This window comes from Leucopleurus acutus (assembly GCF_964270905.1).
Source record: "Leucopleurus acutus genome assembly, chromosome: 14".
In the NCBI taxonomy this organism is placed as follows: domain Eukaryota; kingdom Metazoa; phylum Chordata; class Mammalia; order Artiodactyla; family Delphinidae; genus Leucopleurus; species Leucopleurus acutus.
The window spans coordinates 35,375,783-35,446,630 of NC_139156.1; the positions used below are offsets into that span (position 1 = coordinate 35,375,783).

Here is a 70,848-nt window from a genome sequence, read left to right on the forward strand (position 1 = left end):
ACACACACACACCATTTGAAAGCAGGTATCATGACACCTCGCCCCTAAATAATTCAGAATGTATTTCCTAAGAATAAGGACATTCTCCTATACTACCTCAAAATCATTATTACACACAAGAAAACTATCATCAAGTCAAATACAGTGCCTAAAATACAGCCCAAATTCAGATTTCTTTAATTGGCCCCAAAATGATTTTATGGCTTTTGTTCTTTAAATTACAGGATCCAACCAAAGTTCACACATCTTGTCTGATTGTTCTGTCCCTTTTGTTTCTTTTACTCTAGAACAACTCCCCACTTCTTTTTTGTTTGGTTTTTCAAGTCATTGACCTTTTGAGGAGCCTAAGCTAGTTGTCTTGTTGACTGTCCAACATTCTAGATTTGTCTGAATGTTGCCTCATGATTGGATTCAGGTTAAACATTTTTGGTAAGAATATTACATAAGTGATGCTACTTCTTTTTTTTTTTTTTTTTTTCGGTACTTGGGCCTCTCACTGTTGTGGCCTCTCCCGTTGCGGAGCACAGGCTCCGGACGCACAGGCTCAGCGGCCATGGCTCACGGGCCCAGCCGCTCCGCGGCATGTGGGATCTTCCCGGACCAGGGCATGAACCTGTGTCCCTTGCATTGGCAGGCGGACTCTCAACCGCTGCGCCACCAGGGAAGCCCCCATCATTCTTTTTGACATGACATATCCCAAATTTGGAGAGCAGGAGCCCTTATAGCCGTTACAGCTGCATCTTTGGGCAAGTTCCCCATACTCCATGAGTACCTCCTTGCGTTCCAGCACAGTGTAGTCTGAGCTCATCTTGTACCTTCTCCATTCCAGACCTGGAATCAGCTATTTCTCCAAGAAATGGGAGCCTATATATATTAAAGTGACCAAGGTATAAACCTCTGTATAGGAGGAGACAAAACATGAAATGATACAGTGTGGGCATTTAACTACTTGGAAGGGAATAGACCACTGAATATCAGCTAGCGTGAAGAAAAATAACCAAGATACTTTTAAGCTGGGGATGGAGTACTGGCCTGGAAGTAGGGCGACCTCGACTTGGATCCTGACTCTGTGTGTGATTTGGGATGAAGTACTTAATCTCTTCTGGTGTCACTTGCTCCACTGTGTTTAATTTGGGGACTGGGCTAGACAGTACTGAAACCCTTTCTATGCTCCAAAATTTGATGTCCTGAAGAGTTTAACAATACATAGTTATAAGAAGGGTTTTGAGCCCATAGAGGGGATTGTTCCTGTAAGATTTCAAGGGCAGAAACTTCACCTTTTAGCTTTTTCTCCTCTTGATCTAACAAAACTCATTGTAAATGTGCTCAATCAATGTTTTTGGTGGTGATGATCTTTCCTGAAGCTAGAATGAAGCAAACAGACTGAACTGCCAAGATTTAGGTAAACCATAAAAAAAAAAAAAAAAAACTATGTTAAAGTGAGAGTTTAAGCATTGGGATGTTTACAAAGGGAGGTTTTAATCTTTAAAGTAAGAGGGTCCTACCTGCCTAAACCTGGCCCTTCCTGATGGTCAGCAAATGGACTCAATGAGTGCTCAGTGCTTTTCCTGGCCCTCGAGTTCTCTTCTTCCCAAACTTAAGATGTTTTGCAGCATTTTCTCTTTTATTAGGAAACTCCAAACTACACCAAGAAAAATTTTTTCTAACACTCCTTAAAGTCAGAAACTGTATTTAAAAAATAATTCTCCTCTGCTTTAATAAATGGACTAGAAAGCTTAAATGGACTTTCTTTCCGTTTGCAGTGACAGAAGCACTTATCTCTCACCCCAAGTGGATGTCCTATGTAATTGAATGTGAAGTAATTCCAAAGTTGCATCAAAATCTTTTCAGAGTGTTACTATGACAATCATACTTCTTTTTTAAAAACCACTTCAATGCAAACTCTCCATCATCCCACTGTCCATTCAGTACAATTTCATCGCATGAAGTAAGCTTAGCTTTTCAGAAAGCTTAGGGGCAGGAGGGGGAGTCATTATGCACTCACATTAGCTGCTTCTTCCACACACCCATTCTTCTCCGAGTGGTAACAGGCAGTCCACTCATCTTTATCACCATCTCAGAATGTTGGTTGTTAAAGGCTCTGCCTTCTTAAGACTGGGAATTAGGACAGAAGCCTAAAAGAGAACACACTGAGGAAATAAAGTCACTGACAGCTCTTCCTGCTTATTGATACCTTTCCTGCACGGACTCTGGCAAAAGCAAGAACCTGGGCAGAGATTCTCAGAGAGGAAGGAGGAGGGAAGGAGCCTTATCAATATCTCGAAGGCCTGGGAAACTTTGCAAAAGCATATTACCATTTCTTTCATTGGTTTGGGCCCCAGGCTGATCTTGACATTTCTATTCATGTTAACAGAGGGTGTGAGATCTTTATGTTTATCAAGTGGGGTGTGTCTTAAAAATGGTTGAAATACACTGGGCAAGTGAAGGCTTTACCGGCCATTTCCTGTTTTAGAGGTTTTGGAGAATCAACTTTGTGGTCTGCATGTGACCTTCACACGTGAGTGTTGTTTATTTCTATCTTTTGATTCAGTGGTTTTGAGACCTCAATAAAACTTTAGGGGCCCAGAAATCATTTTGTTCAAAGTTCTCCTTTGGTAACTTGAGGAGTTGAAGGGACTTGCTCAACTAGTCCCAGGGCAGAGGCAGGATTAAAAGCCAGGTTCCCTAATTCCTCATCCTACACCCTTCATCCTTTACAACTTCATATATATACAACTGCTGCCTTCCCTGACCCTCCTTGGCTTTGTGCCAGAAGCAGCATATTCTATTCCCTGCAGTTTTCCTTAAATAGCTCAGTAAAACTGAAAACTCCACAAGGGCAGGAGAGTTTGTCTCTTGTGTGCATTGGTATATCTCAGCTCTAAAAAAATGCCTGACACATAGTAGGGCCAAATAAATACTGATGAGTAAATTTTATGTGTGTGTGTGTGTTTGTTTCCCATAGTCGTAGTAAAGGCAAAGCCTTTCACAATCAGAATTCTGAGACTGGGATAAGGATGGCTTGACTGCCTTCTACATCTTCAAGGATATACGTATGTATATTTACGTACATATTCATTTAAATCTATACCCTGGAGCGGTGTTCTCAATGCTGGGTGGAAATTAGAATCAACTGGAGAGTTTTTTTTTTTTTCCAAGATAATACCTGGATATTAAAGCAAAGATTCAGATTTCATTCACCTGGGTTGAGGTCAGGGCATCAGCACCTTTTAAAAGCTTCACAGACGATTCTAAGATACACCCAGCCTTGGAATCACACCCTAGGAAAGGGCACTTCTGAGGTGCCCTAACTGGGAGGTTACACTTGCTGTGGTTGGTTGGCGGTTGAAAGATGCTAATAAGTTGCTCACACTCCAGAGTAGGTCACCCACTTTAACTATCTTTGCCTCTAATTAGTATTAGCAGATTATTTGTTATTTAAGAAAGGAGGATTCAAGATATGTGGTTTGGCTAGAAAAGAATGTAAGACTCCTGCCAGGTGTCAACTAAATATTTAGCCTCACTATGTGTCAGGCACTTTGCTGTGCCCTTTAGAGTCCTAGGCCTATATTCAGTAATAGGAATTGGTCAGATCTTGTGTTGGGTCATCCACGAAAGGTTCTGTCATCTGATTAGACTAGAAAGTTAGCTGAAATCTACTGCTAGAATGCTTTCATTTGCCTCAAGTAAACTTTTGCGCCGGGCACTGTCTTAGGACCTAAATGGCCAGGGGCTGCTTCATTGAGTTTACAGAATAGTCATGTGGCTGTGTGTACCTGTTGGCTGACATGAATCCATATGTGTGGCAGAATTTGGCTGGAGACACAATTTACATAATCTACAACAAGGCACCTGCTGCTGTAAGGTGTGGAAGAGAGACCTACAGCCTTCACCTACATCTACCAAAGGAGGCCGCCGATATCTGCAAAAAGGCAGCTTGTACTGGGTTGCTCACAGCAATGTGCATGCACTTTCTATACAGAGCCCTGGATACAGGAGGACTTTGGTCTTGACTCTGTCCTTTTTTTTTTTTTGCGGTACGCTCACTGTTGCGGCCTCTCCCGTTGTGGAGCACAGGCTCCGGACGCGCAGGCTCAGCGGCCATGGCTCACGGGCCCAGCCGCTCCGCGGCATGTGGGATCTTCCCGGCCCGGGGCACGAACCCGTGTCCCCTGCATCGGCAGGCGGACTCTCAACCACTGCGCCACCAGGGAAGCCCTTGACTCTGTCCTTTGTGAGGAGATAAAGGCAGATGCCACAACCCTGCTCAAAATGTCTCAGTAAGTGCGGCTTTTCAAATGCAGGTGATTCCATCCCTGGTTGGCAGGGGAGGGGAGACAACCTTGAACCTCATTTGCTTCAGCCTTATGACCTCCCTTTGGTATTTCTGAGTGTGTAACTGAGCCTTGGCTTCCTTGTAGGGATACTTGGGTTCCTAGTTGCACAAAGTCAGCTGTTTCACTGAGCCAACAGTGGTGAGTAGCGGCTGGGACTGGGAAGGCAATTAGGAGGGACGGCAAAATGAGCAATTACAGGTGCAACAGCAGAGCAATGTGGCTTCCAAGCCAGAATCTGGCTACAGTCCCCCAAGTCCTTCCGTTTAGTATCAAGGTGGGTGCTCTAAGGGCAAGGAGTATGAGTGACAATAACATTTTTGTGCTATAAAATACTTTGGATTGTAGCAAATAAAAGGACCATTTTGAAACACAGCCTGAATGTCCATAAGTAGGAACATGGTTAAATAAGCAAGGGTATGTCCACACAGAGAAATCCGTATAGTTGTTGAAGATAATGAAACAGACCTAACTGTGCTGTTAGAAGATGATCTCTAAGACAAGGATCAAGTGAAACAAATCAAGTACCGAATCAACACTCAGCAAGATTGCAATTAAGCAACCTTCTCTCTGTGTCGTTTTAATTTTCAACAACATTTATATATTACTTACACAGTCAAGAAAATATAGTAAAAGGTCTGAGTAGAAGTATAATATCCTAAAATTTGGAAAGACAAAATTGTCTTTGGAGCTGAGCTGTGGCCCACGAACCCTGGTGGTGTCTGGGCATGTCTCTCAAACCCTGGGGGACAGCAATAGGTGCTTTAGGCCCTGCTTCTCTGCCTCTCACTTTCCTCACCTGTAAACAGGGTTATAAGTCTGGTCTTGTTGAAATGCATAAATCCTGAGGCGAGGGGAAAGGTTCGTCAGGTAACCCTGGCCAAGCTCAGGACTATTCCTCTGCTCATTCCAGCCATAGATAGTTGACACTGGGTTGCTAAATCATTCTAGAACCAACTTGCAGGTCTGTTGTCTTAATTCATCTTGGTAAGGAAAGGTTATACCTAGTTTGAGGTTATGATCAAGCCAAATATACAAATTTCAGAACTTATCCCACTAGGGGAACTTTTATGGGAGGGAAGCTCCTGAAAAACAAGTGACAGAGAACTCTCCTCCAGTTGCAAAGTTTGGTTCTCAATTTTGATGAATAAGAATGATTTGAAAATACAATTTTGTCTGATGTGTTGTTAGGGAGCTAAATGTATCTATAATTTCTTTCTGAAGAGCAAAATCCTCTCATGTTTTATAATGACAAATTATGATTTTCCTCGTCTGAAGATACGCGAGGATCTGGCCAGCTGGCTCCTTCTCTAAGTTCTGCCCATTCCATCAACCCTTCCTCAAGCGTCATCCTCTGCAAAGTTTTAATACTTCTTGGACTCTCCTGCATATAACCAGTCAGGTTTGAGGGGATGATTAATTGACCAGAGGAAGGAATGGGCTTGGTGAGCCGTCCCACCCACTTTCACTTCCAGTTTTTGAGGTGATCTGAACACAGAAGAGCCCTTTAATCAGTTTTGGTTGGGCCCTGAGTGGGTCTAGGTATGAACCACCATGGGAAATCTGCTCTGGCCTCAGTGATTCTCTGCTTCTGATGGATGGAATCCAAACTCTTCAGCCTAGCGTCCACCAACTAGCTGTGTGTCTGCAGCCAGTGACAACACGTTTCTGTGCCTCGGCATCCTCTCTGCAGAATGAAAGCACTGGTCTTGTTTGAACTCTGAGGGCACTAACAGCTCTGGGATTCTATATCCAAGATGCTTAAACAACACACAACCCTTCCCTCAAAGATATCTCCTAAGGCTCCCCTCAGTTTGGGTCAGGCCTGGAACAAAAAGGCATAACACAAATGGTAGGAAAACCTTAAATGGCCACTTCTTATTTAATGAGACCAATGAAAATGGTTATAGCTGTCTCCACCTCAAAGAAAATGCCAGGAAATTTCCTTTAAGTAAAACCTTTTAGGATAGAACTTTAGGAGACCAGAATACATAACAGGAGTTATTGTGAGGGTCCCTCTTTGCCAGCACTTTGGTTTTGGGGTGTGTGTGTCAATGTCTCATTCTGAAAGTTCCAGAAAAAACATCAGTTGAAGGGGGAAGAGACTGGCAGCCATGCTTGTTGTGTGGGCACGTTTAAGGGAGTGATAAACACAGGTCAACATAACATCCTAATGAACACACTTGTTCCATTCAGACTCTCACTCCCCCACTCCTTTCTTTTACTAAGAAAAATTAGGTTTTAAATGGCTTTGGAGATAGTAATCTCAGTTTCTCCTTGAACTGTAAAGAGACCTAAGTATTTTCACATAATTAAACACCTCAGAGATGAGAAGCCAGAAACAGAGGTCTTTTCACCCCATCCCAAGGTAAAGCTCCTTGCTCCTCTGACAACCTGTCTCAAGCATTCATGCATCAGAATGACCCGAGTGTTTTGAAAAATACAGATTCCTAGGACTCACCATAAATCAACTCAGAATGCCTGAGGTGGGGCCCAGGGATATGCATTTATTATTATTATTATTTTTTACTTACTAATTAACTTTGTTTTTTTTCCAGGAATTTTAAATTTCCTTTTTTTTCCCCCACAACTCACCCACACACACTGTATTTTATTTTTACAAGACAAACAAACTGACACCAAGCATTGTAAATGGATGACCGCAACAAAAGCAACAACGATTGCAATTACCAAACACGAAACACACTCATACTGTGTCATAATATTGACATTCAGTCCAGGAATCCTCCACTGTAACAGCTCCTTTCCTTTGCAGTGAAAATTGATTTGTATATTTTTTGCCTCTGAGTCCTTGTGGGATTTTTTTTTTTTTATTAAAACGGAGAGTCACAAAAATTATAATCATCCTCATCAGTTCACTCAGTCCCATATAATTAATTTTTTTTATCTTGATCTTTTGTTAGCACTTTTATGAATTCATCAGTTTTCCATTGACCAGCTCCCCCAGGTTAGTCTTTTATCCACAGCACCTGAGCACTTTAGCTCTATGACCTAATCAAGGTTATATTGTTACTAATAACTGGTCTCATATAACCTATCTTGGGACATTTTGGAAACTTTTTTGAATAAAAATTGCTCCAGTAAGCATGCTGTTTAAGAAGACAGTAAGCATGTCATGTGCTAATTATGGCCTGTGACACCAAAAAATAAAAGTGCATTACTGAATGCTTTCAATTTCTTATAATGATGGGAAGGTGGCATGTCATGGGGCCTTTTTAGCCCCAGACATCACTCCAGAGAATTCCAAACAGATATAGACAAGGGCAATTAGGACCCGGATCCTTTCCTCTCAGGCTGTTTACCCATGGGAATAGGATGTCCTGAAGCAACACTTCCCTCAAGTGACGTGTCGATAAGTCTGGTTATCAGAAAGATATTATTGGTGGTGTGATACGCAGGGCATTTACATTTTCTTGATAGGGTTAGTCATATGAAAGCTGACAAAGAAGGAAAAGGAGCAGTGGTGTGGTGCAATGTCAACAGACAGCTGTCCCCTGGCTTCCCGATAAATAGGATGACTTGCATTGCTGAGCGGTGTGGTCACTGCCAAAGGAATGGCCCTCTCACATTTCTTCCTGATTCACATATTCAGTGGGGTTACTTGTCATCCCCTCCCTCTCCTGCTTCCCAGACACTGAGTCTGGAATGAAACTTCACCTGCCTCTGAGCTGGCCCCGGGTGGGGGCAGGGGTGTTACTTGGGTTCCCAGGTTGGAAGATTAGCTCACCCGGCCCTAGCTATATAAGCTGATCAGAGCAAGGGGGCTCCCCAGGGCCGACTCAACGTTTCAACCCCCAGGAGGAAAACAGACAGAGGAACTTTAGGTCAACATGATGGTTCTGAAAGTAGAAGAGCTGGTATGTAAAGCACATTATTTCTACGAAGTGAAAAATGGGGCAGGCTTGATTTTTATTTGAAAATTGAAATGCCCTTTTCTTTCTTGCATAATGTGCTGGTACTCTGAAAATGTCATATATGGAAAATGGTTGGCTTATGTGATGAAATAAGTGAAATTGGAAAAAGGGAGCTGGCAGTAATGAATTCTCTACATATTTCCTATCTATTATCTTCTCCTTTGCTTTTATTACTAAAGTGTGTAATCATGTATAGTTATCAAAATGCCTTAGGGGAGAAGTTCTATTGCAAGAATATATGTCTGGAAACTATAACTCAAGGCAAGGGATCATCAACCTAAAATGAAAGAATTTTAAATAATCGGTGGGGATGTGGAGGACAGATTGTGATTTTCCTAGGAGAAATGTGATTAAGTAGATTAAAAGTAGATTTAAACATTTCAACCTAACCTAAACCTTGATTTAACCAAGAGAGGGGGACAAGCATCTGAAGGTTATCCTGGAACACTGCAGCAACTCGTTGCTGCCTGAGATAGGAGAATGTGCTGCAATGGAGGCCACTGTCAGCAGGGAGGGAGGGCTGGGGGCTGCCTGCAGCATCTTCTGTGGAGAATGACCCCAGGACAGGCCTGCTACTTCTGACCCTGCCATCTTCCCTTGTAGGTTACAGGGAAGAAGAATGGCAGTGGGGACGCTGGGGAGTTCCTTCCTGAGGATTTCAGAGATGGAGAGTATGAAGCTGCTGTCACTTTAGAGAAGCAAGACGACCTGAAAACACTTCCAGCCCACTTTGTGAGCCTGCGGGAGCAACAGTGGAAAACTGAGAAACAGCGAGAGGCAGAGGTAAGACCCTTCCATGAAATTCATGAGTGGGAGGTTGGGGACGGGGCAGAGGATGGAGGTGCCAGACAGGAAGGAGAAGAGAGAGAAACCAAACAAATGCAACCATTCCAAAGATGTTTCTTTACCAGATTCTAACCTATAAAGAGGCAACTTCTATGGGACAGGTTGCAGAAAATAATTCTTTGGCAAGACTATGACCTCTGGATTCCAAATCAATCACTGTATGTTCTGTGACTGTGTTTTGATTGAAAGACTTGGAAAGAGAAATGTGTCCAGTGAATTTCTGATGTCTTACACTGTCTGGTTAATCCCAAACAAGGGAGCCTTCTTTTTCTTAGTAATGTGGTTTGTGGTCCATGGATCATTGTTTGACTGTGGCCGCTTTCTGTGTTGACAAAATGTGTTGCTGGGTAAATTTTCATTACTTACTAACCACAGATAAAACATGCATTTGTTAGCTGTAGTCCAGGATAGTCTATTTCATGAGCCCTGCTTAGTGGGCCACCTGAAAGACAATGGCATTGAAATTTTAGAGCTTAAAACTTATTAGTGGAGTCTTTTGGGTAAAAAAAAAAAAAAATTCATGAGCATGATACAAAATTCTACAGAAATCTGGGGTTTGTTTATGGAAATAATTACAAAATCATCACTTAGAGACTAGATCCTATCTCCAGTGAAAAGCTGATGCTATGAGAAAGGGAAGTGAAGATGAAGGCAATTAGCTGAAAAATTTGACCCCTAAGTACTTGAATAAGAAATCACTAAATCCAAGTCAAAGACTTATTATAAATTTTTTATCTTTTTGCGCAAACTGTTCACGTACTTAGCTCAGACCTTGCAGATTCTGTTTTGACACAACCAGAATGCTTGTCAGTAGAACTCACTGTATTTTGAAACATGGATTTCTTTTTTAGCTCAAGAAGAAAAAACTAGAACAAAGATCAAAGCTTGAAAATTTAGAAGACCTTGAAATCATCATTCAACTGAAGAAAAGGAAAAAATACAGGAAAACTAAAGTTCCAGTTGTGAAGGAACCTGAACCCGAAATCATCGTAAGGGCTGCTTGGTTTTGCAGTATTACACCTCGGCATTAGGCTACAGGGGAATAAATATCTGTGGAGGGTGTGATTGAATGTTGGAAAACCCATGGTAACTCTCACACTGTTTTTTCGGCTTTAGACAGAACCTGTGGATGTGCCTAGTTTTCTGAAGGCTGCCCTGGAGAATAAACTGCCAGTAGTAGAAAAATTCTTGTCAGACAAGAACAATCCAGATGTCTGTGATGAGGTAAGGCTTATACAAAGCACTGCAAAATCCAGCTCATTAATTTTGTGTTTCTTATGCTTTGCTGCAGCCTTGCTAATCTAGTGCCAAAAATCAATCCACCTGAAACAGTCTCCCCAGCTGTTGCCACATATGCCAATAGCATAACAGGGGAGTGCAGTGGTCCAAAAAAAGAAAATGCTGGATTAGTGCTATGGATTGCATTATTTTTTGCACTCTAATATACTTCTGACTGCTTTTTCAGCTTGTCTTTAATTTTTAGATCTTTGGGATAGACTCTTAATATGGCAGGACCAACGAGTCACCAATGGAGAAATATATTATTAGCATTATCTTTGATTGGACTCAAATACATCAGCTCCACACAGGGAATCTGTAGACTGGAGTTCAAGTGCTAGCTCTATCACTACTGGCCTATTTGATTTTTAGCAACCAATCTGCATTTTCTGGACCTCAGTTTCCTTATCTGAAAATAGAGGGCATTGGAGTGAAATGCCTAAAAGGTGTTCCAGCACGGTCTATTAATCCATTTATATGAAGCCATTTACCAGAAATCACTAATCCTTTTTGTATCCTTTCCCCCATGAATTGGAATGGGGAATCATTTCTGAAGTTGAATGAAAAATGTCTCCCATTTTCTTAAAAATGAATTGAATGCTTTTTGATATTCAACCTATCAACCGTCCCACATGGAAGAAAACAGCCTGAACTGCATGGCAAATACTACAGACACCATGAAGGCACAAAATACAAGAAAGGGAAATGTCAGCATTTAGGTAGTTTTGAATCTTTAAGCCCATGTGCTTTGATGTAGACCTCGAAGCACTTAGAAATGTATGTTGCAGGAGGCGCAAATCTCAGTTGCAGAATAACTGTTGTAGACAAGAAGTTTAGTAAATTTGACATTTCTAATTCATAAAGAAGCACTCAAGCTTCTATCAGCTAGGTCATCAGAGTCCCCAGCTTCATACTTCTTAGAAAGGATTTATGCTCATTTTTATATGCATCGCTCCCTCTCTCTTTCTTAAATCTCTATTTTGACAGTATAAACGGACAGCTCTTCATAGAGCATGCTTAGAAGGACATTTGGCAATTGTGGAGAAGTTAATAGAAGCTGGAGCCCAGATTGAATTCCGTGATATGGTAAATATATTTCTTTGTTTGGAAGTGAGCCAAAGTAAGTAGACTATATGAAACTTGAGAAAACCTACAATGGAAAAGGGGGCTGACTGTATTGAAAATTGATCTGCAAGAACTAGGCAGAAGCTCGTTTCTCCATACAAAGGGAAGTTGGGAGATGGGACTAGGTCATGTGGGAAGTATTTTCTACACATACTGAAAGGAGAGGAGTGTTCCAGGGAAACGAAGGAAGTGAGAGCTGCTGGACAGAATTCAATAACCTCATCGAAGACTTGGGTCATTATCAAGTCAGTAGCCTTACTGAGAAGTAACGCAGTCAACACTTGCCTTTCAGGCTCCATGTCCTTCCACCATATGTGGCCGCCTGCTCCTGGCCCCTTGGCTGCCAACAGCATCTCAGAATTCTCTAGCTGCACACCTTATATGATAGATGCTGATTGCCATCTGTGAGATTTGGGGCTAGACTGCATACAAAATGAATTTCATCTACGGAAAGTAGCTGCTATTCAGACCTCAGTAATTCAACCACTGTGATTTCTACACAGACCGGTACACAGCATATTTTACGACCTGAAGATTGAGCTGGGAAAATGCCTTATTTAAATACAGCTCAATTTGACTTTTCAGCAAAGTGGAAAAGGGACTGGAAAAGTCTAAAGGAACTGGCCAAAATTGAACCCAAAAGACGTACACACAGAAAAACAAGAAAAGAAACAAAATATAAAGTTTGTATAGAAAGACACAAAAATTCACGAGCATGGGATTTGGAGGGCCAGGGATATACCAGACTTACTCCTATGAGTAAGTGCAGTGACCACGAGTGATGATGGTCAAGGTACAGAGGGTGTGCTGGCACAAATGGCAGGAGAGAACCAGCAAGGGATGAGGAAAAAACAACAGGGGCAAGGGAGAGGTGTCAGATCCAGATGAACGTCTTTTGGAAGGGACTACTTTTATTCTGCCAGAATTTTAAAATACATTTGTCTAGAACTTTTGAGTCTATCTGGCAAAAGCGGTTAAAAGTTCCAGCCAGACTGTGGGTTAGAATATCTCTTCTGCCACTTACTAGCTGTGTTTCCTTGGGCAAGAAACTTGAATATTTCGGAGCCTTGTTTTTCTCATCTGCAAAACGAGCACAGAATACCCACTTCATAATGTTGCTGGGAGCATCATTGTGTCTGAAGTACGCGGCACTATGTTGGCACGAGGAAATTCCCAATAAATTGTAGTTCTTATCCTCTTTTAAAAAGATTTATTAGGTTTATTAAGAACCTCCTAAGAATGCAAACACGCACATAGATACATACACAAGAGCGCATACACTCACATTCACACACTTAAGAGTTTAGCCAAAACATTAGGCAAGAGCCTTCGACTACAATAGTTACAACTGGCAACCTAGACGAGGACAGCCCAGTGTCACCCACGGATGCCCTAGCAAACCTGGCGTTCCCGGGCTTTAGACACGAAGTACTAATTCCTCTGTCTAGGTTCTTCTTTCACTAACTCCTGTCCTTTTACCTTCCCGGTATAGCTTGAATCCACAGCCATTCACTGGGCAAGCCGCGGAGGAAACCTGGATGTCTTAAAACTGTTGCTGAACAAAGGAGCAAAAATCAGTGCGCGGGATAAGGTATTTCTCCTCCTCCTGTCCCCCTCCTTCTTCCCCTCCTCCACCCTGTCCCTCCTCCACTTCTCCCCTTCACACATGCCTTGGGGTCTGGGCAGCCTTTGTCCTCAAGCCCAGGGACACAGCAGGCTCTTGCATTTTGCAGTTGCTCAGCACAGCGCTGCACGTGGCGGTGAGGACCGGCCACTACGAGTGCGCAGAGCATATCATCGCCTGCGAGGCGGAACTCAACGCCAAGGACCGAGTGAGTAGCCCAGCAGAGTTTGGCCTCCTAAAGCTTCACTCATTTACATATTTGGAATAACTGCCCCAGCCGGGCACCCTTGCGGGACCCACTTCCTGGCCTCAGGCTCACCTTGTCTGTTCACTCTGCTTCTCTAGGAAGGAGATACCCCCCTGCATGACGCCGTGAGGCTGAACCGGTACAAGATGATCAGACTCCTGATCATGTATGGCGCCGACCTCAACATCAAGAACTGTGTAAGTGCTCAAGCAAGGGGCCCTGCTTGCCAGCCTTCTAATGAACAAAAATATGGCTCACATACTTGAAAAGATTCTTACAACGGTAGTGTTGATATTTCAGGGGTCTCTTGATGGTTTAAATGCCCCTGGTCATTCCCATAAGGACATTGCTGAGTTTGGCAAGGACTCAGATCACCTGGTCAGAGATGGGGACGCCATCGTGACTACTATGACCTCGGTGCCTAATATAGCCTGTAGTAATTCTTTAAAAATTTGGCCTTGAAGATAAAAGATGGCCAAACCGCCCACGCTTACAGACATAAGCACAGTCTGCCTTGGCCATCCCTGGCTGAGCAAGGTTTGGGGCAGTCAGGAATAAAGACACCCACCACTGCTGAAGTTGTCAAAAATTCCACAGTGGTCAATGCAACCAAGGGCCAAGGAACTCAAATTAATCAACATCTAATCCAAGTAATTCTGAATAGTCCTCCCCTCCTTACAGCAGCATGACAGGCTACCACTTTTTCCAGGGGGAGCCATGCTTTTGCCTGTTTTTTTTTTTCTTTTTTTTTTTTTTTGCGGTACACGGGCCTCTCACTGTTGTGGCCTCTCCCGTTGCGGAGCAGAGGCTCCGGACGCGCAGGCTCAGCAGGCATGGCTCACGGGCCTAGCCGCTCCGCGGCATGTGGGATCTTCCTAGACCAGGGCACGAACCCGTGTCCCCTGCATCAGCAGGCGGACTCTCAACCACTGCGCCACCAGGGAAGCTCCATTGCCTATATTTTTGAGATAATTTCTGTTCATTCTCCTCTTTGGTTTATCTGCACATCCCTCAAAATACTTTCCTGTATTTAGGCCCTGAAAATGCTTGTATAAGTCCCCTTTATAAGTACGTATTAATTAAGCTTCATCTGTAAGCCAGGGAATGTAACCAAATTTTCCTCATGGTCCCAATTCCCACTCAAGCAACATCTAAGCTTTAAAAATATCACCGGGAGGGGGCTTCCCTGGTGGCGCAGTGGTTGAGAGTCCACCTGCCAATTCAAGGGACATGGGTTCGTGCCCCGCATGCCGCGGAGTGGCTGGGCCCGTGAGCCATGGCCGCTGAGCCTGCGCGTCCGGAGCCTGTGCTCCGCAACGGGAGAGGCCACAACAGTGAGAGACCCACGTACCGCAAAAAAATAAATAAATAAATAATTTAAACTATCAGAAAGAGTAGATTCAATGAAATCCCCAAGGCTGCAGAAAATATGATTTTTTTTCAGGCAGTAAGAGACACTACCTGCAGAGATAAATAGCGTACAGATTTGGGGAGACTGTGTAAGTAGCCAGGGAATCACAAGATAAATTTCAATACAGAGGAGTTCGAGGAATTCATGAAAGAATAGCTCCAAATATACAAATAGTGCTCAGGGCTCTGAATTATCAGTAAGACCCCAGCATAAAGGTTCTGGAACTGTTAATGTCACTGACCCAATGGATGGATGTTCCCAAAAAAGACCACTAAGCTATTGGACACCATCTTGAAGGGAACTGGAAACAATACATTACTGTATTGTTGTCCAAAACTCTGTCTTCATGTTTGCTGATGAGTGTCCCTCAAGGTGCGATGCTACAAGGTGAGAAGGTCCAGAATGAAGGTTGCAGGGCCACTAACTCAAATCCGCACAGGTTCCAGGCAGATGGCATAGATGACTTACATGGTGGCTGCTGGTGCCATGCACACAGCTTACTTAAAGGTAGCAGCCCTTCCCCAACTCAGCCCATTGCTGCTCCGTGAAACCACGGGAATTGTGCTGCCAGGTCTCCCAGTTTTTTCACAGAGATCACAAATTCAGCTGGGAAATCTCTTAATTTCCAACTGTTGCCAATTAATTCCAGGTTTAAAAAAAATCTAAGCTCTGTTTGGGCCAAAACAGGTCTCTAGCTCTATTTGCATCTCAAAGCTGCCAGTCTGCAATCTCTGGGATAAAGAGAGACTTCTGAATGAATAGAGATGGAAAATTTTAGGACTTCTCAAATTTAAAGACAAGAGTTGAGAGGTGACACAGTTTTAATTGTTGTAAATATCTTGAGATGTATGCTTAAGGTAAAAAACTTTTGGTCTCAGAAGTTATTTATTCATACATCATTGATATCATCTCCAAGAAAAATAAATTTCCTGGGAGAGACCAATGTAAGTTCTGAGCAGCTGTGAAAAATCTGCCCCTTGGAGTGGTACTTGTGTACTTAAGCCAAGGTGTTGAAGCAGCTCATTCTCTACCAGTTTTTATCAATCAGGAATCATTTTCCAAATTGATAGGAAGTGGTTCTTGACCAAGAGGGATACTACTACCTCCCCACACCCATTTTGCAGGATACTGGGTAAGTATGGAGGCATTTTTTGAGTTTGAAAATGACTTGGCTTACTCTTGCTGTTTAGTGTCTAGGGACTGGGGATTTTTACCACCACCTGGGATATCCCACAGGAAAGAAAACCATTGCTAATCTGAAATGCCAAAAGCATTCCCGTGAGAAACAGTGAAGGGCTGGTTTGAATATAAACTGCAAATCACTCATAATGGAAAACATAAAACACTTCAATAACATACACCTATCCATTACCTCATTAAATACACACACACACACACACACACACACACACACACACGAGATGAATTTATAGACGCCTCCCCCCTGGAAGTCAAATTCCCTCCTCTATTTTGATTAGGCTGGGAAGACCCCGATAGATCTGGTGCTACAGTGGCAGAATGGAACCAAAGCAATATTTGACAGCCTCAAAGAGAACTCCTACAAAGCCTCTCGCATAGAGACATTCTGAGGAAAACGACGATAGAAGCTTCCATTGGCTGCTCTTCACCGCCCCGAAGAGCAGCTCATCATGAAAACCAGCTTCTCTTTATCAACTGTTGTAAAGCGGCACCTAATTATGTTTTGAGAAAGCACAGGGACGTAGGTATTGACATTTCCCTTAGTGAAACCCACTCTATTTATTTGTATTTATTACTGTTTATTTATTTATTTACTGTGATACCACCGACATTCAGATCCTTTGTGGTCACCCATTTGGAGAACAAGCTTAGTTTCTATGGGATGCATCAGAGCCTCTTCCCATAGCTAGCCCTTAAACTGTGTTAACCAGAAGCGCTGTCAGTGCCAACTTACGTGTCACCTCGCTCATGGAAGATGTTTCAGGGTGTTTTTGAAAGACAAAGGGGATTATTGCAGCCTTCTTTTCTCCTGAATTTTTCATGCTGAAGTGTGAGGCCATGGAAAGCCTGTAGCGACAGGAAAGGAAACAGAATGAAAGTGATTCTGTGAGGACTGTAAAGCCCGCCATTCGACGCCTGGGCCTGGTAATTCTTACTAGGTCACACGCTGTACGTACCAAGGTAAAGAGAATGTCTAGAGTGTAAGTGGAAGGAGCGGGCCGCTGGGCCGTGCAGAACTGAATGAGTTCAAAAGAGATGAAAGTAACTGCGAATTGTAAATGTGTAAATGTATATTATGCTGTATGTATATTTTATGTTCATAATAAAAGCAAATCCTAACCCTCTTTCCTCCTTTTAGTGAGAATCATGCAAAAAGGCCATTTAGATGGGGTTTTCTTTGTCTTCCAAGCTTTTCATATTAGGAGTGTCCTGTAGAACCGCACCTCTCAGTATTTAACGTGTACACAGATCACCTGAGGATCTTGTTAAAATTCAGATTCCGATTCCTCCAGTGTGGGTGGGGCCTGAGATTCTGCATTTCCGACAAGCCCCCAGGCGATGCAGAAGTGGTGGTATAGCACAGCCACATTGAGCAGCACAGCTGTGAAAACCAGAGATACCCAGGAGTTCAAGCTTTTTTGGCCCCAGTGATGGGGAGAAAGAGACCTCTGGTGGGCAAAATGATTACTGCAAGTTAAGGTGTTCCCTTAAGATGTTCCCCTGGGGCTTAACTAATCTGAGGATTAACAATTATTGTGCACACCCGCGGTAATGGCAAAGCCTGCCCACGAGAAAACACACCTGGCCAATGATTGTTGACCTCCAAGGGGAGCTACTTTGCCGCCACATGCTGGGCCAGGTGCTATGACCTGTGATGAGAAAACCAAACTGTCCCCGTACTGCCTTCCTGGAATAGATGAATATTAAAGAAATAATCACAGAAATAAATATACGGTAACAATCTGCAGTAAGTATATAAAGAAGTAAAAAGTACAGAGTGCTGAGAGTCTAAGCTGTGGAGGCCCGTCATTCGATGGGGAGGCCGCAGAGAGGGTTTCTACAAAGACTTCTTTGAGGTGGGAACCTTTCAGGGGAGTCTGAAGGATAAACTGGAGTTATTCAAGCACAGTGTTCAGGCAGCAGAGAGAACACAGAAAAGGGCAAGGTTATGGGAAAAGTGTGAAGGCCAACGTGAAACACTCGCACTAGTACCCCTCCCATAAAACACCCCAGATAGGATAAAACTCATAACCTCTTTGCTATGCCTCTAACACTTTGAGAGGGTATGTAGGCACAGTCCATAACCAGAAGATCCTCCAGTTAGCTGATCATGGAGTTGTGAGGATGGTTTGAAATATTTTTGTACCTTTTCTATCTAGTCTCTGAACAATCTGTAGAGTCCACCTCCTGGGGGCGTCAGGAGCTTCATTCTCTCTGCTATCTCCCTCTCAATCCCCTTCTGCCACCCCCTGCTCTCCCTTGAGGGTCCTGGCTCTAACCCGTCAGATCCTTAAGGCTTGGGGTCCTTCCATTTCTTCCAAGTAAAGCACCTACAACATAGGCAGCATCTCCACTGCTGCAATGATGTCTCCCACAGCATAGCCTGGGTGTGTTATTATTTACGTGGCTAAGTTTTCTCTTGATGTCTTCCTCAAATTCCCCTCCCCACAGAGCTGGAAGCTAAAGGAGAGAAGGAAGCAAGGGCTTAAAACACTTTTGTGTTGCTGTATATAAAGATCTGCACTAGTACAGAGGTAGGGGGCATGAGAATCAACATGGAATAAGTCCCGTTATAACAAGGCCAACTCAGTGACCTTTGCTAATGGAAAAGATAAGCACTTCAGGCAAAATCTTCAAGTTTCTGTCACACTGGCGGCCAACATTTTTTTTGTTTTTTTTGCGGTACACGGGCCTCTCTCTGTTGGGGCCCCTCCCGCTGCGGAGCACAGGTTCCGGACGCGCAGGCTCAGCGGCCGTGGCTCACGGGCCCAGCCGCTCCGCGGCATGCGGGATCCTCCCGGCCCGGGGCACGAACCCGTGTCCCCTGCATCGGCAGGCGGACTCTCAACCACTGCGCCACCAGGGAAGGCCCTGGCGGCCAACTTTTATAAGCTCCCTGTCTTCCCACCTAAGCCAGCTCCCACCTAAGCCAGACCCACAGTCTGCGTCTTGTGTCCTTTTACCAGTGAAGGGAATGTCCCACTGGCCGATGGAGACTCTTGGAAGTTGTTCTAGACTTTCCCTTTGCCTCATCCCTCTTTCAACCAACCACCAAGACTTCTTACCAAGCATACTACCTAAGGGGTGCTGTAATCTGTCCACTTCCTCTCATCCTAGGGGCCACTCCCCCAGTTCAGATCACCACAGCAGCTCCCAGATTACTCAAATGCCCTCAGCTTACTTCCCTCCAGTCTGTTCCTCAAGTTGCAGCCAGGGTGATTTTTCTAAAATGCAAATATGATCAAGTCATTCTCCACTTCAGAATTCTTCAGTGGCTGCCCACTTCTCTCAGGATGAAATAAAAGTGCCTTAACGTTTTCTAAAACTCTTGAAATCTGGCTGCCATTAACTCTTTATTCTCATCTATTTCTCATTACTTTCCTAGCTAAACAGCAAATTTCAACTCTACTGAATTTTCAGTTTCTTAAAAAATCCAGGCACTAGCTTTTGTTCTCATATATTGTGCCAACTCCCTGGAAGGCTCTTCTTCCCACCCCACTGCTTCATTTCTCGTCATTCCTCCCCTTCAGGGTAGCTGTGTGTCCTCCAGGAAGCCATCCTTAACTCTTACTTAGACTTTGTTAGTCTCAAGTGTGTTCCTGCTGTACTTTTTTTCTCCATGTCATAACATCTGTCATACTGCCTTTATCACACAAATGAAAAAATTTCCTCTCCCCTTGAACAAGCAATACATGCTCGTTAAGTATTAAGCCAATTATAGAAATGAATGAAGAAAGCAAACATCACCAATAATCCTAATTTAATGACGCTGATTATTTCTGTGCACATTACATATGGGCACTGTACATTTAGCTTTATAACTCTTCAATTGAACAACTTATTCTAGACATCTTTATAAATGGTAGTCTTATGTTTCAATGTACAATGGATCATTTAACCAATCCTATCATTATTGGACATTCAGGTTGTTTCCATTTTCCCATTTTAGACATTGTTGCAATGAATATTCTTATCCATGCATCCTTTACACCTAACCAGTTATTTCTGAAGAAATACATTTATAGAAATACCTATAAGGTTGGTATCAAATTATCCCTTCCACAATGTTATTGCCTTTCCCCACAATCACGAAAATACTCATTTTATAAATGTCTTATTTTTTCAACCCAATTAGCAAAAGAAATATATTTTTGATTATTTTTCCTTGATTACTAAAAAAGTTCAGCATCTTCAGGTTTATTGAGCATTTTTCTGGGCCAATCTTCCTTGCTCAATTTTCTATTAAGTCAGGTTCCCTGGAAGCGGTGCTTGAAATAAGGATTCTTGTGGAAGTGATTTCTTGACAGTGGTCTATAAGGGACTGAGGAAAACAGGACAGGGCAGGAGAAGAAAAGAAAAGAGGCAAAGACATGGTTTAAGAAGTCTCTCCTAAACCTAATCCCATGGGGAGCTCAGGAGCATAAACTGCACCACAGAGGCCAGAAGGCCAGGCTGTAAGGCCCTGCTCAGGCATTCACCATGGGCCAACCTCCAGGGGAGGATGAGGATAAACCATTAATATCCAACATCTGCAGCAGCTGGAGAAGAGGTACACCAGCTTGGTAAAAAGGATCTGCGGCTTCCCTGGTGGCGCAGTGGTTGGCAGTCCGCCTGCCGATGCAGGGGACACGGGTTTGTGCCCCGGTCCGGGAAGATCCCACATGCCACGGAGCGGCTGGGCCCATGAGCCATGGCCGCTGAGCCTGCGTTCTGCAACGGGAGAGGCCACAATGGTGAGAGGCCCGCGTACCGCAAAAAAAAAAAAAGGATCTGGATGGACACTAGCAGTATTTGTCATGTTGCATATTTGTTTTTTAGAAGCAATTTCTTTAAAGAAGCATATTCCTCTCTGGAATATGCACTGTAAATGTTCCTTCCTAGTTGTTCGTACTTTTCTAACACTAAATTTTTTTTTTTTTTAAACACTAAATCTTTATAGACAAATTGATCAAGCTTTTATGTTTCCTGGCTTTGGTGACCACGTTTAGGTCTTTTCCAATCCAAGCTTATTTTCTTTTTAAATAATTACCTTTTTCTTTAGTATTTTACACTTTAAAAAAATTTAAATCTTTAATCCACCTAAATTTATTATGCGTATGTACTGGGTATGAGGTAGGGAATGGACTTGTTGTTTTCCCTAAATGACAGAATAACAGCTGACATTTAGTAGGTACATTCTATATGACAGGTTCTGCTCTGGGCCTTCTACAAATTTTAATCCACTTAACCCTTGCAATAATGCCACAGGGAGAAGAGAAGAAGGAAGTGAGGCACAGAGTGGTTACGTCATTTGTCCAAGGTTACAGGTAGTAAGTACTAGCAAGTTGGAATTTTAACACAGGCAGTGTGTCTACAGTCTTTGCACTTAACTGTACTGTACTGTGCTGTCCTGCCTCTCCTGCCAGGTAACCAGTTGTTCCAACACCACTTACTGAACAATCCATCATTACTTCCTATAACTGAAGTGTTCCGGACTCCCAGCTCTTTCATTCTTCTATATGAATTTCTGTACCAATTATACACTGTTTTAGTTACTAGAGTTCTGTTGTACTCTGTAATACTCAGCTGTACAAGTGTCTTTCATTGTTTTTCTACAAAATTCCCTAGCTATTCTCAAACTTTTTTCTTTCAAAATAGCAAGTCTAAAAAGAAAAACTATACACAAGCAAACAAAAATACATACAGACACTTTGTTTTGGATTTTGTTAAATTCATAGATTAAATCGGGGGAGAATTTGATGTACCACATCTCCCTTCATGTATTCCAGTCTAATTTCCCACGTCACTTTTATTTAACAGTTTTCCTCACAGAGTCCCATCATTTCTTTTTTTTTTTTTTCTTTTTTTTTGAGTCCCATCATTTCTTGGTAATTTATGTCCTTGTGATTAGGGCCACTTTTTTTTTTTTTTTCCATTTTAAAGTAGACTTGTTTTATTTTTAAAAATTTTTATAAATTTTTTAACATCTTTATTGGAGTATAATTGCTTGACAATGGTGTGTTACTTTCTGCTTTATAACAAAGTGAATCAGTTATACATACACATATATCCCCACATCTCTTCCCTCTTGCGTCTCCCTCCCTCCCACCCTCCCTATTCCACCCCTCTAGGTGATCACAAAGCACCGAGCTGATCTCCCTGTGCTATGCAGCTGCTTCCCACTATCTATTTTACATTTGGTAGTGTATGTAATTCCATGCCACTCTCACTTTCTCCCAGCTTACCCTTCCCCCTCCTCGTATCCTCAAGTCTGTTCTCTAGTAGGTCTGTGTCTTTATTCCAGTCTTGCCCCTAGGTTCTTCATGACCGTTTTTTTTTTTGTTTGTTTATTAGATTCCATGTATATGTGTTAGCATACGGTATTTTTCTCTTTCTGACTTACTTAACTGTATGCAGACTCTAGTCCCATCCACCTCACTACAAATGATTCAATTTTGTTTCTTTTTATGGCTGAGTAATATTTCATTGTATATATGTGCCACAACTTCTTTATCCTTCATCTGTCTATGGACACTTAGGTTGCTTCCATGTCCTGGCTATTGTAAATAGAGCTGCAATGAACATTGTGGTACATGACTCTTTTTGAATTATGGTTTTCTCAGGGTATATGCCCAGTAGTGCGATTGCTGGGTTATATGGTAGTTCTATTTGTAGTTTTTTAAGGAACCTCCATACTGTTCTCCATAGTGGCTGTATCAATTTACATTCCCACCAACAGTGCAAGAGGGTTCCCTTTTCTCCACACCCTCTCCAGCATTTATTGTTTGTCGATTTCTTGATGATGGCCATTCTGACTGGTGTGAGATGATGTCACATTGTAGTTTTGATTTGCATTTCTCTAATGATTAATGATGTTGAGCATTCTTTCATGTGCTTGTTGGCAATCTGTATATCATCTTTGGAGAAATGTCTATTTAGGTCTTCTGCCCATTAGGTCTTCTGTCTTTTCTTTGTCTTGTTTATGGTTTCCTTTGCTGTGCAAAAGCTTTTAAGTTTCATTAGGTCCCATTTGTTTTTGTTTTTATTTCCATTTCTCTAGGAGGTGGGTCAAAAAGGACCTTACTGTGATTTATGTCATAGAATGTTCTGCCTATGTTTTCCTCTAAGAGTTCGATAGTGTCTGGCCTTACATTTAGGTCTTTAATCCATTTTGAGTGTATTTTTATGTATGGTGTTCGGGAGTGTTCTAATTTCATTCTTTTACATGTAGCTGTCCAGTTTTCCCAACACCACTTATTGAAGAGGCTGTCTTTTCTCCACTGTATATTCCTGCCTCCTTTATCAAAGATAAGGTGACCATATGTGTGTGGGTTTATCTCTGGGCTTTCTTGATCTATATTTCTGTTTTTATGCCAGTACCATACTGTCTTGATGACTGTAGCTTTGTAGTATAGTCTGAACTCAGGGAGCCTGATACCTCCAGCTCCGTTTTTCTTTCTGAAGATTGCTTTGGCTATTCGGGGTCTTTTGTGTTTCCATAAAAATTGTGAAATTTTTTGTTCTACTTCTGTGAAAAATGCCAGTGGTAGTTTGATAGGGGATTGCATTGAATCTATAGATTGCTTTGGGTAGTAGAGTCATTTTCACAATGTTGATTCTTCCAATGCAAGAACATGGTAAATCTCTCCATTTGTTTGTATTATCTTTAATTTCTTTCATCAGTGTCTTATAATTTTCTGTATACAGGTCTTTTGTCTCGTTAGGAAGGTTTATTCCTATTTTACTTTTGTTGCAGTGGTAAATGGGAGTGTTATCTTAATTTCACTTTCAGATTTTTCATCATCAGTGTATAGGAATGCAAGAGATTTCTGTGCATTAATTTTGTATCCTGCACTTTACCAAATTTATTGATTCGTTCTAGTAGTTTTCTGGTAGCATCTTTAGGATTCTCTATGTATAGTATCACGTCATCTGCAAACAGTGACAGCTTTACTTCCTTTCCGATTTGGATTCCTTTGTTTCCTTTTCTCTTCAGACTGCTGTGGCTAAAACTTCCAAAACTATGTTGAATAAGAATGGTGAGAGTGGGCAACCTTGTCTCTTTCCTGACCTTAGAGGAAATGGTTTCAGTCTTTCACTAGTGAGAATGACGGTGGCTGTGGGTTTGTCATATACAGCCTTCATTATGTTGAGGTAAGCTCCCTCTATGCCTACTTTCTGGAGGGCTTTTATCATAAATGGGTGTTGAATTTTGTCGAAAGCTTGCTCTGCATCTACTGAGATGATCATATGGTTTTTCTCCTTCAGTTTGTTAATATGGTGTATCACACTGATCAACTTGCACATACTGAAGAATCCTTGCATTCCTGGGATAAACCCCACTTGATCATGGTGTATGATCCTTTTAATGTGCTGTTGGATTCTGTTTGCTAGTATTTTGCTGAGGATTTTTGCATCTATGTTCATCAGTAATACTGGCTTGTAGTTTTCTTTCTTTGTGACATCTTTGACTGGTTTTGGTATCAGGGTGATGGTGGCCTCGTAGAGTGAGTTTGGGAGTGTTCCTCCCTCTGCTATATTTTGGAAGAGGCTGAGAAGGACAGGTGTTAGCTCTTCTCTAAATGTTTGATAGAATTCGCCTGTGAAGCCATTTGGTCCTGGGCTTTTGTTTGTTGGAAGATTTTAATCACAGTTTCAATTTCAGTGCTTGTGATTGGTCTGTTTATATTTTCTATTTCTCCCTTGCTCATTCCAAGGCTAAGCATTTCTAAGAATTTGTCCATTTCTTCCAGGTTGTCCATTTTATTGGCATATAGTTGCTTGTAGTAATCTCTTATGATCCTTTGTATTTCTGCAGTGTCAGTTGTTACTTCTCCTTTTTCATTTCTAATTCTATTGATTTGAGTCTTCTCCCTTTTTTTCTTGATGAGTCTGGCTACTGGTTTATCAATTTTGTTTATCTTCTCAAAGAACCAGCTTTTAGTTTTATTGGTCTCTGCTATCATTTACTTCATTTCTTTTTATTTCTGATCTGATCTTTATGATTTCTTTCCTTTTGCTAACTTTGGGGCGTTTTTTTGTTCTTCCTTCTCTAATTGCTTTAGGTGTAAGGTTAGGTTGTTTATTTGAGATGTTTCTTGTTTCTTAAGGTAGGATTCTATTGCTATGAACTTCCCTCTTAGAACTGCTTTTGTTGCATCCCATAGGTTTTGGGTCATCGTGTTTTCATTGTCATTTGTTTCTAGGTATTTTTTGATTTCCTCTTTGATTTCTTCATTGATCTCTTGGTTATTAAGTAGTGTATTGTTTAGCCTCCATGTGTTTGTATTTTTTACAGATGTTTTCCTGTAATTGATATCTAGTCTCATAGCGTTGTGGTTGGAAAAGATACTTGATACGATTTCAATTTTCTTAAATTTACCAAGGCTTGTTTTGTGACCCAAATTATGATCTATCCTCGAGAATGTTCCATGAGCATTTGAGAAGAAAGTGTATTCTGTTGTTGTTGGATGGAATGTCCTATAACTATCAATTAAGTCCATCTAGTTTAATGTATCATTTAACGCTTGTGTTTCCTTATTTATTTTCATTTTGCATGATCTGTCCATTGGTGAAAGTGGGGTGTTAAAGTCCCCTACTATGATTGTGTTACTGTAGATTTCCCCTTTTATGGCTGTTAGTATTTGCCTTATGTATTGAGGTGCTCCTATGTTGGGTGCATAAATATTTACAACTGTTAAACCTTCTTCTTGGATTCATCTCTTGATCATTATGTAGTGTCCTTCTTTGTCTCTTGAAATAGTCTTTGTTTTAAAGTCTATTTTGTCTGATATGAGAATTGCTACTCCAGCTTTCTTTTGATTTCCATTTGCATGGAATATCTTTTTCCATCCCCTCACTTTCAGTCTGTATGTGTCCCTAGGTCTGAAGTGGGTCTCTTGTAGACAGCATAAATACAGGCCTTGTTTTTGTATCCATTCACCCAGTCTGTGTCTTTTGGTTGGAGCATTTAATGCATTTACATTTAAGATAATTATCAATATGCATGTTCCTAAGACCATTTTCTTAATTGTTTTGGGTTTGTTATTGTAGGTCTTTTCCTTCTCTTGTGTTTCCTGCCTAGAGAAGTTCCTTTAGCATTTGTTGTAAAACTGGTTTTGTGGTGCTGAATTCTCTTAGCTTTTGCTCATCTGTAAAGGTTTTAATTTCTCCATCAAATCTGAATGAGATCCTTGCTGGGTAGAGTAATCTTGGTTGTAGGTTTTTCTCCTTCATCACTTTAAATATGTCCTGCCACTCCCTTCTGGCTTGCAGTTTCTGCTGAAAGATCAGCTGTTAACCTTATGGGGATTCCCTTGTGTGTTATTTGTTGTTTTTCCCTTGCTGCTTTTAATATATTTTGTTTGTCTTTAATTTTTTTCAGTTTGATTAATATGTGTCTTGGTGTGTTTCTCCTTGGATTTATCCTGTATGGGACTCTATGCGCTTCCTGGACTTGATTATATATTTCCTTTCCCGTATTAGGGAAGTTTTCAACTGTAATCTCTTCAAATATTTTCTCAGTCCCTTTCTTCTTCTCTTCTTCTTCTGGGACCCCTATAATTCGAATGTTGGTGCGTTTAATGTTGTCCCAGAGGTCTCTGAGACTGTCCTCAGTTCTTTTCATTCTTCATTCTGCTCTGCGGTAGTTATTTCCACTATTTTATCTTCCAGGTCACTTATCCGTTCTTCTGCCTCAGTTATTCTGCTACTGATCCCTTCTAAAGAATTTTTAATTTCATTTATTGTGTTGTTCATCACTGTTTCCTCTTTAGTTCTTCTAGGTCCTTGTTAAACGTTTCTTGTATTTTTTCCATTCTCTTTCCAAGATTTTGGACCATCTTTACTATCATTATTCTGAATTCTTTTTCAGGTAGACTGCCTATTTCCTCTTCATTTGTTAGGTCTGGTGGGTTTTTACCTTGCTCCTTCATCTGCTGTGTTTTTCTGTCTTATTTTGCTTAACTTACTGTGTTTGGGGTCTCCTTTTCACAGGCTGCAGGTTCGTAGTTCTTGTTGTTTTTGTTGTCTGTCCCCAGTGGCTAAGGTTGGTTCAGTAGGTTGTGTAGGGTTCCTGGTGGAGGGGACTGGTGCCAGTGTTCTGGTGGATGAGGCTGGATCTTGTCTTTCTGGTGGGCAGGTCCACGTCTGGTGGTGTGTTTTGGGGTGTTTGTGGTCTTATTATGATTTTAGGCAGCCTCTCTGCTAATGGGTGGGGTTGTGTTCCTGTCTTGCTAGTTGTTTGGCGTAGGGTGTCCAGCACTGTAGCTTGCTGGTCATTGAGTGGAGCTGGGTCTTGGCGTTGAGATGGAGATCTCTGGGAGATTTTCGCCATTTGATATTACGTGGAGATGGGAGGTCTCTGGTGGAACAGTGTCCTGAACTTGGCTCTCCCACCTCAGAGGCACAGGCCTGACGCCTGGCTGGAGAACCAAGTGCCTGTCATCCACACAGCTCAGAATAAAAGGGAGAAAAAGAAAGAAAGAAAGAAAGAAGATAAAATAAAGTTATTAAAATAAAAAATAATTATTAAAAAAAATTTTTTAAATAAAAAGAAAAGAAAGAAGAGAGCAAGCAAATCAAAAAATAAATCCACCAATGATAACAAGCACTAAAACCTATATTGAAAATAAACAACAAAGGACAGAACCCTAGGACAAATGGTAAAACCAAAGGTATACAGACAAAATCACACATAGAAACACACTCACAAAAAGAGAAAAAGGGGAAAAAAAATATATCGTTGCTCACAAAGTCCACCTCCTCAATTTGGGATGATTTATTGTTTATTCAGGTATTCCACAGATGCAGGTACATAAAGTTGATTGTGCAGATTTAATCCGCTGCTCCTGAGGATGTTGGGAGAAATTTCCCTTTCTCTTCTTTGTTTGCAGAGCTCCCGGGGTTCAGCGTTGGATTTGGACCCGCCTCTGTGTGTAGGTCGCCTGAGGGTGTCTGTTCCTGCCCAGACAGGACAGGGTTAAAGAAGCAGCTGCTTTGGGGGCTCTGGCTCACTCAGGACGGGGGGAGGAAGGGGTACGGAATGTGGGGTGAGCCTGTGGCAGCAGAGGCCAGCATGACGCACCAGCCTGACGTGCGCCATATGTTCTCCTGGGGAAGTTGTCCCTGGATCACAGGACACTGGCAGTGGTGGGCTGCACAGGCTCCCATGAGGGGAGGTGTGGATAGTGACCTGTGCTTGCACACAGGCTTCTTGGTGGCTACAGTAGCAGCCTTATCATATCATGCCCGTCTCTGGAATCCGCACTGATAGCCATGGCTCGCGCCTGTCTTTGGAGCTCCTGTAAGCTGTGCTCTTAATCCCCTCTTCACGCACCCCAAAACAATGGTCTCTTGCCTCTTTGGCAGCTCCAGACTTTTTCCCAGACTCCCTCCCAGCTAGCTGTGGCACACTAGCCCCCTTCAGGCTGTGTTCACGCAGCCAACCCCAGTCCTTTCCCTGGGATCCGACCTCGAAAGCCCAAGCCTCAGCTCCCAGCCCCTGCCCGTCCCGGCAGGTGAGCAGACAGGCCTCTTGGGCTGGTGAGTGCTGATCAGCACCGATCCTCTGTGTGGGAATTTCTCTGCTTTGCCCTCCGCACCCCTGTTGCTGCGCTCTCCTCCGTGGCTCCGAAGCTTCCCCCCTCCGTCACCCGCAATCTCCACCCATGAAGGGTCTTCCCAGTGTGTGGAAACCTTTCCTCTTTCACAGCTCCCTCCCAATGGTGTAGGTCCTGGCCCCATCCTTTTGTCTGTTTTTCCTTTTTTCTTTTGCACTACCCAGGTACGTGGGGAGTTTCTGGTCTTTTGGGAGGTCTGAGGTCTTCTGCCTGCATTCAGTAGGTGTTCTGTAGGAACTGTTCCACATGTAGATGTATTTCTGATGTATTTGTGGGGAGGAAAGTGATCTCCATGTCTTACTCTGCTGCCATCTTGAAGCTCCTCCCTCAGGGGCATCTTTTAAAATGGTATTTTATAACATGTTATTGTTAATGAAAACGACTGGCTTTTGTATTTATTTTATAATTGACCACTTTGCTGAACTTTTACTGAAGGTAATGTCACCTTGTTGCAACTAAACCAGTTCACGTTCTAACAAAAGCAAACTTTAAAGAAGCCCACTTGCTGTTCTTCACTGGTGACCAGCCATCATGCCCTCCTATTTTGAATAATAGGATAAGCACCTGCTCATAAACAGAAAGCAGGCACAACTGCAAATACATAACAAATGTATTTGAAATACAGGTGCTAAAAAGCACCTGTATTTCTATCCTTTACCAGTTGCTTTTCTTGAGTTTTTCAAGACTCACATTGTGCCATTAACTTTTCCTCCTTTCTAATATAACACGAAAGACCTCAATATTATACCTGGTACAGTTGGGGCTAAAATATAATCAGTTGGTTGAAAAAGTAGATCATTGTGGGGCATCAAAAAAAAGTTGAACATACATCCCCTTAAACATTTTAAGTTTAAAATATACAAATGTACACTCACGTGCCAATCTTTTAAAGAAAGGTCAAAGCCTATTCTTGGAAGTATGGCTCCACTGATGGGAGATCTACAGTTTGTTGAGTTCCAGTCTCTTTAAAGAAGAAAGAAAAGTGATATTTCATTAGGTTTGATTTGCATAATTAGTAATGTTGAGCATCTTTTCATGTGCCTATTGGCTATCGGTACATCTTCCAAAGATATATTGGATATTTTTCAGATCTTCTGCCCATTTTTATTTTATTCACTTATTTATTTTTGGCTGCGTTGGGTCTTCGTTGCTGCACGTGGGGTTTCTCTAGTTGTGGCAAGCGGGGGCTACTCTTGGTTGCAGTGTGTGGGCTTATCATTGTGGTGGCTTCTCCTGCTGTGGAGCATGGACTCTAGGCACATGAGTTTCAGTAGTTGTGGCACATGGGTTCCGTAGTTGTGGCTCACAGGCTCAGTAGTTGTGGCACATGGGCTTAGTCGCTCTGCAGCATGTGGCACCTTCCCGGACCACAGCTCAAACCCATGTCCCCTGCATTGGCAGGTGGATTCTTAACCACTGCGCCACCAGGGAAGCCCCCTCTGCCCATTTTTAAATTGGGTTGTTTGGTATTTGTTGTTGAGTTGTATGAGTTTTTTATATATTTTGGCTATTAACCCCTCATCAGATATATGATTTTAAAGTATCTTCCCATTCAGTAGGTAGTTTTTTTTTTAACCTGACAAAAACTTTTACACACACACACACACACACACACACACATATATATCTGTATATTTCCAGATTCTTTTCCTTTATAGGTTATTACAAAATACTGATTATAGTTCCCTGTGCTATACAGTAGGTCCTTGTTGGTTGTCTGTTCGTTTTGTTGATAGTTTCTTTTGCCGTGCAGCTTTTTAGTTTTGCATTTGTTTCCCTTGCCTGAGGAGATATATGTGGAAAGATAATGCTAATACCTATGTCACGCCCGATAGCCTGTTAGAATGGCTATTATCAAAAAGGCAAGAAATAAGAAATGTTATAGAGAGGATGTCGAGAAAAGGGAACCCTCATGTGCTATTGGTAGGAATGTAAATTGGTCCAGTCACTAAGGAAAACACCATGGAGATTCTTCAAAAAATTAAGAATAGAACTACCATATGATCCAGCTATTCCTCTTCTGGGAATTTATCCAAAGAATATGAAAGCACAAATTCGTAAATATATACATACTCCTATGTTCACTACAGCATTACTTACATAGCCAAGATATGGAAAAAACCTAAATGTCCATCAACAAATGAATGGATAAAGATGTGGGGTGTGTGTGTGTGTGTGTGTGTGTGTGTGTGTGTGTGTGTGTACACACACACACACACACACACCACATATATAAAATGGAATACTACTCAGCCATAAAGTTAGAGGAAATCTTGCCATTTGTGACACCACTGATGGACCTTGAGGGTATTATGCTAAATGAGATAAGTCAGATAGAGAGAGACAAATACTATATAATTTCACTCTTATGTGGGGAAAAAAAAAGAAAAAGAACAAACTAAATGAAACAAACACACAGATAAAGAGAACAGAGTAGTTTTTACCAGAGGGGAAGGAGGGATGGGGGGAAAGCAAATCGGGTAAGGAGTCAACTGTATGGTGATGGATGGAAACTTTTGCTGGCAAGCTGTAATGTACACATGAGTTGAATTATAATGTATACACATAAAACAATGTTATAAACAATGTTACCTCAATTTAAAAAAAAAGAAGAAAAAAGAGCACTTATAAAGACTCTGGTAAAGCAATCCAAGTGCAGAATTTCCACTGGATCTCCTCTAAATCTAGTTGTCATGCTCACAACTATTTTGACAGTTCTTTTTAATGACTCATCTTTTCCAAACTTTTCAAAAGCATTAATTTCCCAGGGAATTCCTTTTTTTCCCCTCCTGGTTCATCAGTTTTTATAATTTTAAATTAACTTATATTAATTTTACAATGCTAAATACAATGGCATAAACAGACTTGTGAATAAACACACACCTAACTTTTGGTGAATCCAAGTGGGGTGAAGGCAGAAGCAAGCTGGCACTCAAGGAAGTGGCAGACTCTGGGTGTGAGGGCTCAGCAGCAGTGGCCATGAGTTTTATGGAGGGAGTGTAGTAGGCTAATCCATCATATTGCTTAAGAAGAAGTAAAAGATGCTTTATTTTTAGAACCATGATGCTTAATATATATACAATATATAAAGAGAAATGAACATATACACATATGTGTGAAATATTCTTCTATTTGTATTTTGTCAAGGGTTTTTATTCGTGTTTATTTTTCAAAAATCAGGAGTGGACTTTAAATTTTATCAAATGTCTTACAGGCATCTATTAAGATGATTCTGATTTTTCTCATTTGACCTAGTAATATGATAAAGTGTAGTACATTGAAAAGAACTGAAAAATCCTTACATTTCTAGAATAAATCTCACCTGGTTATGGTATACTCTGTTTTACCAATATCTTATTTAAGGATCTAAATTCATAAGTGAGTTTGATGTAAAGCTTTCTTTTTAAAATTATCTATTCTCTGACTCTCAGAACAGTGTTCATATCTTCATTTAAATGATTTTCTTAATATCAATATAGCATAAATGCAGGTATTTACAAAAAAGGCTACTTCTACTTAATATAATGATCCTGCTATTAAAAAAATTGTTTCCAAAGTTGACTGAGTCCAGTGCTTTGAGATTTTTACTATAGCAATTAGAAAAATCAATATTAGGTTTTCAGGGGCTTCCAACTCAAAGGAATCCTATTTCAAGGATATCACGGAGGTAAGAACCAGCAAACGAAGAGGCCAAGTGTGATTTTACGTGCACTTTTCCTTTCCTTCGCAAATTTTATAGCAATTCCTTTTAGAAAGGACTTGGACTTGACGATTATAATGAGAGGCTTAAAGCAAGAGTAGATCAACTAAAAGCCAACCCCTTAACATAAGTTTTAAGAGTCCTCAAAATAACCACTTTTTAAGTAGTAAAATTTAAATAAGCCATGTATATCAAGTAAAGCTGAAAAGCATGAACTTTTAAATGAGCAAGAAACATTTTTAAAGAGTCTCTTGAATATTGAAACATCTTATTCAATTATACCTTCCATTTATCACTTAACGGAAAGGATAAATGAACTAGTCTTTGCTTTTCTCTTAAAATATCTAAATTCTTTACGGGGACAGCCTTTTTTTTTTTTAAATGCTTTACTATGTTTTGCTATTTTAATGGCTTAAATATAAGACTGCTTTTATAGACTACCGGTATCTAGCTCCAAGTGAAAATAGTGAATCATACGGAGGTTCCGTTTCTGTTGCAGCTGATGGATTCTCAAAAGGCAGAAGGGAGTGTTGACAGAGACGGGGACTCATTTCAGCTCTCACACTTGGCTTTCTTGCAGGCTGGAAGAGAATCATCATCTACTTCTGATGTCCGAGGTTTCTTCACCGTGGAAATAATTCCAAAAGCAGTTTTTCTAGTTTCTATAAGACAAACAGGGAAACCAAAGTGCCTGAAGTTAAGCCATGATTTCAAAAGAGGTGGTTTTAACAAGCATCCCCATGTTACTGTGACTTACAGCATGAGTAAATGATGAAACCATAATAAACTGCTATGAGTGTTGATGCCATTTACAGTTCTCACCTTGCCCCACTACCAGCTTCTACAAATATCTGTATATTTTTAACATCTAGTTCATTCCAAAGGGACTACCCCAAGGGTAAAACTATATAGGGCAGGTTATCTCTAATGGTCTGTCCGAGGCATCTTAGGTAGCCAGAACCCAAGTTTCAGAGCTTGGTGCAGCACATGCTTAAAGTGTGGTAGAAACACAAATGAATCAAGACGGCAACTACAACAGTCTGCTTCCCTGGTTGTGTGTGTGCTCACTTCATTTTATAGCACAGACCATTCATTATCTGTGTCCCCCACTAGATCATGATTATACCTCTGAAGAATCAATTGTATGGCGAACATCCAACAATGCCTGGTTATTTAACAGGTGTTTAAGAAATACTTGTTGAGTGAACGAGGAATAACGCACATTTGGTTATTTGGTTATTGATCTCTTATATATTGGTGACAATGAACAAAGAAGAATGGGAATTATTAAAAGTTTAGGTCAGGTTGCTAGTAGAGTTCATCTTAAATGTAGCTAACTTCTGCTAAAAATGTACTAAGGGGCCAGGCTCTGTGTCATCTACAGAGGATCTTAGGATGCCTAACACAGTACTTCTTCCTACCACACACTGAGATAGCACCTCAGGGGCAAATATAACAGGAATGGAGGCACCACAAGAAGTAACTCTGCCTGGATGAATCAGGAAGGTATCATGAAAGAAGTGATGCTAAGAATAGGGAAGAAGGAAAAGGAAAGGAGAGGAAAGTGTTCCTTTGCAAAGGCATAGGGAGAGAGGTAAGAAGAATCTAATATACTTAGGGGACGATATGGCTGGTGTAAAGGAGGAGCATGAAAAAATTAGGGGGAAACAAGGCTGGTACTTGTGAAGGGCCACAGTGCCGTGAAAAGAGATTTAAACTGAGTCCTTAGGAAACAGGGAAGGACTGGGGAGGAGAGAAAGAGAGACCCCTTGGATACAAAGGAGATAAAAATCAAAAGGATTTGATAAACATAAATTTAGTTAAGAATTATTTATTTCATGTACAAAAGTCAATTCTAAAAGTTAAATATTACCTTCTCATTTATCAGGATTAATTTACCAAGTCTACTAAATCTTTGCCAGTTATTTAAAAGCATTTTAATTTATAAAAGGGACAAAACTGCTCTCAAGGTCATTAAAATACCAACATAATCAGAGAACCTCAAAATAAACAGAAATTGCCCATGATTTCCAAAAAATGTTACATTTAGAGATGTTTATCACTATGATTATGAGTAAACGTCTAAAAATCAGTAGAATGAATAAAAAATATAAAAATTAAATTGTGAAAATCAACACTTTGTAACAAAACTAAATGCATTAGTTTCAAAATTATATTAGTTCCATCTCAGAAATATTTTTTTTTACATCACATGAACATTTACTTCTTAATCTAAGACAACGGATTATAAACCGTTGAAAAACAAGACTTTTATAATTATCAGATAAAGTAACTCTTTTAGATCTTGAACCTCTTTCCTCTGTCCCCTCCCCACAACCTCCTTAGAATTGCTATTCATTGGTTTCTAGAATCCCACAGGACCCATCTAACTGTGATGCCTTGTAGCAAGCCTTCCAATGTAGAAGCCCAGCTACTGCATGTCCCAAGTCTTCTGTTTTCCAGGTATCCATTCCTGCACTGCCTTCAACAATTGCTCTCATGATAAGGTTTTCACACCCTCCAAGAATTAACCATCTTCTGGTAGTGCTTCAGTGCAGTGCTGTCCTTCTTAAATGTGGCACTCAGGGTGATAGAGATGCCAGCCAGGACTTATCAGTGCAGAGGATAATGATGACACTTTGAAACTTCCTGCCTCAGAATCTTATATTTCTTCTAATGTAACCTTAGGCTGAATTTGCAATCCTAGTAGACTGAATTTTGAAACTGCTGCCTCAAATTGATCCCAATGTCAACTAAAGTCAGGGTAATTATAACATCCTGTAGATGTGTTGTTAATTCTGCAGGGACAGCAGGCATACACTAGGACTGTCCTGGGCACAACCAGAATGAATGGGAATGCTAAAGTCCACAAGGCTTCTTTTAGTTTAGCTTCTGTAAAAGCCTAGCTTTATATATAACTTATTTTGAATAGCTGAGTTTTTTGAAGCACAGATCTTCGTATTTTTCCCTACTAAATTTTAAAAATTAACTTCCCTTCCTTGTCTCAGTCTGTTTTAAACCACTAATTGTTATCCAAAATCTTGACGATTCCTTATGTTCATTTAAAATACACAAAAATAATGGCAGAACTACCAGTGTGAACCAACTGTTCCCTAATTTCAAGAAAATCCTGATAAAGTTTTAATTAATTTGGTCATTCCCAGAGCTTATGTGATGGGTCTAGGCTATGTAATACAACAATCTCAAACTAAAAATGTTGAAAACAAAAGCAAAATCATCTAATTCATGGTAATACAGTAACCAGTTCTACGAAGTGGAAATCAGATCACTAAAATCCAGACGTAATACACAAGCTCTCAATAACCTAACTATTCATATGCTAAATCACCCAGTTTATATGTAGCAACCAATTCTGAAGTTTAACATTCATCTGGGTGATATCAAGTCAATTGCTTCCTGACCACTACCACCAGTGCTAAAAATTACAAAGAGAATGAAGATAAAACAGATGAAAAGTGTAAACTTTTTTCTTTTAAAAAGCCTCAATTTTATTCTCCAAAGTCCTAGCATATCAAACACTTCTAGTTCAATTTTTATCATCTGATGAGTAAGAAATTCAGTGCCTTCAAGTAGTGAAATTAAGGTGAGGAGGAAGATATATATAAATGAAATGTGAGTAAAAAATGTGTAGTCTGTGCATAATTGAACAGGTAAACCAAATATGAGAAAATAATCACAAGTTGTAATAAATGTGAAAAGTTATGATTTGAGTTTGTTAGCGGGATTTTTAAAAATGTATTTGGTGCTTTTGTGTTCCTCATAACTGGCTTAACATATATTTTTCACCATTCAGTTCTCTAAAACAGTGATTTTCAGCAGGGAAAGCATGTCCCTATGGAGGAAAAAGGGAGATGAGAAGCCTATCAAAATGCAGGCGGGGACACACGTGCAGAACTGGAAAGAACGCATTCAATACTCATTTCTGGAAGGCAAACTATATTCATTCCACAAACTACTGAAAATAAAGCCTGAAGTAAAGGGCGAGAAAGCACTGATGGGTATGGCTAAACAGGTTCAGAAAAGATGATCCTAATGGAACTCTGAGGGGCAGGATAATGAAAGTAGATATGGCTCAACTGTTTCACAGAAATGACTGGCTCTTAACATGACCACTCGGTGTTTTTCTTGGAAGGACTTGCTCACCTCCGTGCAGAAGCACCGCTCGGCAGTTGGTGGACACTGCGGCCTTGGCGTCACTTTCCGACAGCCCAAACAGCAACCCTCTAGGGGGTCGTTAAAGATTTCAACCCAGCGTCAGCTGAGGACAGGAGACTAACAGAAACATAACTGACAATGCCAGTTCACCAGAGAGAGGCACTGAGAGAGACACTTTAGTTCTATAGTTCTTACTCCAAATGGAACAGGCATTTGAGAAAAGACTCATTTAACTCTAAGCTTTTATAGAGTCCTTCTTTCCCCCTTTTTCTATTTCACCCTTAATCCAGAAAACAAAAGGATGAAGTTTTCACAACCTGATGTAATTTGGTTTTGAAGCTATTAATTGATAAACTTATAGTAAAAGGTTAAAAAATCTTGTTAAAGTATAACATACCAAATTCCAAATTTCCTAAAAGAAAATTTCAATGACTTCTTACTCAGAAAAGGATACAAGTTTGCCACATCGTATGGGCCTCTTATTTCTAAAGGCTAAAATAAAATGAACAAAAAATAGATATGAAAGAAGTTATTTGTAACATTTCAGTGACTTCATCTGCAGTAAATAGGATGCTTAAGTATCTAAAAACAAGGAAGTCAACTGCATAAATTTAAGTCCTTATAATTTTGACGGGTTACTTACATTTTTGAAAATATAAAAGATCCCTGAAAAGCATTTTGCAACAATTTAAAGGAAAAACTATTTATATAAACAAAATTTGAAGCCCCAAAGGAATGGAGATAAATTTTACTCTTCAGCAATTACAATGAGCAAATGCAATTAAAAACGAAAACATGCAATAAACCTTTATTACATGACTAATTTAACTTGAAAAGGGAAAAAATAAAGTACTTAATGCCAGACTTACCCTTTCAGCAGCACTAGATATAATTACATTCTACGAAATAGAAAGTAATCAATATTAATCTTAGACAAATGTCAAAAAATTGAAGTCTTATAATACAAATAACCAGTAATCAAGTTTTAACATAAATACCAACTTCTAAAGTTAAGGTAAATAAAGTGAAAGGATGAAAGACCTCATGTCAAACTAAAGGCAGCCTAAAATAAGAAACAGAACAAGAAGCCTTCCCAACAGTTCTTAGAAAAGATGCATTAGTTTAAAAAACTAGTTGAAAAGGTCATATAACCTTAATTCAACTCAATGATGACAACTGTATCTAGATGATTCTTTCACAGTAGGTAAACGGCCAATTCTTTACTGAAAGATAAAGACTTTCAATATAACTTTTCCCCCCTCATATTATTCTTCCTTAGGATATTTTTCTTTCTCTTAAAACTTGCAAAGCTCATTGAAATGGGAGAATTTGTTGCTGTGCATTGAGAACTTTCTGCTTTAAGGATATGGGGTCAGCTTGATAACCCCAGTAATATTAATAATAATAAACTGCTAGGTTTGAAAAATATCCTAAAATTATGGAACCATACCTTTCCTTTGCAGACCTGCATCAAATTGAGGGCGTTGGAAATTGTGTACCTTCTCATTGTGGAGTCTTTGATAGCGGGGCTATAGACAAGTTCAAAGCCCACACCTCGGTCAATTGCCTTCACAGGAAATGAAGAAAATAAACTGTTAAAGCTAAACACACACTGTCTTACTTTATTTTCACTGAACTTCCCCCTCACCTCACACCCCTCCCCCGCACTGCCCACCTCCTGCATGTCCAGGTACAGCCTTGAATAAAGTCGGATTTGTGCCCGAATGGCACCATCTACAGGAGAAGAAAACAGATCTGTGGCTCTGTCTCAACAGAGTTTATCTTAGCTGTGGGGAAGCTGACTTTATATAAACAGGAATCATCAAGAGGCTGAGGAGAGCAACGTCCCAGTGGGGTGGCAGAAGGGCTACTACTCCATGAATTATCAAAAGGAAACCGGAGATGTGTTCCCTACACGCAAAATAAACTGTTTGCAAACATAGTAAACCAAGTAATTTGACCCAAGAATGAAGAGACAAAGAAATGAGCTGAAAAACATCCAAAGAACAGGAGTGGAACGCCTCTCGGGTAAGTCATTTATTATGCATATGTTGAAGGAAGAAACTAACGGGCCACAGTTGAGTGCCATGTGCTAGGCGCTGTGCTAAGAGTCTTATGTATTTATTTAACCCCTACAATACCTTTAGAAGGCACTGTGGCAGAGACAGCTAACTGCCCCGCTATCTCTTCTCTTCTCCCCTTTTTCTTTACTAACAGAGCCCCTGATCTTAAACGGGGCTCATGGATGCCTGGTAAAGAAGATGAAAGCAACCTGGGCCCTTGACAATTCTGCCAAGCTTACCATACTAGCTTGGCGTTTTACATGAGAAAAAGAAACTTCTTTCTTATTTGAGATGTTCTTAATAGGCAGGCATCCACAGGTAAGAAAACAGCCTGGAAGAAGTGGCAATGGGATCTACTACACTATGCAGCTTCCCTGATGAGTGATTCAAATCTTCATCCATTCACAACAGATAGGTTTTTAAGCCAGCTGTGCGTGGGAATGGTTCCTCTCGCAACCATGGAACATGGTTCCTCTCTTGTTAGAGCTTCCAGTTTAGTGCAGGAGACCATCAAATAATGACACAAAAATCCAAAACTTCCACTGTGCTAAGTGCCGTCAAGAAGTCTGGGAGCGGGTGAGGAAGGACTTAATTAACTAGCAGAGAGGAGCCTCTGCAGAGGGAGGGGGCAGTATGTGAAGAAGCTCTAGGGTTGGAGGAAGCATGTAGCATGTAGAGAAGGTCAAAGGCTGGAGAGGAGAGAATGAGGAGAGCCCTGTGGTGGGAGTGGGGGCTGAAGAGGATGGGAACTGCCAAACGGAGACAGAATTAATCTTAACAGCCACACGAAGCATCTAAGGATTTTAGCATGGAGGGGATAATCAGAGTCAGGACGGCAAAGTCACTTGGTTTCAGTGGTCTTTCAAAGGAGCAAAGGAGGAAAAGCAGGCAAAGACCAGGCAGTATGGTCCAAGTCTCTGCCTGGCAAACGATTTTCTATTTATTACCCAGAGGATGAGTTGGGACTGGTCCAGCTGTGACTGCTGGAGGTCTACTCCTGCATGTTACAAGGACTGGAAAAACCTGTCTTCTTCAGATCTGGCAGTCCACCTTATTTAACTCACATGTACTGGCAGATTCCTTCCACTTGCCCTTCCTGAACAAAGACTTCTTTTCTTCTGCCCCACCCCCCAATCTTCCCTTTCCTTAACTTTTCTGCCTGCCTTGAGGTGCCCAGAATTTATTTTAGATTACCCTATATATATGATATTAGTTTAATTAGCATTTACATGCTATTTTCCACACTGCAACCTCCCCCTCTCCCCTTTTCAGACAACTTTTTCCTGCCTCCAATTCTTTGGTTTGTGTTAATTATATCTGGGAATGATGTCTGTTATGATACTCTTTGTGCCATAAATATATATCTCATTCTCCCTGCCTAACTTGTACACTTGAGAGCTGGTATCATGATACTTCTTTGTAACACAGAACTGTCTTTTATACAAAAAGCATTTAATATATTCATATTCTGAGTGAATAAATAGTAGCTTATGGAAAAGAGGTCATGTGATAATGCTATGGATTAGCCATCCATAATGTGATAATGTGATAATGTGATAATGCTATAATCACATATGGATAATGCTATAATCCATAATGTGATAATGTGATAATGTGATAATGCTATGGATTAGCCATCACAAAAGAAACCAGGGTTAACTTGGCAAACTGAAATTCACAGATAAACCAAAACATGTCCTTTAACCGTAGTCTCAACTATCCCCCTGGCTATTTCTCTTACCAAAACTACTAATTAGCCAAAGAGGCTTACTTACAGGTATTTCTTTTCCTCATCCCTCTAGTTGCTGAACTAAAACACAAGTCGGTAGGATGGAGAAGAGGGGACATAAAAGACGTGGATGACACACAGAACTAGGTGACCAGGCCCCAAAGAATTCTGGAAAATTTGCTGCCCCCCCTCCTTGGGGACCAGATCAAAATACAAACTCCTTTTTTGGGGGTTGGAAAGGGTTAGATGGACATAATTATCCACTTAATTTTTTTTTAAGAAAAAAGTTCTGATTCTGATCTTAGTACATTAATCAAATTCACTTTCAAGCTGGAAACTCAGAGAAACTGAAGATAATGTGCTACTGAAGGCTATGAACATTTCTTTCATAACACCTTATTTAAAATTTTTAGATAGATGAAATACAGACTCATTACCTGAGCTCCTGCTTCTAAGCCCATTTTAATGTAAATTGCCTTAAGCTCATCACCTGATTGTTCCTAACAGCCTTTTCATAAAGAATGCCAGTGCCTGCCTGATTGGCTTTTGTTTGCATCTCTGACCAAAGGTTCTGGAGTATGCAGATGATTTCTCTACTAATGAGAAATAACAGTCATAACGATGCTACAAACCAAGAACAGGTGTGTGATATTTGAAAAGAGATGGTAGTGGTAAAATTCCAAGAACTAAGCAAAGCTTAAGAGAAAGGAGAAAGGAAATAGGGGGTTGATTACTGGGACAATACACAGATTCCCTGTTAATTTCATAAAAATTAGTTCTTTATTGAATTCGAAAGGATGCTACTGTTGGTGTCATTCCTGGTTTCGTTCTTTGAGATAGGTAACTTGTTCATATGATTCACAAATCAAGTAACATAAGAAAGCAGAAAAGCCTTCACTGTATCTCTGCTCCCACTTGCCCCACCCACACCTCCCACAATCACTTTCACTAACTTCTTGTGTCTTTTTCTAGCGTTTCTTCAGATACAAGCAAATATGAATATATATTATTATTTTTCCTCTCTCTTACCCCAAAGGTAGCCTACTACATTCTGGTTCTGACTTGAAGGGTTTTCCACGTCAGCTCCTAACTTCAGCATTGCTTTACAGCTGCAGAGTACTCCACTGCAGAGGTATGGCATTTATCCAAGCCTCTACTGATAGATTTTGGGTCGTTCCAGTCAATCTATAGCATAAACACTAATTTTTTAGTGTTTTGGGGGATTGCTGGATATTATGGGTTCAATTGTTTCCCCCCATAAAAGGTTATGTTGGGGTCCTAATCCTCAGTACCTTAGGATGTAACATTAATTGGCAATAGTGTCATTGTAGATGTAATTAGTTAAAATGAGGCCACACTGGGATAGGGCGGACCCCTAATCCAGTAGGACTGGTGTACTTATAAGATGATGGCCATGTGAAGACAGACAGGGAGAAAGAACATGTTGTAAAGACAGAGGTAGAGATTGGAGTTATGCAGTTGCGAGCCAAGGACCAGCAAAGATTGCCAGCAAACCATCAAAAGCTAGGAAGAGACAAAGAAGGACTCCCCTAAGGTTTCAGAGGGACCATAACCCCAATAATGTCCTGATTTCAGACTCCCAGTCTCCAGAACAGTGAGCCAATACATTTCTGTTAGTTTAAGGCACCCCATTTGTGGTACTTTGTTATGGTAGCCCCAGGAAACTAATACACTAGGTCAGAGGGTAAAGCATTTATAATTTTGATAGTTGTTGCCAAATTACCCACTGCCCCATAAGGACTGTTCCAATTACACTGCTACCATCAAAGTATGAGAATGTCTGCTTTCCCACAGCCTCACAAAAGTGTATCATCAAACTTCTGGGTTTGTGCCAATCAGATAGGTGATTTTAACGTGAATTTCTCTTAGCATGATGAATTTAAGCATCTTTTCATTTGTTAAAAGGCCATTTGTATTTCCTTTCCTGTGAAATGTCTTTTCCATATTCTTAATCCATTTTTTGGGATTGATCATCTCTCTCTTTTTTTTTTAAACTTATCAATTTCTAGGAGCTCTTTATGTATTATAGAGATTAGTCACCTGTCTATGATATAAGTGAAACTATTTCTACCAGTCTGTCATTAGTCCTTTTAACTTTGTTTCTGATGGTTTTTTTTTTTGGCCACACAGACATTTTTTTGGTACTGACAGGTTTGCTGGCACTGCTCCAAGTACTGGATCAATAAAGTACTTAACATAGTTAGGTTCACAATATGTGTGGTGAAAAATAAAGTTTATAGAGCACTCACACCCAACTCAAGGATATATGGCAAGATTCCTGGAACAACCTCACTGCTTCAGATACTATTTACTGGATTTCTCTCAGTGGGGACTAACTGGACCATGAAGACAGAAATGGATTAGGGTTAAAGGAAATGCTGAGGGGAAAACATCGGAAAGAGAGCATGAAACATACAATCACTGGAAATGGCTCAATAAACTTGAAGTTATTGTTGAATGGCACTAACACTGTAAAAAAAAAAAAAAAATCAAAGGTGAAGATACGTGCTGCTTAAAAAAATTCTTCTCAAAACCTGAATTCATAAAGATCATGTTTTAAAATATGAAATTACTCTGTGCGTAACAAAGAGCTCTGCTGTAATTTTAAATAGCATTTCCCAGTGGGAAATGACAGCAGATTTAGAATCAAAGCTTAAGTACAAATCCCAAGTCAACCTTTAAGAGAGACATGTACCTGTTGTGAGCCACAAACTACCTGAATCTCAATTCCATCACCTGCATCACAGAGGTAATTCACATCTACCCCAACCTAAAGCTGCTGGGCTAGAGCAGGTGTGAAAGTGCTTAAGCCTTAAAATGCTAAATAATTAGAAGCCATCTGGCTATCCAAGAAGAGGAGTTGAATTCAACTTTTTTGAAACCCAACTATTACATGATAAAATGATTCCCATACAACTTACTTAAGACTCCAGAGGAGGTTTGCAGGAGACTTTAGAGGGAATTAACATAATTGAAATTATGGTGCCCTAAGCATGTGGTGAAAATAACAAAAGGATTGAGAGCTGAAAGTTATACATAAGGAGTGCTTTGGTATGTTTTAGCTCCTGGGTCCTCCTTTATAATCCCAACCTTCTTTTTTTTTTTTTATAACTTTGTTGAGGGATCATTGACAAATAGAATGCATATATTTAAAGTCTACAACGTGATGATCTGATATACATATACTCTACACTGTAGAATGATTACTGAGATCAAGATAATTAACACATCCACCACTTGACATAGTTAACCATTTTTTTTGTTTTTTTGTGTGTGTGGTGATGGTGGTGAGAGTGCCTAGGATACTCTCTCAACTACTTTTGAGTTACAATACTGGACTATTAACTACAGTCACCCACGCTGTACATTAGAGCCTCAGAACTTGTTCTTTTTTTAAGTGAAAATCTATACCCTTTGACCTACAATCCCAACCTTCTGAGCTGATAATTCGCACATGGCTTATGGCCTCTAGGTTAAAGGCTAATGAATTAAATATCTTAATGCTCCTATTTCTCACCACCCCATCCAAATTAAGATACCTATACAACTACTATTATTTATCCTGAACAATAAGGTAGACACTTTTTATTGTATGCTTCTAGCTTTTAATTTAATTTTAATTAATTTAACTTTTAATTCCAGTTTCTCTTAAATGAAAAAGAGGTGAATGAATTAATAGGGACTCTTCTGCTTCCTGACCAATTCACACCGCAGCCTACTTCTACACTAGACGAGGGCTAAAAATAATCCTGCACAGCCTTCCCTCTACTCCATCATCTAGTTTTTATTAAACAACATATGTAAAATGTTCATACCAGATTTTTAAAAAGGCAGACACTGTGTTAAGTACTGCCTATCCCTCTCACTTGTCAAATTTTTACTTTTCAGAATTCTTAAATTGAAAAATGTGGGAATGAAGCCAAAAATATCCATCAAAAAATAGCACCTTCAGGAACTTACAGATGGAATCAGAAGGTGGGCTGTACTAGTGCTGCCGCCTCCAGTGCATCTCCTCCTCACGCTGCCCCAATGCCCCCCCCCCCACAGTGAATGCTGCCTGCCAAGCCCTGACAACCAGCTAAGGACTAACGGTTCACAGGATTTGGCTGTGTTCCCCAAGCTGTACCCAGACATGCAAAATTAGACATATACTCGTTCAATTGACAGATTTTAGGGAAGACCTCTTATAAGCAAGGTATTTGGGTAATGAAAAAAGGACCATGACACAGTTGGTGCTCTCTAGAAGCTCACAATCTGGGTTGGACAGCAGGGCACATTCCTAGGAAACCAATCAAAGGACGAAGCCAAAACAGCCACTGGGCAGCTTATCACTGTTGTGGGACATGAGGAATTATGTGCTGTGCACTGCTGTCCATTCCATGGACTTGGCCTTAGCATCACATGCACTATCTCCTCCCAGCCAAGGCCACAGTATCGTATGTGGGTTTACTCAGGCAAAGCCATCTAGAAAATGGCCTTCCTAGTTCATTAAGGTGAAGAGAAAAGCAAAACAGTTGTAAGTTTAAGAGCAACTTAAGGAGGGTGCCATCTACATGGAAAATGGACTGGCAGTGTGAAGCTGGTAAAAAGCTTTGGCAACTTCTAGAGACAGACACTACTAGCTCTGGTGAGCAACAACATGTGAGGCCAGTAAGACTGTCATAACCTTGGGAACTGTGTTAGTTTGAGCCTTTTATCATGGTAGCTGGGGCACATTGGAGATCTCATCTGATGGGGAGTCAACCAGGTCTGTCCCACCCCTGTGTCTGGAGAGCTGAACAGCTTCTCCTTCTTCATTTTACCACTTTCAACAACATGTATCTCCAATTCTAAAATGTGATGATTAAGGGTCTTTTTTTTTTTAGTGTTTACTTATTTAAGTACCGGCAAGAATGTGGGGAAACAATGATTTGAGCTTAACCAATATTGTTATATGTTCAGTAGTACTCTCATTATTGATCAGAAAAGAGCTATTTTATAGTTTGCCCTTTAAATATATAACTTTAAAATTCTGAATACTTTTCAAGTACAGCTTTAGTAGCACACACTTAGGGGTAGAACACAAGCCATCTTAAATTTTTCCACACTGCATTCAATTTTTCCATACCATACAGATCATTTTCTCCTCTCACAGCATCTCCCTACTCTCAGCATCAAGCTAATTCCTTAGCAGTGGAGAGGGAAACAAAAATTGAAGAACTTGTGATTCTACAGAGACAAAAGAATAGGGGAGTTATCTATCCTGAAAATCCATAAATTTTTAATTTTCCAATTCTGACAGGATTGGGGATGTAATCTAGATTGTCTGTCAAACCTTTTTTCTCCTTCAACAGCACTTCTTGAGAATGGGAGAGAGCTTTGGAAGCCTCTATTCTAAAAAAGCATCCTAACTCCTCCCAGGATCTGGTTGTCAATGCAGATAGTTGACAGCTCTGCCAACCTTACAACCTTACAGCTCCCATTGTGAAACAATATCACTTTTATGATGGAGTAAGACATAAAAAGGTGTGACAGGTGGAAGATAAGGAGTAGAGGAAAACAAGAGAAATTACGTAGAAAGGTAACTGAGAAAAATTTTATAGCAGAGGAAGGAGCACAAGATCTGTTGAATGCATGGTCCCCCTCTTAGGTTATCATAAAGGTAACCCTGGGCTTTTGTGTGAGCCAGCACATTTCAATGCAACTGCAGAGACCACGCCTACCGTGCTTTCCAGGCCCTGCCCCCTCCAGTCCCTGCCACCCCACCTTTCCCGTTTGCTGGTGCCTTGGGAACCCTCTCTCTGTTTTGTCCTACGCCTTTCTTGGCTGCTCTGTCTCCTTAATGTTCAACATTCAGACTGTAAGTGTCCATCATTATTAGCTATCCTCTTAGGAAATTTCCTTCACAAATCTGAGCTTCTAAGGCCTTTCAAACACATCTTGGTAATTCACTGTATATTTTTTATTTTAAGCTTTCTTTTCTACCTTTAGTCACCTTAGAAAAAAAAATCCTCTTTTTAAATTGCCTATTTATTACTAGCCTTTGTTTTTTCCCCTCTAAGAACAGCAGTTTCTTCTGCCCCTTTTCCAGTGTTAATGCACATGTAGAGATTCACATACAGAATGGAAACTGTGACACTTACCACATTAATAGGGGGTCTTTTGAAGTAAAATGGTAGCTTCTCTGTTACAGTTATGCAGACTAAATCCACATCTAAATGCGTACAAGCAACCTGTCAAGAAGAAAAAAACAGGTAAAGCCAAAAGGAAAATTGGCACATGTTAAGAATGGGGTAGGGTCAAACGTGATACAAAGAAATGTAAATAGATATGGCTCACTCCATAGGCATTACACGGTTCTGTGTTCAAATACATATGTCCCTTTACAAAGTCAATGCTTAGCCATTCCTTCACATTTGGTTTGAATGGTTTAGCTGTAATCTAGCTGAAGCAGAGTGATATGTCTATAGACCATCTCAACAGATAGGGTCTAGAGACCCTCTAATTCATGGTCAGCTACGTAAGGAGAGGTTGCTAAGAGAGGCTGAGTTTCTAGAAGGTTACTTCAGATTGTTCTAGAAAAAGGAAACTAACTGCTCTGAAATCCAAGAAAAAATAAATAAATAAGCCAAAAGGAATGTATGCATGGTCCACTTACTCCAGAAATTATTTATTTTAATGCCAGCAACTGGCCCACGCCTGTGGCTCCTATCAGTCTATTGACTGGCCAAAGAAATACATGGCACTACTAATGGCATTTTGTTCAAATGCTAATAGAAACAGAGCATCTCCATAAATGGTCAAAGCAGAGCTGTTATAAATCAAATGACACTGAATGCATTTTTTTCAACTTTTAATTTCCCTTTCCTTTGTTCTCATTTTTGCTATTATTTGTTGATACTCTGCATTTACTTCCAAAAGACATTTGAAGCTGCTTATAAAAAAAGACATGCAAGATAAAATAAATAGATAAGGAAATGAGGATAAAAGGAAAATCAGGGAAGGAACATAAAGCCAGGGAAAGGTTACTAGCATAACAGTACAGGCCAAAAGACAGGGCTAGAAGCTGCATACCCGGCTCTCATTTTGCCATTATTTGATTTACAGCAATAAAAGGAATTGGCTGTTTTGTACCATGACAAAAATAAGCCTTACTATCAATGCTGGTGTAAATCCAAGCTGCCAGGGTGGCTGTGCTGGCAAACTAACATCCATGGCACGGACCAAGAGAAAGGGGTCAAGAGGGGGTGACAATGCCCCACACGGTCAGCTCGACCTTCAGCAGTGACAGGAATATCACATCTTATCCTTTCTCTTCAGAATCCCCACTTCGGTCGTTCCTACCCCCACCCCAGGGCTCCAGGAAGCAGGTAGTGATCAGAGGCTGCCTGGCTTTAAGACAGTCATAGTAACTTAGTAAGCCTGGGAAGTAAGGCTGGTTTGGCAGAAACACTTGGCTCATAAAGAATCTGCCCCATCCCAACTGCTACAGCTGTCCAACTCATAAAAGAGTCATTGAAAATCTGATAAGAATGGATGAAGTAAAGGTCTGAATAGCAGATAAAACATAAAACACACTCAGCTTCTGTTTGCCATTTTTAAACTACCAGATTGGCAAAGATCAAAAAGTTCAGCAATATACAGGTGACACAAAAATAAACAAACAGGGACTCACAGGGTCTTTAAATCAGTACAGGGTCTTGAAAAGCATTTCAGCAATAGGTATCAAAATTTTATAAGCACACATCAGCAAATTCCTATACGTATAGGAATGTATCCTACAGAGACTAGAAATGCATTCTATAGCCATATACCTTACAAATGCTTGAGGATATTGGTGAAAGGACGGTCGCTGCAACACCAATCACAAAAGACTATACACAACTAAACATCCCTCAATTTTACTTAAAACAAATTATGGTCCCTTTATGCAAGAGAATATGCGGACTCCTTAAACAGAATGAGGTACCTCTCTAGTGGACATTATGGAACCATCTCCGAGATATACTGCCAGGTGAAAAAACCATGGTATTAGGAAGGAAGGAAGGAAGGAGAGGAAGAGGAGAATGAAGAAAGGAAGGAAGGACTAGGTAAAAATACTTCTGAAAAGAAACACAAGAACTGCTAGCAGTGGCTGCCTCTGGAGAAAAGGGAGAGAGCGTTTTGGGTGGGAGGAAGGTGTACTTTTCAGTGCATACCTCTTTGCACTGTTTCAATTCATTATTACAAACACAAATTATTTTTCATTTCAAAAAGCTGATTCATTTCTTAAAAGCCTGTTAAACATTCTTCCCCAGAGTAAAGCTAAATTAGGTTACCTTTTTATTTATGTATTGCTCCTTTCTTCCCTCTTTTATATAACAGTAGCTAATTAAAAAATATGCCTTGTGTTGGTTTAAGTACACGCATTATAATAAACTTTCAGTTACAAAGGATGGCTCCACTTGGCTCCCTCTGACACCTCAGACTTAAAATGTTTCAAACCGAATTCTTTTGTTATTTAGCTTTCTATTAATCCAAATGTTCAACTGATACATTTAGATAACTATAAAATAAGAGCTAATGTTCACACTATAATGAAATGCTTTCTAAATCATTAAAAAGATTAAATTACGTCCAAATATATTTGTGGTTAAGAATTTGATTATAGTGGTTTTGGCAGGTTGTATATGAATTCATATCAATTCTTCTTAACCTTTTCTTTGGCCAAGGATTCCTATGAGGATTTAAGGAAGGTATTCCCCAAACTGCACATATACACACATACATTTATCTTTGATTTTATGGAACAAGCCGAATAAGAGAAGGGGGTTCAGTCTCCCCCAACTCCCCTTCATGGATGTCAGGTTAGTACATTCTAATATTTTATTCAAGGGAGAGCCAGGCTTGCCCAGGGGAAAAAGAGATGCCCGTAAATGGGGCCTCCCAAACTAAACTGTTTTAAGAAAAAAAACAAACCTCCCTGAAGAATTTATTTAAAATGGAGATTACCAGGCCCTACTCTCAGCAGTAAATTCAGTAAGCAGGGTCTAATAACCTGCATTTTAACAAAGTTTCCTGGGAAATCTGACACCAGTGGAGCCAGAGCATACCTTAAGAAGAACTGCCTTGAAAGATACGCCTTTTCAGTAGCCTCAGGTGTTAGCAGCATATACTACAATAATGCTCTGCAAAGAGTAAGGCATGGATTTTGGAAGCAGGAAGAAAACAGAACTTCTATTTTCATTTATTTTTAATTCCTTCCCTTAAAATGTTTTGTTCAGTGTGTGTATATTATTTCATAAAGCACACTGATATAACGGAGCATGCAAATAATTTTTTTTATTGGAGTATAATTGCTTTACACTGGTGTGTTAGTTTCTGCTTTATAACAAAGTGAATCAGTTATACATATACATATATCCCCATATCTCTTCCCTCTTGCTTCTCCCTCCCTCCCTCCTTCCCTATCCCACCCTTCTAACTGGTCACAAAGCACCGAGCTGATCTCCCTGTGCCATGTGACTGCTTCCCACTAGCTATCTATTTTACATTTGGTAGTGTATATATGTCCATGTCACTCTCTCACTTTGTCCCAGCTTACCCTTCCCCCTCCCCGTGTCAAGTCCATTCTCTAGTAGGTCTGCGTCTTTAATCCTGTCTTGTCCCTAGGTTCTTCATGACTTTTTTTTCCCTTAGATTCCATATATATGTGTTAGCATATGGTATTTGTTTTTCTCTTTCTGACTTACTTCACTCTGTATGACAGACTCTAGGTCCATCCACCTCACTACAAATAACTCAATTTTGTTTCTTTTTATGGCTGAGTAATATTCCATTGTATATATGTGCCACATCTTCTTTATCCATTCATCTGTTGATGGACACTTAGGTTGCTTCCATGTCCTGGCTATTGTAAATAGAGCTGCAATGAACATTGTGGTACATGACTCTTTTTGAATTATGGTTTTCTCAGGGTATATGCCCAGTAGTGGGATTACTGGGTCATATGGTAGTTCTATTTTTAGTTTTTTAAGGAACCTCCATACTGTTCTCCATAGTGGCTGTATCAATTTACATTCCCACCAACAGTGCAAAAGGGTTCCCCTTTCTCCACACCCTCTCCAGCATTTATTGTTTGTAGATTTTTTGATGATGGCCATTCTGACCAGTGTGAGATGATATCTCATTGTAGTTTTGATTTGCATTTCTCTAATGATTAATGATGTTGAGCATTCTTTCATGTGTTTGTTGGCAATCTGTGTATCTTCTTTCGAGAAATGTCTATTTAGGTCTTCTGCCCATTTTTGGATTGGGCTGTTTGTTTTTTTGATATTGAGCTGCATAAGCTGCTTGTAAATTTTGGAGATGAATCCTTTGTCAGTTGCTTCATTTGGAAATATTTTCTCCCATTCTGAGGGTTATCTTTTTGTCTTGTTTACGGTTTTCTTTGCTGTGCAAAAGCTTTTAAGTTTCATTAGGTCCCATTTGTTTATTTTTGTTTTTATTTCCATTTCTCTAGGAAGTGGGTCAAAAAGGATCTTGCTGTGATTTATGTTAGAGTGTTCTGCCTATGCTTGCCTCTAAGGGTTTGATAGTGTCTGGCCTTACATTTAGGTCTTTAATCCATTTTGAGTGTATTTTTGTGTATGGTGTTAGGGAGTGTTCTAATTTCATTCTTTTACATGTAGCTGTCCAGTTTTCCCAGCACCACTTATTGAAGAGACTGTCTTTTCTCCATTGTATATTCTTACCTCCTTTATCAAAGATAAGGTGACCATATGTGTGTGGGTTTATCTCTGGGCTTTCTATCATGTTCCACTGATCTATATTTCTGTTTTTGTGCCAGTACCATACTGTTTTGATTATTGTAGCTTTGTACTATAGTCTGAAGTCCAGGAGCCTGATTCCTCCAGCTCCATTTTTCTTTCTCAAGATTGCTTTGGCTATTTGGGGTCTTCTGTGTTCCCATACAAGTTATGAAATTACATGCAAATAATTTAAAAGAAAATAAACATACACATATTGGGGATGTCGGATCACTATTTTTTTTAATTGATACAGTACACACTCAAGGTAGTTTGGAGACCATTGGACTAAATAACCTGAATTCTCCTCACCCTGTCTTGTCCTGAATGGGAGTAACAATGGAAAAGAATATGAAGAAGAAGATATATGTCTATAGCTGATTCACTTTGCTGTACAGAAGAAATTAACATAACATTGTAAATCAACTGTACTTCAATAAAAATTTTTTTAAAAACCCTAAATGGGAATAACTAACTCAGAAGCTCCTGAAACTTCTATGTATCTCTCTCTGCCAAATTCCACCATCACCCCCATCCTAAGAAGCCCCAGCCAATGGAATCTGCTTACAGTCTTTCATCTTTGCCTTATCCCCTGGGGTAACTATGGAGAAAAAGGATTTATCTATGAGATATCTTCCAGATACTCTGAGTGGAAAAGAGTATGTTATTTCCCATGGAAACAACTCTATTTAAGGTGGTTAGATTTTATACTACTAATTGTTAACATGTGTATAGGAATGCTTTTATAACTCATTTTGGAGAACTTAGTTACAGAATATCGTATCTACGGACACTTGTTTACATTTTAGACAATCAACTTACAAACCAAACAAATAAAATCACTTAACAGAACATAACCTGTTAAGCAACAAACTGCTTGCATCTGACCCAATTCCAAACCATGATATGCTTACAAAAGCTTTATAATTAAAAGAAAAAAGTCTTTTTAAATTGATTTTCTATATAAAACAGGGAGAATGTCAACTTCAACTGAATCTTAAAGAATGGGTAAGATTTGGAAAGATAAGATGTTCTGATTTTAAAAACTGTTTTCTCTGCAGTCAATTCCAAACAAATACTCTGTCAATTATTTATAGCTTTCTTCCATCTTCCAGAATATTTCTGACTGTTCCACCCATCATCATGAATTATGTGTTCACAGTTTTGAATTAAAACTTGTGAATAATCTGAGAAAAACAAGTAATAAGATAAATTCACTAAATCAAATTATAATGTATTCTAAGACTCCAAAGTCCTATCTCTATGACATAACTACCTTAAGTTTAGAGCAAATCATTGAGCCTAAGTCTCAATTTTCTCTTCTACAAATGGGGATAATAATAGGCCTTTGTCCCAATTATCCCCAGGATTGTTGTTTTCTCTAATCACCAGTAAATGGCTATGGAAATTTTAAGTTGTATGCTCTTCAAAATCCATTCGAAAAACAAGTGTACAATAAAAAACTGGATACACTACCAACTTTTAGTCTACAGTATAACTGAGTTGTTAATATTTAATAACAAAACTAAATAGTTAACAAATTTGGACATATCCATGGTCCATCTTAGGGTTTCAGCACTGAATTAGAACCCCTGTGGAACTTAAAAAAAGATACCCAAACTCAACCCCAAACCTACTGGATCAGAATCTCCAACAGTGGAGATCTGAACGTGCCTGATTTTAAAAGGTTCCACAGGGGTCTCTGATGACTAAGAACTACTCAAGCCTACTCCCCGTTTTTCTGAAATGAAATTCTTGAGAATTACTATAATTGAGCATTTTAGAAAAGGAGTCACCAAAAAACAGGAATTCACAGATAACTTGTACTATTTCTCTGCATTAATACAGTAAGTCCCCTAAATACAAACCTTCAAATTACGAACTTTCAAAGATGCAAACGTGCCCCTGTATGTCAGCTGTTGTACTGTACTACTGTACTTTTCAAGGTACTGTACTATAAGATTAAAAATGTTTTTATTTTTTGTGTTTGTTAGTTTTTTATGTATTATTTGTGTGAAAAGTATTATAAATCTATTACAGTACGGTACTATATAGCCGATTGTGTTAGTCGGGTACCTAGGCTAACTTTGTTGGACTTACAAACAAATTGGACTTACAAACGAGCTCTTGGAACGGAGCTCATTCGTATATAGGGTACTTAGTGTATAAACAATTAAGAATTGTTAATGTGCCTTGAAAATGAAATTTGCCACACATGAGTCTCCTTAGTCAGCAACTCCATCTACTGGATAAACTTAGGGAAAATCTTATAATTTTAGAACGGACTTTGCTTAAAAACAAATTATGCTGTAAAAGTAAAACATCAAAGACCAGTGCTTTCTTCCCCCCCGCATAATATCCCTTTAGTGGATACACTTTTGGTAGATGGCTACCTAAATAAAGACAACATTCCAAACTTCTTAAAGGAGCTATACCTCACTTTACACAGTAAAACATATTCCTGAAAAACTATATTACATTTGATTTTTTCTTTTCTGTGATCACTTACAATGCCCAGTGTGTTCTGTCTCAAGTTGACAAAATGACCATACACATTAAACAATTTTCCCTCCTGAAAAGTCATAGAAATGGCCATTTGAAAAGGACAAAAGAAATTAAATTCATAAAGGTTCTCTTATACAAAAAGGAATAGTATCAGCAGATGGTTGATTTTGAAGGATTTCTAGAAGACCAAAGGCTGATATGATCATGCTGGCATATGGACCACACCTCAGAGCACACAAACGGGAAAGCTAAAACAGAGAAGGAATCTTCTATGCCACAGTAGAACCTTGCTCCCTTCTTCTGTCACAGGCAGCAGCGAATAGTAAGAAGGGCAGAAACTGAAGCGCTTTTAGAGCTAGAAAGAGATGGACCATGATTTACCTAAGAGAAGTTTTAAATGAATGAATGAAGCAGAGATAAAGAAACAGAAGAAAACTTGATGGACTCTTTTAATCTCAGCCCATCAAATATCTAGCAGAATAAATAAAACAAAACAAAATATGTCACCCAAATACACCCTTGTGCAATTCCAGAACACCAAGTATAAATGAAAAATCCTCAGATTTTCCAGATGAGATGATACAGGTCACGTACAAAGGTATAACATCAAACTTCTTATATAAAATAATGAGTATTATTTTCTTTTACTATCTGTTACTTACATGAAAAAGTTTTTCTGTCTTTGGAAAAACTGCAACGATATCATACAGCCGGACTCTTGAAGAAGTTGCTCTCTAGTAATATAAAAAGAATGTTACCATACTTATGCAACAACAAATGCATATGGAATTCTGACTAATGTCCTGGCTGCCCTTATATTTCAATTGTGTAACACTTCTAATATGCCACCGACATTTCTGCTTTGCTTTGTATGTTGTCAGAAAAGACCTCCTCAGCACATGAGACTCCAGATACCAACTTCCATCCCACCAAGGAGGAAGGAATCATCCTCCTTCCTTCCTTCCCACATTGTTATGCTTTAACTGTGTACCAAACATTTTGTTTGAGATAGAAAAATCAAATTAGATAGCTGCTGCTCTTACAAGCTAGTGAAGGAGCTTGCCAGAAATTTACTGAGCACCTGCTGTGTGTGGGGCACTGGGGATACAAAATCACTTAAGGCATATGTCTGTTCTCAGTGGAACTCACCATTTTTTGGTGAGATAAGAAATACACGTGACTAAGTGTGATGTGATTAGGTTCACAATGAGAATACTGTTAAATACAAATTAAACTGCTAAGCATGCAAGAAAATACCCAAGAGTCCTAAGACAGAAGAAGAGGAATTTATCCGTTAAAGATTGTTTATAAAAGAAAGTCTCAAACTTATATGTGTATGCATGTGAAAAGGCTGGAAAAATATATATTCAAGAGCACAATCTCTGAGTGATGAGATATGGGATATTTCTTCTTTGCCTGTTGGCACCTTTAAAATTTTTTACCTCTTATTCCGCAAAAAGAAAAGGCATGATAAAAATTAGAGGAGGAAAGAGATAGGTTGAAGAGAAGCAGCAGGTACTGTGCTTGAGCAGGTAAGAAAACCTGCTGGGCAGATGTATGCTGAGACAGGGCAGGCTCCAGGTCTCAGAAAAAGTCAGGATCCAGGACTCTTTGTCCTCTGCTTGCCCACTCCCATCTGGGATGTGGACAAATAGGGGCCACCAGGATGTTCATGATAACAAGAGAAAATCAAACTCTTCGTGACCATAAAAAGTCAGCTCCATTTATGTCTCCCTGGGCTTAGATAACCAGAATGCTGCCTGCAGTTGTATAAAATCCCAAAATTTGGCTTTCTGTAATTTCTTTAGCAATGCTAATGTTAGAAAGGAGGCCAGCCCTTCCTTGATTACTCCTGTTCTATGATAGAGGAGGCCATTCCAGCTAAAGATGAAACAGCTCACCTTCTCAGAGATCTCACTTTCTCTCTCCCTCACTGGACCCATCCCATCAGCACCAGGCATTCTCAAGTCTCCATCTAACAAACAAAATCTAGATGGCAGGTTCTCATCCACCAGCCTCCCTATGCCTTCTGTTCCCCCACAGAAGCAATTTTCTCAAGCAAAATCAGCAGCACACACTGGCTGCATGTTCTCACGTCCCTATCATTTCCGTGGAAATGGCTTTTACTAAGGCAACCAATGACCTCCACGTCATTAGGAGACTTGCCCATTCAACACATGTTTTAGCCCTTCTCTGACTTAACTACTTAGGCACCTTGATGCTGCTGAGCCTTCTCACATTCCTCGTTGTCCACCTACTTCTCAGACAGTCCTGCCTCAGTCTCTAATCCTAGCTCATCCCTCATCCTTTACTCCACCATTAAATACCGAATTTCCTCAGGGCTCTGTCCTAGACCTTCTCTTCCCACATATTTTTACCAAGGAGTCTCATCCAGTCTCATGATTTCAATTACTCTCTACAGGGTGACCACTTCCAAATCAGTATCTTTAATTAGGGTCCCTCTTCTGAGGGTCACACCTTTTTTTCCAACCCCCCATTTGACAAGCTCCACTGGAACTCTCACAATAACCCATCACGTCTGAAACGTGATGATCTAAACTTACTTCTCTTTCTATGTCCCATCTCAGGAAATGGTACCATCTACTTACCTGGCTGCTCAGGCCAAGGCAGGGAGTCATCACCTTCTATCCAATCAACAAATCCACCCAAATCCTGTCAATCCTCCCTTCTCCCCCAGCCCCAGTGCCTCTTAAATCCCCTTTAATCTATTCTCTAATTTTATCCCTTCTAATCTGTTCTCTATAATGCAAACTTCATAATTGTACTCCCTTGGTTAAAACCTTCAAAGGCTTCTTCTAATTGCTCACCCAGACCCACCTCCCTAACCTCATCCCAGGATAGACAGCTCATCAGGCTCAACTCAACTGGTGTTTCATTTTCCAGAATGCACCATGTTTCTTCTTGGATTCAGGACCTTGCATAATCCATCCTGTCTGTGGAAACATTCTCTCCCTCACTTGGCACCTATAACACTGATTCTTCTGGCCCCTGTTTGAACATCAGCTTCCTTGGTGGGCCTCCTGTTGCACATTCCCAGGACATTCCTTATTTGCTACCTCCCACTTTTTAAACATTCCTCCCATTTTTATTTATTTTTAATTTTTAATTTTTTTGCAATACGCGGGCCTCTCACTGTTGTGGCCTCTCCCGTTGTGGAGCACAGGCTCCGGACGCGCAGGCTCAGCAGCCATGGCTCATGGGCCCAGCCGCTCCGCGGCATGTGGGATCCTTCCAGACTGGGGCACGAACCCGTGTCCCCTGCATCGGCAGGTGGACGCTCAACCACTGCGCCACCAGGGAAGCCCCCCTCCCATTTTTAAAAGGATTGTGTCTGTATTATTCATAGCAATATCCCCAGTACCCACCTATGTCTACTTCATGTAAGTTCAATGAAAACCACTTGCTGAAAGATTCTTTAATTGTGGTATTCTTATACATGTGCCATGAGTAGAAGAGATTCTGTTATACTATGTGAATTCTGAGCTAAGGAAAGCAGTCAAGTGTCACACACCGGGGGTCGGGGGAGATGGAAGAATGGGAGGAGTTGGAAAAACAACAGTATTCAGCAGAAATCAATACAACTTACAAGGCCAAGAGAGAAGAAAAACAACTAACCTACCAAAACATTGCAGTGAGATGGATCCGAAACGATAATTGTCAGTCTAGTTAAAATCTTAATTGGTTTTGATTTTCCCTGCAATCAAAAAAGCACAAAATAGAAATGACTGATTTTCCTCCTTAGCAGTGGAAAGTACTCATTAAAAGGTACTAACAATAAAAGATAGTGAAGATCAGTAAAACCTAGTCCTCACTCTCAAGGAATTTATAATACAGGTGTACCTAGTTTTATTGTGTTTTGCTTTGTCGTGCTTCACTGATATTGCATTTTTTACAAATTGAAGGGTGGCGGCAACCCTGCGTTGAGCAAGTCTATTGGCGCCATTTTCCAACAGCATTCGCTCACTTCATGTCTCTGTGTCATATTTTGGTAATTCTCCCAGTATTTCACACTTTTTCATTATTTTCATATTTGTTATGGTGATCTATGATCAATGCGAACCGGGGCCCTCGCAATGGAAGTGCCGAGTGCTAACCACTGGACTGCCAGGGAATTCCCTGATCACTGATCTTTGATGGTACTATTGTAATTGTTTTCAGTGAAAAAAACCATACCCATATAAGACATCGAACTTAATCAATTGTTGAAACGACAACAAAGGATTCAGAATATTATATAAACTTAGTTGATAAAGCAGTGGCAGGGTATGAGAAGACTAACTCCAATTCTGAAAGATCTGCTGTGGGTAAAATACTATCAAACAGCGTTGCATGCTAGAGAAATCATAGTGAAAGGAAGAGTCCATTCATGCAGCAAACTCACTGTTGTCTTATTTTAAGAAACTGCCGCAGCCACCCCAACCTTCAGAAACCACCACCCTGATCGGTCAGCAGCCTTCAGCACTGAGGCAAGACCCTCCACAGGCAAAAAGATTACAACTTGCTGAAGACTGAGATGACGGTCAGCATTTTTAAGCAATAAAATATTTTAAAATTAAGGTATATACATTGATTTTTTAAGACATAATGCTACTTCACACTTACTGAACTACAGTACAATGTAAGCATAAATTTAATATGCACCAGGAAACCAAAACATTCGTGTGACTCGTTTTATTGTGGTGGTCTGGAACCAGACCTACAATATCTCAGAGGTATACCTGTACAGCCAGAGAAAAAGAGATGTACATAATGTTTCGTGGAAGAGCTGAGTCTTCATGGAAAGCTAAGACTAGTAGACAGAGGATGGGGCAGTACAGATTAGAGAACCACATATATGACTGGGCATGTCTGAGCTGGATGAATAAGTACTATGTTTCTTAAACAAAACACTTACCTGTACAATTGGCAAAGTTGTAAAGAGTTCAGAAACAGCTACTGGTTTTTCAATTTCCTACAAGAAGAATAATTTTTAAAAAAAGCTAATTTCTGGCACTCAGAAACACTAAATAAGTTGTGTGTATGTGCATGTGTGTGTTTTTTAATGAAGAAAGCTAAAGCAGAGAAGCAGCTGAGAACACCAATGGATAGGAGGGATGAACAATAGTTGTTAGAATGAAACAATCTGTAAGGAACAGTTGTTGGCCTAAAGGGAGATATACATATTTACTAGTATGTTTGGGAGGGAAATCAATTAGTAATGAGTCCATGACAGTACAATAAAAAAGATTAAATATTGTGATTACAGTTTAATGAATAACAATGCACTTTTAAGAAGTTATTGAAAGTTACTTAACATCAAATCAACTTTAAGAATCCTTATACCATGCCCTAGCACTTCACAAAAATCTATCATTTGTACAAATACACATCAGCTCAACTATTAACATTAAAATAAGATAATGCACAAAGAGTGCTCGTCTGTAGCTTCAATATTACCAATATACACAAAATAACTATAAATGCTGGTTATTATTAACTTAAGAAATTGTATTTTACCTGTTTCTTTTCCTTAAATTCAACAACATGATTGATGGCAAGAACTGAATAGCCCACTGAAAAGAAAAATTGAACATTCTTGTTAAATACACATAAACCTCTTTTACACATAAGCTCATCCCAATTCATGTCAAGACTAGAAGGTAGTAAGAAGAATGGTTATGGGCTCTGGAGTCAGACGGCCCATTTTCAAATCTATGCATTACTACTTAGAAGTTACTTAACCTTAAGTTTCAAGTTCTTCGTCTGCCAAATGGTGATAATAACAGAACTCACCTTATACGACTGGCAGAATTCAATGAGATAACACACAAAGGATGTTTTAGAACAGTGGCTGGCACAGAGTCAGGGCTTTGTTTGACTTTGGTGGTGTATTATTAGCATTATACCAAAGACACTTTGCGCAACTCCTTTAAACCATCATTCTCCTTCGTGTCCTTTTGTTCATTTTCATCCCATCACATGTATACTTTTTCACCTTCATTCTTACTCGTTTCTTTTGCTTTTTACCCTTTCTACTTCAAAGGCCCTTTTGCTAAGGAGAAATGTAGTAACGACTCCCTCACACCACTGTCCACATACGCCTCTGAGCTACCCACCAAGAGACTGGGAACTCCTTGAAGCCAGGGCCTTGCTTTATCAGCCTCAACACAGCCTTGTTTTGGACATGTGGACTATCAAAAACATGCCTAAATCATGACTCCAATCTTTAAGTTATTTAAACACCAATGGGAACAACAGGACATTAATATTAAAAGCTAATGCATATTAATGCCAAAATAGTGGTCCCCCCTCTCATTAGTCTGTCCAGTTTCCTTCTTTTCTTCCTCCCTCAATTATTTACTGAGCAACGATTACTTAACAGGCCCTGAAGAAACCTCTTTATTTTTAACTCCCTCTATTCCCACGTAGACATTTTACAGTCTAAGGAAAGAGACGACAGTCGCGATTAACTCCAGTAATTAAAATGGGGGTCTTAACTCTCAGAGCTTTTGCTTTCCTTGGATTCAAATATGCGTAACATTCTAGCATTTTGGCCATGCTGCTCCCCTCTCACTCTCCTAGTATGTCCTCCGCCCCCACCAACCCTCCCTCGACATAGTATAATTCAAACACTCGCGACCCCATGTCCCTCCCTCACTTCTCGGACCCATAGGTGCACCAGCTTCCTGCATCTGAGTGTCAGAACACTGTCGTGAGACGCAGGAAGGGGCGATATTAAAAGCACTGACGTAGGAGACTATACTTGGAAGCCCTGGCTTCTGCCATCCATCAGCTGTGGGGCCCTATGCAAATTCCCCGCCCTGTCAGGGCCTCAGTTTCCTCAATTCGCAAGAAATAAGGAGCTAGACTGGGTAACAGCTCCCCAGTGCTTTCGAGTTTCCCGCGCCCAGAATCAGAGCGACACCGCAGGGGCCTCAGCTTCCAGGGACAGCCAGGAGACCCCATGAGACGGGAACGAGGCCCGCCCGGGTCCCTCCCGAGCGTGGCCTGACAGTCTGGGGGGACAGAGAGACTGGGCAGGCACCGCGGCCCGCGAAGCCGGGGAGACTCACAGTGAGCAGCATTCTCCACTAGCCCGCGCAGCGCCTTCAGGTCGGAACCCGCCCGCAGGTCCAAATCCGCAAACGCCGCCATGGCGAAATCACGTGATGGCCGCGCGCCTATCTGCGCAGCCGCCGGGCCCGCCCCCTCGGGCATGCCGGGAATTGCAGTTTACCTGCGCGGTCTGGCCCCCCCCCCCCCCGTAGACTAAGATTAGCAGGTTCGTCGCTCGCCTTCAAGTACCGGCAGAAATTAGTGTGTGGGAATCTACAGCCTCACTTCAATCCTTCTTCGTCTTCTTCCGAATGAGAATGTTTGGTTTCTCCCGGAGGAGTTCACATCTTCCACCGTTCCTCCTATGAAATAATGTAGAAAGTGATTCTTTCAAAATGTACGTATACAGCATTTATTGAGCGCCCACCGTGAACCAAACCCTTTTGCTAAGGGCCGGAAACGCTTAAAAAGTAGTAGGGAACCCGTTTTTCTTTCCCTCCCCTGAAGTCCATTCCGTTGTTTATAAAATGGACTTAACGGGGAAATGGAGAAACTGACCTAAACGAGGACTGCCCGAGAAAAAGGTCTTTTTGCCCAGTCACAACTGGCGATGCCACAGCACGCTACTCTTTCTTACAGTCAACGCTCTCAGCCACGAGATGACAGGATTCTCTCTAGGATGAGCGGTTAGCTCCAACGCTGGTTTAGCCAAAAACCGGTTAGACAAGGAGGGGCAAAATTAAAATGTTTTACAGTTTTCCATCTAAGAAATGTACAATCAAATCCCACACATTTGATGTTTCCACATTTTTGAACTTCGTGTAAGTGAACTCTTCTTAAAGATTGATAAATCAGTGATCCGAGAACATAAAACTGTGGAACTATAGTTTACATCAGTGCTTCTCAAACGTCTGTGATGAAGGGCCAGGTCGCTGCCGCCCCCTGCCCCCCCCCCCAATTCTTCTAGGACCAGTACGTGGTCCATTGTGCATTACCAATAGGCAGATCTGTCCTCAAAAGAGTAATCTAACATCTGAACTGCTCTGTACTCAGCTGAATAAGAAGAGTCCACTAACTGGGGGCTTGGGCATCCAGACAATGCCTAATGGCTGTGAAAGTTTCTAAACATTTCCGATTTCTGTGCTAACTTGCCACAAACAATACACAGTCTCTGGTCTATAGGGCCACATCTTGATTTGTACTCCTCTTCATGATTTCTTTCTTGGTCTCAGAAGAGAATTTTAAGAGGGATCTGTCCCATGTAATAGCATGTAATTCTCCTTTGGTTTAATTTAGTAAAGACGAAATCTTTTGCTTTCCCAATACTTGGTATTTCCTGAGTAAGAACAGAAGAAAAATGTACTTCTGCAAATAGAACAAAGTCATATAAAGCAAACCCTTTGCTTTTAATCAGGAAACCTGGTGTTAATTTCACAGGTCTTCACCTATGACCACAAAATCTAGATTGGCCAGAAATATGTGTGGTGAAGGTGAATAAGATGACTCATTATTTGATGCCAGCATTAGACTACAAAGAGCTTCTTTCTTTGAAAGTCATGGTGCTGTTGCTGTGAACTGTACCCTTTAGACTTCTTTTCTCATCTTCACCCTGGGCTTCGGTGACAAGGAAGAAAAAGGGCAAGAAGGAAAATGGGTGGATAACACTTGAGCACTTTACTGAGGGCAAGTCTATTTGCTAAGTAATTACCTACATAACTATTTAATTTTCAAAGCAACTGTGAGTTAAGTCCTGCTTTTTAGCAACATCTGCATTTTACATCTGAGTCATCTAAGGCTTAGTTAATCGTGGTAGACCTACATTTGGATCCGGGTAGTTTGGTTCAGTTCTCACTTGGTGTACTGTCTCCTGGGCAAAGCAAGCAGAGAGGAGAGTTGGAGGATGGGAAGGGAGGAGGGAGAGAAGAAGAGGGAAAGGAAGAAGAGAATGGAGGGCTGGAGGAAGAGGAAAGAGGAAGTAGGGAGGGAGAGGGGAGGAAAGGATGGAGATGGAAGAGGGGAGGAGGGATGGGAAGAGGGAAAAGGGACGATGGCATAGGGGAGAGGAGCAGGGAAGAGGGGTCAGAAGTTGGCCTGGGGGGCTGGGTTCCTAGAGCAGAAAGGATCTGGAGTTAGAAGACCTTGGAAATTTCTGACTGGAAGATAATTGTACTGTATAATTACTCTACAGACTTCCTATCTACTGTCTGATTTAATCCTCACAACCAGCCAATATTGTTATTGTTATTCCTATTATATCAAGTAGGAGTCCTGGGCTCAAAGAGGATGACTCTTCAGTTATTTCCTCTTCCTTAGGGAGCTAAGCAAGAGAAAATGGGCTTTAGTATCCAAGGCCATGTTCCAGCCTTTCTGGGTCTTCCTGAGGGCCTCTCTTGGGCTGGCCCCGCAGTGTCAGTGCATGCTCAGTCGGTCTGTGCCCTTATCCTCTTCTGACTTGGCTCACCCTCCCTGAGGGAGCTGAGAAACACTCCTCTGGGCTTCCTGTCCTCTGTCAGCTGAAGGCTGAGGTGAGGCAAGGCAAGAAAGCAATATTATAACATGACTTGCACGGGTGTGTCGAAAACATCTGGCAGGGTCTTCTCTTCCAGATTGAGGGAGAAGTTTGGGAGATTTGGAGGGGATATGGGACAGTTTCCTGGAGGAGGTGATGCTTGAATTAAATTTTGATGCGTGAAATCGAGGAGCAACAAGATGCAGAGGTCTGGCATGTATCCAGAGCTGGCATAAGTTAGGTGGTACTCAGTAAAAAGTTGCGGATTTAATAAATGAACCCATGACCTCTTGTTTACCTTCATACCCATGTCAACCCAGTTGTAGCACTGTTGGATGTATTCAATTACCTAAACACATGGCCAGAAATTCACCGAACTATGCATGTGGTAGACTGGCATGATACACCAGCAACCCAAATAGAACACCCCCTCTTGTTCCCAATGATGGAGCACTTACTGGAGCTCCTGTGCCGATCAGAAAAAGATGCCCTTCCTCCGACCAGACTCGCATTTGCCCCTGTTTATCACATGGCTGGTAAGTCTGTACAGTGAATCACCTGCCCAGCTTTTCCCAGGGGCCCTGGTAAAGCATACTAGAGGAGTTAATTGCTAAGTCTAGAACTCAAATGGGACTCCACAGGACATCACCAATTCAAGGAGCCTCTCTCAATAATTCCTCCCTCAGAAACTCCCCTTACTGACCTGATAGCATAAGAATTTGTCCATCTTCTAGGCTGTGAGTATCCCTGCTTGCAATGGTAGGGGTTTTTTTTTTTTAAAGTGCAATTAAGATGAAAGTGAATTTTTTTTATATCTATGTGTCTATCAAAAGTTTGAAAACGAAACACAGGTGAAGAAGTCTAGTGTATTATAAAAATTATCATTGTAAAAATAAGGAGTATTCCTACCTTTTTAAGATGCAAAGTGTGCCTGTGACAAAAGGATACAACTTAAGACGTTATTACGAAAGAAATCAAAAGAACTATGATCGGTATCTGGAAAAGATGTGTGATGGAAACGAATGGAAAGAAAAGGGCTAAAATTTCAATATGGTTTTTTTTTAATGCAAGTAAAATAAGTGATTGTATTAGTGTCAGGGTCCTCCAGAGAAATAGAACCAAGAGTGTGTGTGTGTGTGTGTGTGTGTATGTATATATATATCGTGAGAGACAGAGAGAGAGAGAGAGAGAGAGAGAGGGAGAGAGAGAGAGAGAGAGAGAGATTTTTAAAAAGAAGTCAACTTGTGTGATTTTGGAGGCTGACAAGTCCCAAGACCGGCAGTTGGCCGGCGGGAGACCCAGGAGAGCTGATGGTATAGCTCCAGTCTGAAGGCAGGCAGGCTCAAGATTCAGGAAGAGGTGATATTTCAGTTTGAGTCCACTGAAAGGGGAACACCCCTGACTCAGCTTGAAGGCAGTCAGGCAGGAGGAATCCTCTCCTATTAGAAGGGTCAATCCTCTTGTTCTATTCAGGTCTTCAACTGATTGGATGAAGCCCACCTACATTATGGAGGTTAATCTGCTTTACTCAATCTACTGGTTCAAATGCTAATCTCATTCAGAAAAAAACTCAAATACACAGCCAGAATGTTTGACACTTATCTGGGCATCCAGTGGCCCAGTCAAGTTGACAGAACCACTGCAGTGATGCTGCCTTGAATTGTTGTGTATCTTTTTTGTGGGGGGAAGTATAGTTGTTTTACAATGTTGTGTTAGTTTCTACTGTACAGCGAAGTGGAGTTCCCTGTGCTATACAGCAAGTTCTCATCAGTTATCTATTTTATACATATTAGCGTGTATATGTTAATCCCAATCTCCCAGTTCATCCCACCTCCCCTTTCCCCACTTGGTGTTCATACGTTTGTTCTCTACATGTGTGTCTCTATTTCTGCCTTGCAAACTCGTTCATCTGTACCATTTTTCTAGATTTCACAAATATGTGTTAATATACGATATTTGTTTTTCTCTTTCTGACTTCACTCTGTATGACAGTCTCTAGGTCCATCCATGTCTCTACAAATGACGCAATTTTGTTCCTTTTTATGGCTGAGTAATATTCCATTGCATATATGTACCACATCTTCTTCATTCATCAATGGACATTTAGGTTGCTTCCATGACCTGGCTATTGTAAATAGTGCTGCAATGAACATTGGGGTGCATGTGTCTTTTTGAGTTATGGTTTTCTCTGGGTATATGCCCCGTAGTGGGAAATTGTTGTGTATTAAGTGAAGAAAAAAACTGCTCAGGCAACTAAAACTTTGTTTTTTTTTTCCTGAAGACTAGTTTGCAAAGAATATTTATAGAAGGCAAAAGAAAGAACAGGTCCTAAACAGAAACTAGCATTTGCAAACTCTATTCTCAGTATGTTGGAAATATAGTTTAGAACTTGCAGGGTAAATTGCATGAAAAAACTAGGTTATTTCTGGCATTTTCTATTACAGTTGATAAGTAAGTAGATATATAAAAGTTGTGTTGAGAATTTTGATATGACTAAATATCTTTTGGAAATGGTGCTCAAACAAGGCACATCATTAGGAAGTGGCTTATTTTTGTGTATGGAGAAAAATTTTGAGCGTTTTAAAGTAGACGTGTTAGAATTGGTAACCATGACTACAGATGGGATTCCTGCAGCGGTCAGTGTTAACATCAGACTCGTGAAACATAAGCACAATGTGACATTTTGTCAAGACACAGAATTTTAGCCAATTTATTATACTATAGGCCAGAACCACTTTGAGCTTTAAAACTTAAAATCTATACAAATGATAGCCATCATACTTGACCATGACCCACAGTCTGTGCTCAAAATAGCTGTAGTGCATATAGTGGATGCTGAGAAAATTTTGAACTGCTGAAAGAAATTTACTTATTGATGCTATCAAGGAAAAAAATATCCACCTTGGCTCACCAGTGGAGGCTGGACCAGATTTGCTTCTTTTGTCGATGCTATAACCCCTTTAAATACTCTCTCTTCCCACCTTTTGAAAAAGCATATAAACTGATTTGTTCATATATAGCAAAATTGTGTCTTTGGCAAAATGATCTGGCTAGGAATAATCTAGCTCATTTTTGGCATAGAAACTGGTTTCTAGATGTGAAAATTATGGTCTAACCTCATAGTGCAGCACCAATGTGGAGTTGAAGACTGTGATCCAAAAAAGATACTAAGATTTAAACCTTGAAACTTTATGGCAATCTGCTTAATTTGCCCTTCTCAATTAATATCACTAATGTGATTAAAAATTACAAAAGGAAGTTTTTCTATTTAAGCACCTACATAATAGCCTCAATTTTGCATCTTGGCCCACAAAACCTAAAATATCTACTATCCGTTGTAAACTACAGAAAACGTTGACTGAACCCTTCGTTATTTTTTTAAGTATTTTATTCAAGGATAGTTGATTTACAGCTGTAAAATTACAGCTGTGTTAATTTCTGCTGTACAGCAAAGTGATTCAGTTATACATATATATATACATATATATGTATATATATATATATATATATACATTCTTTTTCATATTCTTTTCCATTATGGTTTATCACAGGATATTGAATGTAGTTCCCTGTGCTGTACAGTAGGACCTTGTTTTTAGCTGCTCAACCCTTTTTAAATCAGAGGTCCACAACAGTGTTCAGACCCTGTATTCTACCTCTCAGCTAACCCTAGGGGGGCACTTGAAAATTTGTGTGGGTATGTTTTTTTCTTTTTTTTGCTTGTCATAGTAATTTGTTGTTTAAATCTTATCATTGTCACTATAATTGAGAAGTGAGGTGGTTGACACTAGCTTTTAGTGGGAAGAGGCCAGAAGTGTTAACTATGCTGCAGTGAATGAGAAAGTCTCATACAATGAACACTTGTCCCTCACCTTGTATGACTTTTGAATATCAAGCCAGGCATTCACATGGGGTAGAGCTTGCTTATCACTACCTGAGCCTAGAACCTAAATAGGTTTTACATATAAAAGCACGGCAATTTTTTCACAATTTTTATAGGCACAGAACTTTCTAGGAGTATAACTATTGAGTAAATAGAGGGAAGATTGTACTTTTCTTTGCTTGGAACTATGAGAGTTGGTTGGAACTACATATATAAGAGAACTATAAGAGTTGTTCCCAATTTCAAAAAATTATGTCATTGCAGCAACACTACTTTTGTTATTCGAGTTGACAATGCAGCACACCTGTATCACTATGCATTTACAGCAGTCACATTCATGGTGATTCATATATGTACATATTACCAGACATACCCACACATACATACATACATCATCTTATATGCTATCTGATATATGTTAAATAAGTAAATATATATATGTATTTAGCCCTTACTTCAAAATATTATGCATAAGTTAGAACTATTGACAATATTCAGTTAGTTATCTTGTCTATATTTAAACATTTAAAATATATAAACATATTTGTTATAAGTAGATACAGGAATCTGCTATATTTTTGATACAGTGGTGCCCAAGCATTCATATACTTAAATACATATTTACTTATTCTCTCCTCTATCACTACAAAATAGTTTATTTAAAAAGCAGGTGCTATGGACTGAATGTTTGTGTACCCCCAAATTCATCTGCTGAAATTCTAACCCCAAATGTAATGGTACTTAGAGATGGGGCCTTTGAGAGATAGTTAGGTCATGAGGGTGGAACTCTCATGATGGGATTAGTGCCCTTATAAGAAGAGACATGAGAAAGCTTGCTTCTTCTCTCTTTGATCTCTGCCATATGAGCACATAGCAAGAAGATGACCACCTGCAAACTGGGAAGAGGGTCCTCACCAGAACCTGACTTCCCAGCTCCAGAACTGTGAGAAATAAATTTCTGTTGTTTAAGACACCCAGTCTTTGGTAATGTGCCATAGCAGTCTGAACGGACTAAAACAGGGGGTTCTGAATCTCATAAGTTGAGAATTTGCCTCAAATATAAAATCCATTGTGCAAAGAATTTATCTGTGTTCAGAAGTATTTTTATTTCTGCACAATAGTCTTTGGTTATAAAAATGAATAAAACTAAATATTGCTTCCAGTTGGAGGGATCAAGGTTGGATTCTGTACTGTAGACAACGATGCAAAATAATAATAATAACTGAAACTAACTCTGTACTTTATTTTGGTTCCGGAAAAAAATTCATCAAGTTTCCAGTCTAAATCAAAGGAATAGGGACTTCCCTGGTGGCATAGTGGTTAAGAATCCACCTGCCAATGCAGGGGACACAGGTTCAATCCCTGGTCCAGGAAGATCCCACATGTCGTGGAGCAACTAAGCCCTTGTGCCACAACTACTGAGCCTGCGCTCTAGAGCCCACAAGCCACAACTGCTGAGCCCATGCACCACTACTACTGAAGCCCGCGCACCTAGAGCCTGTGTGCTCCGCAGCAGGAGAGGCCACCATGATAAGAAGCCCGAGCACCGCAACGAAAAGTGGCCCCCGCTCGCCACAACTAGAGAAAGACTGTGCACAGCAATGAAGACCCAACGCAGCCAAAAATAAATACATAAATAAAAACTTTTTTTTAAATTTATAAATCAAAGGAATACTGATTTTTTAAAAAATCAATTAAATATTTTTATTTCTCAAGTTGTGCATTTTCAATTTAAAATGTACTCAATAACATAGTTTCCCAACCTTAGCACTGTTGCCATTTTGGGCCAGATAACCCTTTGTTGTGGGAGGTTGTCCTGTGCCTCTAACTACTGATGCCAGTAGCATCCGCCTGGTTTAATAACAGTAGATGTCTCCACACATTGCCAAATGTATCCCGAAGGGCAAAATCCCAGGCCAGTAATATTTAAGTGTTCATGCCAGGTAATTGTAGGGTCAGTGTCTGATTTTTGGGGAGGGTGGTTTTAGAAAGTGAAAGGAATACATTTCCTGACTATAGGGAAGATGTGGTTTGCTTTTCCTCACGTAGTAGGGACCCTCAAGGAAGCGGGCAGACCTATTGTGGGACGGGTGCTCCGTTCACCGAGGGCCATGGACCCTTAGACTCTGGGTGTACAGCCTCCGTCAAGGTTCCCATGCTCCTGAAGGACACAGGAGCAGCAGTACTGCTTCGTGGGATTACGTGGGCTTAGACAACAGGGAGAAACAGAGCAGCCTTGTGGAATGGTCTGCTTTGGGTACAAGACTCCAGGTCCATCAGTGGAACCTCAGGGTAGGGCAGGGGAAGAGGGAGCCACAATAATGACGAGTTGAATTGCCCATCAGATAAATAGGGTGGGGGCTCAGAATCATATTTAATTTTAGAAAAATATGACACTTCTTACAGAGTAAAGTTCGTATGTACCTTGCATGGCACACGCGATTCTTTATGATTGGCCCCCAAGAAGTCTACCCTCGCCGTTTCCAATGCATTTTATATGATGCAGTTATGGCAAGTGTTCCACATGTTAACGGACCCCTGTTGGCACTGCACTCCCCTTTGCTCCAGTCTGCCGATGAAACTTCTGCCTGAGGGGAAGTGTTAGCTCTGTGAATTCTTTGGTCTCCCCAGGAAGAGCCAATGCTTCTTTCCTCTGGACTCCCACATATTTGTTTCATACTTATGAGGCTTTTCATATTGCACTGTATCTAGTCTGTCTCTTTCACCAGGTAATGAACACCTGCAGAGTGGAGAATTTTGCCTTATTTGTTCATCCCTAGCACTTAGCACAGTGCCTATTAATATATAGCTGGTATATGTTTATTGAATGACTGGATCAGGGATAGGTTTGCCTGGAAATGGGGACATGAACATAATGGCAATTTTCATATCACATTATTTTGAAGACTGTAGAAGGATTCCTAAAATTCTACAGGGTATTAGAAAATGTAGTATAAGATGCAGCCTATCAATTCTTCAATGAAAGACTTTCTTACTTCTTTCTATTCTACTTATCTTTAAATACCACACGTCCCTCTATCTTCTGCCCAATTCTCTGCTACTCTTTTGAATAAAACTACTCCAAAAGTTGTATGCCCTCCCAGTTGCTATTTTCTCTCTCCTCATGAGCTCTTGAACCCATTCTAGTCTACTTTTATTCCTGCCACTTCACTGGAATAGTTCTTTCCTTACTTGGCATTTGGCCGAGTTCATCAATTTCTTCTCCTTGAAACATCTTCCTCCCTTCCCTTTGAGGATCCAATCTCCCTTGGTTTTCCTCCTAACTCAATAGTCTCTCCTCAGTCTTTGTTGGTCTCTCTTCCTCTCCCCAACCTCAGGATGTTGGAGCATCCTAGGGTTAATTCCTCAGGCTTCTTCTCTATCTGCTTTTCTTCTTGAGAGATCTTCTCCTGAACTTGTATCTGACTATATGACATCTCCACTTGGATGTCCAATAGGGTCTCCAACTTAACGTGTCCTTTTTAAAAAGAACTCCTAAAACAATACCTGGCATTTATTAGATGCTCAATAAATATTGACTCAATCGAGTGAATGCTCATATTATCTGTTTTTCTTTAAGGTGAAGGACTTAATTTTTCTTTCAATTAGTCCTTCAGATTTGGACCATGGAAGCTGACATTGTCCAATTTGTTCCCTGAAAAGAGCTTTCCATGGACGTTCTCTCTGTGTGGAATTTGTATGAGGAATAGATTCACCACTAGAGGGTGAGCATGTACCACTTATATTTCAAGAAGGTCACGGTAAGAAAAAATGGAGTAATTAGAAAAATAAGTTAAGTGTTCTTGGATCTATCCATTCTCTGATTTTCTGTTCATATTTT

General features: G+C 40.3%; 2 protein-coding genes across 2 annotated transcripts; one reads left to right on the forward strand and one right to left on the reverse strand.

Annotated features, from left to right (window-relative positions):
• Nucleotides 1-8,134: 8,134 nt before the first annotated feature.
• Nucleotides 8,135-17,113, forward strand: ANKRD1 (ankyrin repeat domain 1). The gene is made up of 9 exons (XM_082854262.1): nucleotides 8,135-8,212; nucleotides 8,873-9,052; nucleotides 9,967-10,104; nucleotides 10,232-10,339; nucleotides 11,381-11,479; nucleotides 13,011-13,109; nucleotides 13,252-13,350; nucleotides 13,488-13,586; nucleotides 16,279-17,113. The coding sequence occupies exons 1-9, from the start codon at nucleotides 8,186-8,188 to the stop codon at nucleotides 16,387-16,389; spliced, it is 960 nt and encodes a 319-aa protein (XP_082710388.1). The 5' UTR covers nucleotides 8,135-8,185; the 3' UTR covers nucleotides 16,390-17,113.
• A 14,512-nt stretch (nucleotides 17,114-31,625) lies between these two features.
• On the reverse strand, nucleotides 31,626-60,714 carry RPP30 (ribonuclease P/MRP subunit p30; the record flags this gene model as incomplete). The annotated part of the gene is made up of 11 exons (XM_082854323.1): nucleotides 31,626-32,961; nucleotides 36,464-36,543; nucleotides 36,930-36,967; nucleotides 37,345-37,374; nucleotides 37,926-38,042; nucleotides 46,411-46,500; nucleotides 54,222-54,293; nucleotides 57,200-57,274; nucleotides 58,475-58,531; nucleotides 59,077-59,132; nucleotides 60,633-60,714. 11 exons carry the CDS (start codon nucleotides 60,712-60,714, stop codon nucleotides 32,852-32,854), a joined length of 807 nt encoding a protein of 268 aa, XP_082710449.1. The 3' UTR covers nucleotides 31,626-32,851.
• Between the last annotated feature and the right edge of the window lie 10,134 nt (nucleotides 60,715-70,848).

Excerpts from the sequence above, each read along its gene's own strand:
- ANKRD1 (XM_082854262.1), top strand. The coding sequence starts at position 8,186 with ATGATGGTTCTGAAAGTAGAAGAGCTG. Across the intron at positions 8,213-8,872 it reads TTCTGAAAGTAGAAGAGCTG|GTTACAGGGAAGAAGAATGG; the intron begins GTATGTAAAGCA and ends CTTCCCTTGTAG. Across the intron at positions 13,351-13,487 it reads AACTCAACGCCAAGGACCGA|GAAGGAGATACCCCCCTGCA; the intron begins GTGAGTAGCCCA and ends CTGCTTCTCTAG.